The sequence below is a fragment of the Asterias amurensis genome, chromosome 7 (assembly GCF_032118995.1).
Source record: "Asterias amurensis chromosome 7, ASM3211899v1".
In the NCBI taxonomy this organism is placed as follows: Eukaryota; Metazoa; Echinodermata; class Asteroidea; order Forcipulatida; family Asteriidae; genus Asterias; species Asterias amurensis.
This window is the reverse complement of record NC_092654.1, coordinates 23303777-23364086: the sequence shown is the minus strand read 5'-3', so window position 1 is coordinate 23364086 and position 60310 is coordinate 23303777. Positions and strand designations below refer to the sequence as shown.

General features: G+C 38.4%; 4 protein-coding genes across 6 annotated transcripts; 2 read left to right on the top strand and 2 right to left on the bottom strand.

Moving 5' to 3' along the window:
- The first annotated feature begins 5183 nt into the window (after positions 1-5183).
- LOC139939375 (uncharacterized) lies at positions 5184-19900 on the top strand. Its single transcript, XM_071935203.1, has 18 exons — positions 5184-5310; positions 7130-7230; positions 7620-8240; positions 8470-8624; positions 9122-9337; positions 9597-10081; positions 10283-10383; positions 10667-11192; positions 11636-11902; positions 12215-12348; positions 12781-12918; positions 13840-13897; positions 14472-14635; positions 15364-15459; positions 15826-16014; positions 16467-16667; positions 17194-17409; positions 17928-19900. Exons 2-18 carry the CDS (start codon positions 7165-7167, stop codon positions 18207-18209), a joined length of 3915 nt encoding a protein of 1304 aa, XP_071791304.1. The 5' UTR covers positions 5184-5310; positions 7130-7164; the 3' UTR covers positions 18210-19900.
- Positions 19901-19972: 72 nt separating this feature from the next.
- Positions 19973-23985, bottom strand: LOC139939377 (phospholipase A2 AP-PLA2-I-like). Its single transcript, XM_071935205.1, has 4 exons — positions 23920-23985; positions 22883-23042; positions 20939-21075; positions 19973-20400 (listed from the first exon to the last, which is right to left on the bottom strand). The coding sequence occupies exons 1-4, from the start codon at positions 23963-23965 to the stop codon at positions 20249-20251; spliced, it is 495 nt and encodes a 164-aa protein (XP_071791306.1). The 5' UTR covers positions 23966-23985; the 3' UTR covers positions 19973-20248.
- Positions 23986-25291: 1306 nt separating this feature from the next.
- Positions 25292-57325, bottom strand: LOC139939562 (uncharacterized). 2 transcript variants are annotated; one of them, XM_071935562.1, is made up of 4 exons: positions 57189-57325; positions 56779-56895; positions 31283-31414; positions 25292-29838 (listed from the first exon to the last, which is right to left on the bottom strand). In XM_071935562.1, exons 2-4 carry the CDS (start codon positions 56840-56842, stop codon positions 29570-29572), a joined length of 465 nt encoding a protein of 154 aa, XP_071791663.1. In that variant the 5' UTR covers positions 56843-56895; positions 57189-57325; the 3' UTR covers positions 25292-29569. The 2 variants fall into 2 exon arrangements, with proteins under 2 accessions (XP_071791663.1, XP_071791662.1); XM_071935561.1 differs by lacking the exons at positions 25292-29838; positions 31283-31414 and adding an exon at positions 52281-53444 and having other exon boundaries at positions 57189-57208.
- On the top strand, positions 48894-52219 carry LOC139939563 (zinc finger protein 593-like). 2 transcript variants are annotated; one of them, XM_071935564.1, is made up of 4 exons: positions 48894-49162; positions 50689-50751; positions 50957-51164; positions 51200-52219. In XM_071935564.1, the coding sequence occupies exons 1-3, from the start codon at positions 48969-48971 to the stop codon at positions 51120-51122; spliced, it is 423 nt and encodes a 140-aa protein (XP_071791665.1). In that variant the 5' UTR covers positions 48894-48968; the 3' UTR covers positions 51123-51164; positions 51200-52219. The 2 variants fall into 2 exon arrangements, with proteins under 2 accessions (XP_071791665.1, XP_071791664.1); XM_071935563.1 differs by having other exon boundaries at positions 50957-52219.
- Positions 57326-60310: the final 2985 nt, after the last annotated feature.

Below are 60310 nucleotides of genomic sequence, written 5' to 3'. Positions count from 1 at the left end.
GTATTGTTACCAGTGTGCACTCCCAATCAGGCCTACTGTTTCTCATCATACCAAATGGGTACCAGACTTATATGAACTTGATTTTACCCTGTATAAGGGTAAAATAAAAATCACATACTATGTTAGCCACCAGACTACTCGCACGTATAGCCTCAGTTACATTATATTAATTTGATCAGAGAAAAAAACAAGATGCCTCTCTCACAAAGCACACTCGCTAAGGTTTGAGACTTGCTTATCTTTGCTAAAATGGCACAGAGCCAGGGCTGTAAAACCAGAAGTTAAATTTCAAAACGACAAGTAGTCTTAACAGATCTGAGGGTAGCGCACATTGTACAGTCAATTACTCAGAGCTTAATCCTGGTCTGCTTGCCACGTGGTCAAGGTGTTATCACCATAAACACATCAGGTACAGGAAGATGGGAAATGCAGGTAGAAGTTGGCCCAAAAGTTGCTTTAATCTAGGGGGAAAAGTAAGAACAAAACTACATTTTAGACGCAATTTGAACCAACAAAGAATTTGAAATTTGAATGACACACCTGTAGTCCAGTAAATTGACAGTTTTTGGACCCACTATAAACAAAATGGCATACATGTATAAACTGGAAGTGTAAAGATTAATGTGTGAACTTTGATTGAAAAACAACTTGTATTTTATATTTCCCAGTATTTTCAACATCATTTAAAGATGCTATGTCAGATTTTTGCCTCCAAACATTAAAAAATAGATTTTTTTGAGTGAATGGTATTTCAAAGAGTATTACCCGCTCTAACGAAAAAAAGTTTAACTTTTACTTTTACTTTTAATGGTCAGGATCCATGACAAAAATTTAAAACGTTTCTTATAAAACACATAAGAATTGGTTACGTGATATAATTTTGAGCACTTTATTTCACTGCTACTAATAATTGGCGGACTTTTTCGAGCAATGGCACAAATGAAAGCTTGTAACTTTCTCAACCCCCATCAAATCGGCCAAAAATCTGACATAGCATCTTTAATCTGAACCTCAACCCTACTAGTTACACCCTACCCCTTCATCTTTGAAAGATAGTTCAGCTATTTCGATTCTTCGCTAATTCTTGACATTAAAGATTACAATTGATTGGCCCAGCCCAGACGTTTTGGCTATCTAATTATCAAATTCAGGCAAAATCGTAAGAAAAACTTTGAAACAAATATAACTAAAATATTACTAGACTGTTCTTACCATTTATGACAGACAGTGACATAGACACGCAGACATCTAGGGTCAGACATAGATCCCCACCCACAGCAGCAGAAACAAGATACCAAAACCCATGAATAAACTGGCTACCAGTGCTACCAAGAGTTCTTTGTAGAAATCACGTGTGTACTTGGTTGCAGTGACCTCATAGCTGTAGTCTGGGTCAAGGATTATTAATAAACTAAATTTCATAATGTTGGACTTTTGTTACATTAGGGTTCTCCCGAGGATTTCTCCAAACAGTTGGGCAAACTGGGCTCATATTTTGCAAGTTTGGCCGAGGCACGCTGACTGAAATGAAGTCCTCTGAACGTTATCCTTTTTGAACAACCCCATTTAGCATATGTGTGGTCTTGATGCGCTAGCTTGTTGCATAGACTACTTCACAAATACTCAGTGATGAGGTGCATGCTGGTCTAGTTAGCGAACAAACTTATTATTAAATAGACAAGCATGCACCTTATGCGCCAAAGCAAAAAGTAGTCTAAGAAATTAGGCTTCTGAAATGAGATGCTTCAGTATTTGATATGAAATGGTTGACCCTTGACCAGACATCTTTATTCAACATAAGTGCCCAGTTTTGAAAAAAATTGAAAAAACCCTAGTGACTGCCAGAGGGACCAGTAAGCTCGTTATTTCAGCTTTTTCACTTGTCCATAATTCATTTAAGAAAACAGATACTTGTCAATACTGAGCTAGCCAGCCGGACCCCAAGTGCACAATATTGACTGGTCCTCAGATGTTTTAACTAGCAATTGGCCAGCGGACTTCTACTTCTACTAACTTAACGTCCGTCGATGTCGGTTTTTTCCCATAACCGATATATCGAAAATTTAATATCGAGTATACTCGATATATCGAGTATTTCCCACGCGCAAGATGGAAGCCTAAAAACAGCACTTGGTATACTCATGGAGGTAGAAATATATATACCGTAGACTGACAGTTTAATAGGGTTACATTTCAACCTGTTTTTGTCTGATCCCCCGAACTTGTTTGTAGTTCAAACAATTTCAAATTGCGTAGTCCCGCCCCGATTATTTCTGGTTTTACAACAAAGTATGATCGCCGCTACCGCTGGCTTGGCCATTTGGTGAACGCTCACCACAATTCTCGATTCGTGATTGGCCATGATTGGCCGTCTCAAAATGACACAGAGCCTTTGTGAGTTGCGTGACTCGCCGACATTAAGGTGTCAGTTGCCGATGCATTGACGTAGAAGTGTCAATCAAGTTGTCCGACGGGCGCCCGGACTACCTTTACGGTTGAAAATGGTTGAGATAATCATCGAAAAAAAATCACTAGAAAGTCCCGCAAAACACAGACTTTCCACTCCGCGATCACAATATACAACGCACGCAGCATGCAGTCACATAGTCTCCAATAAAGGCTCGTAGTCTTTTTACTTTGCATTCTATAACAAAGGCAAGAAACATTGAATGCTAGAACGCCCTCTATTGTCGAAATAACGCAGTGCATCACGCGTTACCGCCTTGACCAAAGACTGCACGTGTCTGTGCATGCTTGGGCAAACGGGTTTTCCCCCCGAATTGCAATAACCATACACGCTGGTGTGCATGCTTAAACCGTACAAAAGCATAGTCTTCGCTGGTACGCACGCAATAGCTGCCGACAGCGTGGTCTGTGCTGCGAAGCATAAAGTTCCTCGGAAATGTTAGCTTGTTTACCGAAAACAACACAACGTGTCGGCTTTATTTGACCAAAATGACGCCATTACGATACCTTGGATTGTTAGAAAGATTATTTTACTGTATAACGTAAGATTGTTTTCTTCCTTGTTTTGTTTTGTCTTGTTGATTCGGGGAAGTTTTTGCGGGGTGAAGACGCATTGATTTTGATCACATGCGCAATGGGAAGTTGCATCTTAAACAGCCGATGGGGCAGCAGCGGCGGTTTCTTTTGAGGTTTTACCGAGCGCTCGCCGCGGGGTCGTGAACTTCTGCGGCGGGCCGGCGGCTGATGGCGAAAACACAAAGAACAAGCAGACATACTTGGTTGTAAAACGTATTTTATCTAATAGGGCAACTCAAAATGATGAAACTACATAACGACGACGGCTTTTCTAATACTCAAACACAGATTTCTTTTAAATAATCGGACACTCTTTTGGTATTTTCGATATCATTTAGGAACATCGAAATTTTCAAAACATCGAAATTATTTTCGATATATCGAAAATCCGATATTACGATATGATTATAAAAGTGACATCGGCGATTTCGATGTCAAAAAAATATCGAGTTTTTGAGTATTTTCGATATATCAACGGACGTTAACTTCTACTTCTACTTGGATACTCAGAAGGGTCCATAAGACAGGACCACTGTTAAGGGAGACCGCTGCCTAGGGTTGCGCAGAAATATTCTTTTAGAAAAGAATGTGAAACTAAATCATAGTACAATCACTGAACAAAAAAATCCCAAATGAGAAATAACCGGCGCTAAACTGGTGAAATTGAATTGTAAAGGATACACAAAAAACCAGGCTGTGAAGAAGATTCCAATGGAGAGGAGAGTTAATGTCAGATGAGGAAACACGGCCGGGTTGACCGGGCTCAAATAACGTGCCATAGACTCCACTGCAGCCTGGAAATGAAGAATAAAAACAAACACAACAAAATCAGAATTCAATAATTTTAATAAACAATTTTATCACTATTTTATACATAATAGATCAAAAAACAGTTTTCAGTAAACTTTGTACACTTTACCTGATATTAATAATGCAACTTTATTTAGTTTAATTACTTCTAAGATTTTTAAGAACAGAAAATAATAAAAACACTAAGAACGAGAGTATGACACTGACAACTGCAAGAAATAGTTCAGTCGTTTTTCGTGGTACAACATTTCAATTCAAGCTTCATGAAAGGTTTGAAAATTGTATGCAAATGTCAACGAGGAATGCAGTCAATAAATGCACACTAAACTAGGTCAACTTTGTTAGTACATAGAGATTGGGAAAGGACCACTTTAGCTATGATTAGTTTAACTAAATAGAATTTGATTCGATTTGATTTGTGAAAAGCTAGTCCCCCTTATGTGACACATCATGTTGATTCAGAAACAGATAATGGCCACACAACAACAAAGTGGGCTAGTCACAAGTGAAAAGTAAGTGCCAAAGTGAGCTAGTGAAAAGCTTAAAAAAAAAAACAATTGTTTTGTGGTTTTATTTATATTTTAATAATGCTCTATGATTTGGATAGGAGCTCGTTAACGGACTTGTGCAAACCTGCGTTGCAAATGTTGAAGGTAGGAAACCGGTGGAATTAGGTGAACTAAATAGATTCGCTTACCACAGTTCACACTGTGTTGTGTGTGTACGGCGCTATCGTCAGTTACGGGAGTGCCACGTACACACAAGACACAACAATTTACCGACCAAAACAAAACCATCCCTCGTTATTTTTCAGTATACCCAAGTATTTATTACCGATAAAAACTACCAAGTCTCCACAATCAAAACCATTGCTACCTTATACAATAACAACTTAAGTTGATGGCCACTAAAAATAAACAGATTTAACCGATTTAAAATGTACTGTTTCCAGTGACTGACTTACCATTTTTTCTGATTTTTGCGAGAGGTGAAAGGTCAATCTTGTTCGTTTGCTCGTTCAATAATAACTTGTACTCCTCTGATTATTATATTCCATTGATGCTAAAGGTACAACATGTTTTATAAAAAGTCTGGATAAGTTTTAAATATGACAATATGAATATAACTAATTTTATTTATATTCACGCAATTTGAAGCCTGAAGATTTTTGGGTACAACATTTTCTTTAAACAAATCTTTTCTGAAAGTGGACATTGCCTTCTTCGAAGCTGTATTTACTTCCCCCCTCTGCATAAAGTAGAACAGTCTGACCGCTGTAGCTAGCTACCGGGCTAATCAATTACTAAACAACAGGTTAACAACGGGTGGCACTGTGGGAAAGCTACGGCGTCCACTACACTATTTACACCATACCAAGTTGTAATAAACAATGAACCTTACACACCTCGAATTATAATTTAACGGATGGTTATGAATCCAGTATACAATTTATTCAAGGTAAGTTTACATAAACTGTTTTCTAGGGTTCCTTGCTCTTTGGTGGTATCACCGTGAACTATCAAATCTGAACAGTGAAACTCATGAGTTGTTACCACACAAATTATCAGTTCATTTATGATGACATATGTATGTAATGTTATGCAGGTGTACCACGCAATGGAATGGAGAATCTATATTATGGTTTCCTAATTACTATTTGCAGTTTCACCAATGTTATTAGGATGAAGTGTTTGGTTGATGAAGTAGGCCTACACATTTGTTTATTAAATATTAGTAAATTCGGTTTTTTCAATATTTTTATTCTTTTACTTTTTTGTTGTCCTGTGCAAAGATAATTATTTGTATATTGTATTTCTTTGCTTTTCGAGAAGTGGCAGATTAAATCATAACGCCATTAATAATAGTTTGAGCCTTTGTAAAGTCTCCATGGTTTAAACAAAACAGCTCATTGTGTCATAGTAATTTAAAAAATGTTTATATAATTGTTTGCGCATTTTGTTTACTACAAAGAATGTGACATATGTTTCAATGGGGAAAAAATGTGAATTTTCCGAATTCTGAAAAGAAGATGAATTATGAACTGTCACGACCAGACGACCACTCAAATCTTGCTTCCATGATGTTCTAACTTAACAGAAGCAAGATTTGAGTGGTCGTCTGGTCGTGACAGTTCATAATTCATCTTCTTTTCAGAATTCGGTGCATTTTATATATGTTTTAAAACATCATTGGGAGAAACAACATAAAAGCACAACTTTACATTTAGGCCCTTTTATCAATAGAAAATACAAATCAACCTCTTTTAAAATGTATAAATAAAGTGCTGACCTTTATAAATGAGACACTCTAGTGCCACTAGCTAGGTTACCACTCAGTGGCCTTGGTCTCATGTTTACATTGACTTTGGTGTTTGTTTACTTTTTCAGAAGTGTAAACATAGATAGGCCTAGATAGATTACAATATGAATGGTCAGTAGCGTTGCTTTATTATGGGTAAGCTGGGGTAGTGCAGTACAATCTCTCAATCGTAATCCGATGATCCTAAATTAATTTGATAAACCTGATGGTATTCGATTGAACCCAAGGTTTTCACTCCACGTTGGGCTCTTCTTAACCTGGCATACTTTCAAAAATAACAAAACCTTTATCTGTTTTTTAAGTGTTCCAGGGCATTTCGAATAACACAAATTGATATTTCTTATGGGACCTTTTTTGCTAAATATTATTTTTTTTAAATCTTCAAAGATTTACATAACTTCTCATGTAAATCCTCAGAGAAACACTAGTTTTTCGATCCTGGTAATTGGTGAAACCAAATTGGGTAATTAGGAAACTAAATAACATAGAAACTTGATCCAGAAGTTCTTGTATTAATGGCATTAATATTATCCTTAGGTAATTGTAGCTACAGTATGTCATATTTTGATTTTGTACTTTCTCGTACCAGATACACTCTGTGCACAAGCATAACATTTTGAGGCCTGTTGGTTTTGTGGGTACTTCTGGGATATTTTAAGTTAGCTACAACATTATGGCACTCTCAATTTTGCATGTAATATAAGTGCAATTTTATTGTGATGTTGTTAGCACTGACCATAGTCCTTGCTCTATGCACAGACTGATGGACACAGCCATGTGTTCGAAATTGATGCTATCGAATTTCAAGTCAATTTCAAACATATGGCTGTGCTAACAACACTGCAACTCCTAAAATAGCAAACATACATGCAGCTCATTTCGAGATGATTATTTCTGATTCATGTTATAAATGATAGTAGCAATGTGAAATAATCATGGTGTGTTTCTCTTCTTGCAGATGAATAAATAGCTAAGGAAACACATCTTGTAAACATGTTAAGCTCGTTAGCCAAAGGATGTGGCTCTTGGAGAGGTGATTTAGAGGCTACCGGAACAACGGTAAGAGAGGTTCAATTTTTTTCCACCCCTCCCTTTCCCCTCCCTTGCAGTATTTCAGGATTCAATTTTCATTCACTTCATTTCTTATCGTTGTGATGAAAAGTAAACAATCACTATACTAGCCAAGAACCCATGATGAATCAAAGACAAAGAAGGAAGTTTCAGTTTTAGATGTGGGAGGAAGACCCAAGAGAATTATTCCAGAAAAAGCCCAATCAATGAAGGGACTGAGCAGCACCCAATCCACATAGTGACCCCTTCAATGGGATTTGAACCGGGATCCCAGAGGTGGAAGGCAAAGAAAAAGATACCACTACTTTGTCAAACTGCTTTATCATACTGCTTTAACAAATTATTAACTTATTGTATGAATATTTCTTTTTGAACAGGGCAAACAGAAGGCTATTTTATGTACAGGCCTCGGAGGTGAAGACACAAAGTTTCTTGAGAAGTCCGTCAACATTCCACTCCGAATCAAATCAGCTGCTGTAACCAGATCATCAACGGCATCATCCGAACGAGATCAACTTGCCAACGCCATCAAGGCTAAGACGCCAAAGACTGAGTACTCTAGACCAAAGTCTGTGTGTAGTATCTCTCCGAGACCAAAAACACCAAGAGAGGGGAGACTGCGTTCAAAATCAGCGGCTGTTATTTTGTCTCCAAGGTCGAAGGACACGTCATCCAGTGCAACGTTTGCCAAATATGGATCTAAGTTCAACGTCTCAGCCAAGCACACCAGTAGCAGAGAGGTCAACTCCAGGAAGTCATTACCATCAGAGGTCAAATGTCAAAGGTCGGATGGCCAACTTGAGCTTCCGAAGACTTTTATGACTCGAAAGGGAGCGTTGATGTTGTTTACTGCTCCAGAAAATTTGAACTTCTCTTCAACGGACCAGAAATGCTTCTACAAGAGTGGGAAGGAGGAGACTGATGTCAGTAAGTTATCGCTGACTTTAGGAACGGTCAACAAGTTGACGTCATCGGTACTTGGCTATGGCAATCAACAGGTATTTTTACATATTTTCAATTATTTATTATTATTATTTACAATCAATTTGAAGATGGGTTTTGATAAGCCTTTTTTTAATTTAAACCATGATTGGTCATGTAGAATTGATTTATAAAACTATGAACTATATTTCTGATATTATGTTTTAAAATCTTAAAAACATCTGCTTACAGGCTAAATGCAATATTTTAACTAACCAAAAATGGATTGATTGATTGTTGTTGTAGATTGAGGCAGGACTGGAAAGTGATCAAGGCTCTAGGGAAAAGACACACATGCAGTTTATACACGATGACCTGGCAGATCAAGAGAATGTAGACTACAGAGCGCAACCAGGAGCAGACTTTGTTTTCTATCTTAGAGATATGCAATCAAGAGCTGTGTAAGTTTGATCAGCAGGTCATCTTGTCGAGTTTCTACGATTTTTTTTCTAAAACCTAATATTTAAATGTGCATTATTATATTTAATTGGCTTATTCTTCATAGATTCACCCATAAAAACAGTACAAACAGTATTTGTAAAATACAGACAAATTTTGCTAAGCAGAGCTGCTTAGCAGAACTTGACCTTGATGCGTTAGTCTTCTCAGCCCTGACACCCTAATATTAAACAAGGTCATTAATATTTGGAGTTATCACCAAAAGGTACACCCTCCATCTACTGACAAAGCCCATTGGGTGTATATTTTCAAGGTATAGATCTGTAGCTCGGGTGAGAGTCATTGCTAACAAAATAGGATCTAAACTTTAGAAGTAATGTTGAAATTAGCGATAAGGAACAGTCCTAGGCACTAGATAAGTAGATCAAAGAGCATGATTGTTTTGTCTTTTCAGACAGGCAGTGTCTAACTATTTTTTTCTTGTTTTTCTACATTACAGGGTTCGTAATCTGATCCGCACACCATCTCAACAATCTCTTCTCTCAGTGGATTCTACGGCTGAGCTGACCGCCGCCTTTCAGACCATTGACCCAAGAGGATCAACTGAAGGGAAAGGTCCATTTCCGGCTGATGTGAAGAGACTTTCAGGGTCGCAACGCTGGAACGTATCCAGTGCTGGAAGTATCAGGCAACACTCCAGAAATGCACACTCCAGGTATGCAATAATAACAGCTACCACAAAATTCATTATCATTTTCAGTTTAACTTCAGACCTTTTGTTTGGCCTGGTGGAAAAAAAGTTTTTATTGTCTTCTGTAGTGTAGTGGTTCAGACATCTGCTGTAGAATGCGAGTGTCTTAGGTTCAAATCCCCCAAGATGCCTATTGAACTTGTTTGTCTCAGAAAGCATTAATTTAGTAAATAATTAGTCCGTCAGTTTGTTGAAGTTCTTGTTTCTGTTTTCAATTGTCTAGACCTTCAACCTCTGCATCTGGCCGTAGTACATCACTCTCTGTAGAGAAACTTGCTGCATCTTTAAAAAGTTCTCCCTATTTGGGTCATCCTCTAAGTGCGCCTTACCCACCAAACTGTCCTCCGACCCCCGAATTCTGCCAAAGGCATGGCAGTCCTCTTTCCCGTCACTCCGGGTCCGTCCGGCAAGGAAGTGCTCACTCTTTAGCTTCTGCAAGGTCACGTCATGTTTCATCGGCACACTCTGTGAGGTCACATAGGTCATCCAGAGTTAATGGATTTAATGAGGTCGAAGGCAACAATGCATCGCAGGGGAGCTTCACTAACTTATCAGCTGCCGAATATGCACAGGAAAGGATGGGCAGTGAGGGTGTATTCAGCACGCCCATGGATGATGAGGCAGATAGTTTCCATGGCAACAGTGTAAGGACAGGTGGTTTATCTCCAGGCCTCAGCTATTCAGAAGTTGACATTTCTACCAGGGATGGTGAGTTTTATGAGTTTAAAAAAAAAATTATCTCAGAATTGTTCTTGATCTTGGTTTTCCAACAAGTGTAATCTTGGCCAATCAAAAAGCAATAATAATAATTCTTGTATATATTTTCAGTTGTATCACTTTTCAGCTGATCAGCTGATATCCTCGTTCAAGAATAAACATTTATTTTCCTCCATATTGCTTTTTTTGCAGACGTCGTTGGCGACAACACAAGTCACGGTGATGCTTTATCGTCTCACCAAGATGAGATGTGGAACCAGGATCCACAACCTTACAGTCCCGTCCGAAATAATGTAAGCCAATCAATTAAAGTTCAACTATGGTTTTTTAAATCACTTTAATAAAGGTTAAAGGGAAGGTATTGGTAATCACCTTGAAAGGGTGTTTTTTTACTTTGGTTTGGCATCCAATGTTTGGCATCCAATGTCCAATGTGATATTAGCAGATTGGTAGATTAAATTTTTTTAAAATTTTAGAATAAGTTGTTGTAGGTTTTGTTGATTATTTAGAATTGTCAGAGAATCACTATTAAATCCAAATATATTCATGTTATTTATACATTTCTTCAAACAACAGGAGAGCAGGCCCACAAGCTCTGTGTCACGCCACACCTTTATTTCCGGCACTACCAGCGTGCCAACCACAGTGCAAGACGGTCAGCAAGACAACCTAGGACTGCAGATGGATGATCAGTTTGATCACGACGTCTTGCTCGTAGACCAGAATGCGCTTCTTCTTGAAACTTCCTCGGACCATGAGGATGGACTGGACGCCCTCCAAGAGAGCGCCAACAGTGGACAGTGGCCGGTGATGGACAGTACCGTAATGGACGGCAACGACAGACTTAGTCCAGGTTTGTCTCCTGCTAGACTCAGAAGTCCCGATCATCCTCAAGCCAGGTCTTTAAGTCGCCCAGGATCTGAGGCCAGATCATTAAGCCCTCGACTCCAAGTTGCAAGTCCTGCCCTTTCAAACCGATCCGCTAGAAGTCAAGAACAAGTTCAGTTCGGCGGTGAGGAACAAACTCCAGATTTTGATGGTGCAGAGACACAGCAGCTGCCAGTACCAGGGGATCAAGAAATGTCTACTTTACCTAGCAAAAGTAAGTGTTTTATTCAACCCCATGGCCTCAACATCTAATAAGGAAATGACAACATTTTGCCTTTGCCTGCTCCTTTTTCACAGATATACCCCCTTCTTAGTCTGTCTTCCAGCCTTTGATTTGTGTTATTTTTGCCGTTATTTGTGTCGTTATACTTGTTGTTCAACTCATTTGTTACAGTGCAAGTTTCTGTTCTATAATTCATGATTTTTAGGATACTAGCACACTCTTCTTTGAAGTGACATTGCCATGCTGATGTCTTTGTCTTTGTCAGTGTAAATTGTTTGCTATTTGTTTGTTTTGTACCAAGGCTTTTGACTCTTTGTAACATTATAAAGCGCTCAGTGACTAGTTTGATTTGGGGCACTGTTAAAATCCTTCTTATACTTATGTTTACTTGAACACAAAACAAAATTTTTGTTATCGTCTACTATTTATTTCAGGCCCTTCACCTGTACCGTCTGAGAGAGTTCCTGATCTACAGCCAAAAGAGACAAGACCACGAAGTGGAATCCCTACCAATCAGCAGAGTCTACTGCCCTCCAATGCCACCCCTTCATCAACCCCAAGGCTACCACCAAGGAAAGCAGACTTGGGTGATGTTGTTAATAGGGTGGCTGAGAAGGAAATGGGAGTGCCCTATACGACCCTCGTGCCACCCAAACTGGGTCCTTCTGGAGATCAAAGAACAAAGACAAGAGCAAGCCCAGGTATGATTGCTCAAATTCTTGTCTGATTTATGTCTTATTCTTATTTATTCCTGTTTGATTATTTTAAGTACTGTTCTCCCATTTGCATTTCTTTTTACCTTTTTAACTATTTGTTGTTCAATCATGAGGATTTTAAATTATTCATAATGTTTGTTTTGTTGGTAAATTTATTTACTTTCAATCTAGAATTTCTTCGCTATTTTTATTTTGGCATGTAACTTTTTGTTTACAGTGACGCAGCTATACTCTTTATTTTTTTAGAAGTTCGCAACAGCTAATGCTTTTTTCTCGTAATCATTTTTGTTCTTACAGTGAGGCAGTCTCCATCTCCCACACCTCAAGAAGTCAAACCTGACGCTAAGCCACCGACTCCAACTAAAAAGATCTCTAAACTAGACCTTGGGAAGCTGAAAACCATGGTCAAACCAGCAGAGGCTAAATCCAAGGTGAGAAATGCTACCATGAAATTGTTAAACTCCCCTCAGTTGTGACAAAGTGCTAAAACTATTTTATCGTAGAGCTGCTTAAGTACAAAAAGTTGCTAAGCACAACAAAAATATGTGATAGCTTTTAATGATGTATTTAAGTTTGGTAAAGTTTTAAAATATGTGATAACTTTTTGATGATGAGTTTGAGTTTGGTAAAGTTTTACACAAACTTGTTTACCCATTTATTGTCTACCATTGAGAGTGTTTATAATATGATTTACATTTGTATTCTTTTAAATGAGCAGGGTCTAGGGGCACATCTTTTTATTGCAGTTTTGTTTTACTCTTGCCTTTTCCCTGGACGGCCCTCTGCTTGTAATATTGTATTGTCCAAAGCAATTCAAAATAAATAAAAACATTTCAATTTTCTTTTTTCTTTTTCATAAACAGTCACCTAAGGTAGGAAGAAAGAGCAAAGGTAAAGGGGTAAGACCCAAATCCAGTGGAGTACAGTTCATTGATAGCTTGAAAGTGGACAGCTACGAAGGACCGAGTGAAGATGAAGTGGAGAAGATGGTACAAGAAGAGGTAAGGAGAAGGGCGGAGTCAAGGGCGGGGTTTTTCTCCTTGTATTTATTTTCTTTGACTATTTGGTATTTAACATTATGTATGTTGTGGAATGTTTATTATTTGCACTGATTGATACTATTGAGAGCTTTGACTTTTGTGTTTAGATCCCAAGCAGTGCTGATCCCCACCTACATTTTCACTGTTTTCTTTTTAAAATTTATCAAATTTTTTTTTTATACTTGTTGCTTTTACTTCATTGACACTTGCTGTTATCTTATCTTTTCACTCTGAATTTTGTTTTCAGTCTTTTTTAATATTATTGACATGTATTGATTGGTGTTTAGACCCATAACCTCACTGTGTTTTCTTGTTGAAGGTATTCAAATATTTTTAGAAACTTAATTGACTTGTTGTTACTTCATTGACACTGAATGATGTTATTTCTGCTCTATTATCTTTTCACATTGAAGTTTGTTTTCAGTCTTTATGATATTGATATTTATTATTGTCATTTCTAGATGCTTACCCCTCCTCTCCCCTATTGTCACTGTTTTCTTTAAAAATTTATTTTAAAAGTATTATTGGAACGTAACATTTGGATTACTTCATTACATTGTGTGTTATTATTACTGCTCTATTGAAGTTTCACATTATGTCTCTATAAGTTTTTATTTTAGACAACTGAACATGCTTTGGCTTTTGTGTTGATAGGCCTACTCTGTTGTTTACATTAAAAGATGTTTAAAAATTGTAAAACACTTTTGTTATATTGATAAGAAGGAACATAAATAAGTTAGATAGCTTGTTGATATAAAAATTATTGAAATATTTATGGAACACCTAAAAGGCCTACATCTTTTATTGGAATAATGCACTTTTGTTGTTGAGTCCTCCTGTGAAATATTCCTAATGTTTATTATTATTAATTTTTAATCCTAGTTATCAAAAGAACTTAAACTGAGTCAGCTCACTGAGGGAGAAGAATCACAGCTTTTAGGTGAGTGGCAATTCTACATACTTTTTCTAATGTTTTTTTTGTGATTTAAAAAGAGTGTTTTGTTTTTCTTGTCCATGGGCATTTTAACTTAAATTAGTGAGATGTATCTAAAGATGTTTTGCTGACTAAAGTCCATTTCATACTTCCTGCGAACGCAATACAAATTTTGATGTCACAAATTCGCAACAAATAATTTGCAACAGTTAAATTCCTGTGAAACATTCCCTGCGAAAAACAGCCATGTGTCATAAAAATTTTATTTGCATTCGCAAGAAGTATGAACCTGGCTAAATAAATGAAGATGAGGATACAAGCTTCCTTTTTGACTTCTGTAAATGTCACTCAAATTATTTATTTTTTTGTCCAATAATTTGGTAATTTTTTATTTCAATCGGTTGTTGATTGTCTTTGTTTCTTTACTGTAATAGAGATAAATATTTACTTAATGTTTTAATAGTGAAAATCTGAGTTTTCTGACCCGGACAATTTGAAATGTAGATTATGTATTTTATGTCAATTTAGTGACAATTTATTGACAATTTAAATTCACTGACTCCTCAATAATTCAATCCAGCTGTTCCAGAAGAGAAGGCTGATGATGCGGTTTCCTTAGGAACAGACGATGAAGCTCTGGAAAGAGAAATCAAGAAACAATCCCAGCAAGGGAAGAAGAAAACTAAGAAGCAGCTGGCGAAAGAAAAGGCAGAACTCAAAGAAGCAAGACAGCAAGAGAAATTGGTAAGAGTTGATTTGGCTTTTACTTTTCTCTGAAGACGATCAGAGCATACTGATCGAAACGTTGAGTTGTTCTTTTCAGAACCAACACTACTCAAAAGAGATTTACACATTGTGCTAGGGCAAACCTTTCTTTGTTATACTTCCACCAAGCCAATTTTCCAATCCTTCTAGCTATCACTTTTTTCCCCTCAACTATCCATGTGTTTTTGTTGATACAGTATTACATGAAGATAAATCTTCTACTTGCGAGATGAGACAGTTTCAGACTTTTATCCAAATTCAGATTTTTAAATGTCTGCCTGTTGTAATAAATTACTAGAGTGGGATTTGAACCAACTACTTCAGTTCTAATGTGCTAACGTTGTACCAACTGAGCTATCTAGCCTTATATTGGTGGTGAAATAAGTTGCGGTTCTTTTAATTCGATATAAAGGCATTTGCTCTAGCACTGAGGACACTGTTCCCAAAAGCTCCTTGGAATCTAATCTATAACTTCAGGGGTTGTCTAAAGTTGGAATTGCCATTATTTAAAAAAAACTCCTAAGATCTAGATAATTTGTTATGACTTTTTTTATCAGCAATGACTCTCACCCCTGCAGAAGGTTTGGAAAATCACAACTTCACTTTCAAATTTATTTAGAATAATTCAATTGTCTAATGGATTTCATTGAGTCTGGTTTTATCTCCTGTGCATAACACTTATGAACTTTCTTGAAAATCTGTTACAGCGTCTTGAAGAAGAGAAAAAAGCGTTACAAGCAAAAAAGAAACAAAAGGAAAAAGAGCGAAGGCAACAAGAAATCGCAGAACAGAGACGGATACAGGTAAGTTTGGGATCTATAGAGCTAAATAACTATGATTATGTTGACTGTTGCTAGCCCCATGGGCTCTTAGATCACCCTGTTTTTTCTTAAAGTTGAGAAGTCGTAATATTAGTTTGGGAATATCTATAGAACCTTCTCAGATTCAAATATTTGAGTGAGAAATAATCTCTTTCTCAAAAAAAAAGTTACTTCAGTTGGAGTTGTTTCTCAAAATTGTTCATACTATCAACAGCTCTCCATTCCTTGTTACCAAGTAAGTTTTTATGCCAACACTTATTATGAGTAACTAACAAATGTGTCCACAGTACCTGTAAGTGGAAATAAACATAACTTTAAAATCTGAATCTTGGGGTCTGTTTTCTTCAGATGGCGAAGGAGGAACTAGAAGATGCAGCATGGGAGGCAGAGAGAGCAGCCGAGGCTGAAGAGGAGGCAAGACAGATGCTACAAGAGTCTAGAAAACTAGCAAGAGAAGACCGAGAGGCGAGGAGGAAAGCTGATGCGGAGAAGAAGAAACAAGAGAAAGAGAAACAACGACAGGAACGTAGGAAAATGGTGAGGATGATGATGATGTTGCAACATTTATTTTTTCTCTTTTCAATATTCTAAAGAATATTCTGAAGGGCAAGGTATTATTATTATTTTTTTTTTGTGGAAGGACGGCCTTGTATGTGCTGGTCACCTGTTCCTCCTTGCAACTCACTGGCTTGGTATTTAAAACAATTTGGAATTTTTTTTTTTTTTTTCTCAGTCATAGTTCTATTTTTCGGACTGTAGCTTAGAGTTTCTTTTAGTGTTTGCCAATGTGAAGTGTAATAAACAAAATTTAAAAAGCTCATAAAATTAGTTGGGAGAAGAAGATTTTATCTTGAAATGTCTGCATTTTTAAAAGCCTTTTAACAAGAAGGCATTTTTGTGGAAGCCAACTGCAGCGCAGGCAACACTACGAGCAACTCTTTTGTAATTTTTGTTCAAGTATCTTTTCATCTCGTATTATCCCCTAACAGGAGGAGGCAGCTCGACAGCGAGAGCAAGAAATGGCAGAGCGTCTTGCAGGAGCAGCCGAGAAGCGAAAGCTCCGAGAGGAGGCAGAATGGGAGAGGCAAGAGAGGGAACGTATGGAGCAAGAAGAAAGAGAACAAGAAGAAGAAGAAGAAAAACGGAGACAAGAAGAGGAGGAGGAGAAAATCAGAGAGATGGAGAGAGAGGTAGGTTTAAAACAAACATTTTTTTTAAGCTTAAGGGTATCCTACTCCAGCTGAATGCAATTCATGTATGCCCATAATTTATGCTAAGCTGTCTTGATTTAGACCTCTTGCACTAGTTGGAGCGCACTTCCGAATTCACTTATGGACATCTTGACTTCCAAATGGAGGTGCGCTGCGCGTTATGCAATGGATCTATGGCTGTTTTTCAATAAAGTGTTTGTTGCCATTGAAATTAACACTGTGTATGACTTATTTGTTAGCTCTACCAATCATGTATAACACTTCTAAGCATTCATAAGGCCTTCTCAACTCCTTTGGAGTATGCACCAGCAGCAAAAATATACAGACATTTTGCTAATCATTAACATCAACAGTCTGTACTGCTCTCATAGGCAGGTAATCTTAGTATAGTGTGTTGCCCAATGATACAAGTGACATGATCCGGATTCGAACCCACACCCTAAGATTCAGATACCAGAGCTTTTATGTCATGAATAAACACAAACATGTGATTTACTTTTTCAAGGCTGAGGAGGAAGCCCTCACTCGGCTGGTCAGGGAGAGGGAAGAGGCGGAGTCAAGGATGAGACAAGCCAGACAAGAAGCAGAGAAACAACGGCAAGAGGAAGAGAGATTGCGTCTTGAAGAAGAGAAGAAGAAAGATGAAGAAGCGGAGAGACAACGTCTTCTTGAGGAGGAGGCAGAGAAGAAAAGACAAGAAGAATTAGAAAGAATCAAGCGGGTTAGTTGTCATTAATATTTATATTGTATAATGTGAAAGAATTATCAATATGTATACAGCAGTTGGAATGCTTACTTTCTAGGCAACCCTACAGGCCTGTAAACAAATTCTTTGGGTTTCTTTTCCTTCTGTATTTCCTGATGCATTTTAGTAAAGTTTACTTGCTCTAATTTTGTTTTCTTTGCCAATCTATAGTATTGTTTAATTAAAATATAAAACAAACACCAACAGTTCAGAATTTGATATCTTAATAGACCGGTCAAGTCTTGGTCCAAGGAACACAGCTTTAAAGGAAAATTTCATTCGATATTCATTCTTGAAATGAACCCCTATAAAAACTTTTGATCAGAAGATTACAGCAGCATTCAATAGTAAAGCATTTTGAGAATTAGAAACATTTCACTTCGAAATAACGTGCTTATGTAAACAGATATCATATTTATGCCCAAAAATTTGAATCTAAGAAGAATTACTGCAGTAAAATAAAATTGACGTCATCTTATGATTGATTGTCTCAGATCCAACGGGTAGAAGAAGAGGCTCGCGAGAGGGTCAGGAAAGAGCTCGCCCGCCGGAAGACATGGGCCCTGAGACGTCGAGAGCATAACCAAGGGCAGCGAGATCATCTGAATGGTATGAGGCAAACTCAAGGAATGACCAGACCTTGGGTCTTCTCTTACTACGTTCACTGGCCCAAGGAAAACTATGAGAAGAGAATATTCGTCGCCAAGAAAAAGCAGTTCCGGGCAAGGCCAAAACCAAAGCCATTACCGGAGGCGGGACCTCCTGCAAAAGCATAAAGAAGCAGCTTATGAAGTATTTGCCAATTTCTTTCAAATAAAAACTGGAGTGTGAGCAAGTCTTTGAATGTTACTGAAATTCAAATTTACTGTTTTGTGAATGGTTTTTAAATGATCAAAAATGTGTTTGAAGCTGAATTATTTAACAACAGGAGATATAATGAAGTATTGCCAATACAATTATATTTTGAATGAATTTTTTATTCTTTAAAGCTTTCCAAGTCTTTCTAACAATTTTTACCAAAAACAGATTTAACATGGCCACTACTGAACTGGAAGTTTTTGTTTTTAAACTTTATTTAGTCTTAAGTAAAAGGCAACAGGATAGTAATACACTCAAGTCACAAATTTTCACTGTAGAATTTTAACAGACTTTGTATCGTTAAAATGCAATCCGTAGAATGTTTTCACAATACCATTGCAGTCTCTCTGATGCACTTATTAAAATGCTGATTGTTATTTCACTTTGGGATGTTCGTTATTCAAATTTGTTTCAGTGGTGCTTTCAAAATTATTATAGATCAAAGTATGTGCTCTTCCATTTCAATATGATCAATTATAATTTATATATAACTGTATTTGTTTTTAAGTTACAACAGACGAATTGCATTTACCGCTATCGTCAAACCTTGGTAATGCGCTTGTGTGTACGCGCGTACAACTACCAGCCAATGAGCGGTCTCCCTTTAACCCCCAGTGAGGGCACTGTTTGAAGTCATATGCAAGGGGTTCTCTTTTTAACTCTTTTGCACATCTTAAACTTTTTGAGTCTTGCCACTAACTTTAGACATATTTTTTACTTATAAATAATACTTTATATGAGGAATAACTAGACCTTAACCTGTAAGAAAACCTGAATGCCTGCTAGGTTGGTAAGATTAAGAAAGTATAGTTTAGGTTTCTTATTTATGACAGTGTTACCACCCTACTCTTGTCCAATGACGTAGTTCTGTGTATCATTTGCATATAAAAGCAAGAGCTGCCGTTTTTCGAGTTTGGTTGGGAAAACTTCTTGAAACAATGTATTTTTTGATCGGTCTTTTTCGTAGTTGAATGGTAGTGCTTTTAGCTACAAAAGTTGATTATTCAGTTTCTATGATATGCCATTAAAACTTTTCTTCCAAAGTGCTGCGTTGGTGCCCGCTTTAAGATCAAAGCTTTTGTCTGTCTTTCAAAGATAACTTAAAATTTGTTTTCTATTACATTCCATTTTAGAGCATATTGCGTTATCTTGTGACATGCACATGATATGCAATGTGCGGAGTTAAAACACCAGTGTGTTTCACAATTTATATTTTCGGTGCACACAGACTTTAAGAATTTGAAATTTTAAAATTAATATAATATTGATATTTTTCGTAGATGATTTAATGATATTGTGTGCAATCAGAGGCACATGAGAAAAAAAGTGAAGCGCTCGAATTAAGATATTTTAGTGATTTTTTCACCACTTTGGCAGTTTGGTTTGGACTGGATGTATTACAAAAGACATTCCATTGTGAAATCAAAAATTACTTTTATAGAATGTATATTATTTTTCCAATACGCAAGTCTTACTTTTAGACACTCTAACGAACTCTCTATAGTAAACTCTAGTTATTATCTACCCGCCTACTGACAAAAGAACAAAATAACTATAATGAACCTGATTTTTAGAATGAATAAAATCACAACTATTGTGTTAAACTTAATCCAGATAGCCGTGATGTCGTTGTTGCAAGGTAATCGGCCGGAAAGTGTGGTCTTCTTTATTGTTGTGGTTGTTTTTACACCGGTACTCTCTGCAGATGGAGGGCGTGGTCAGGTTTGCGGGTGATTCCTTCTTGAGAACAGGGTGTGGTCGTCTGATTGCACTGCCCTGGTGTTCTTTTGAAGGTTGTCGGTTTGGAAAGTAAAGGAAAATAAGACTTGAAGTACAAATGTTTGGTTGTTAGTCGATCCCTTTAAGGCTTGATGTGAATAATCAATCAGGGCGTGGTCTGGGGCGTGGTCTGGGGCGTGGTCCGGCTATCGGGTCGTGGGCATGTGTACTTGGATTACTAGCACTTGCTCGATGGGTAGTTGTAGAAGGAACCCTTGTTGAAGGTGCCTCTTTCATTTGCGAAGCATTGAGCACCTTTGCGGTCGCATTCACACATGAACGCCCTGCATTTGGCGTTACTGTCGCTGGCTGGATACTCTTTTTCGGTTTCTGTAAATAACATATTTCAATTTAAAAATTAACTTGAGAATGGCTCGTATCAGAACTCTTCTTACTCGTCTAAATATTGTGAAAGATGCTGATTTTTGGATGGTTGTTGTTATACATTTCTGGTTTGAATCTAAGGATGCCTCATAATTGAACTTAATCACTGGAAACCTGTAAACAAGGGTGCTTGCTTTGTTAACCCCTACTCTTCCACGATGAGTGTTCTGTGCTATTTTTCATACCAATTCTAAAACACAGAACCTACGGTTTAATGTCCAATCCAGAGGACAAACGATATGATAAAGTATATTGCTCTATGAGTGACACAAGCGCCACGCTGGGACTCGAACCAACACTCTGCTGATCAGAAACACCAGAGTCCGGTACCGCTCGGCACATCCCTTAACGTTTACACAAAATAGTCGCCGGCGGTTTGTGTTTGTAGGATTCCTACCCTTCTCTCATTTTGGGATGGTATAATCTTTGCCCACACCCGCCTCCCACCCCGTCCTCCACCTTGTTTATGTATTTTAATACTTACTGCATCTGATAGCACAGTTTCCTGCTGCGTCGATAGATTCCACGTAATCGTAGTCTGTGGCGTATGTGTCAAACCACCCGCATCCATAGTCTGGTTTAACTGCTTCGGTGTAACATTGATCGTGGATCTGGCAACATCTGAAGTACAAGAAAAACATGCAACATGGTGAAAATTTTCAGTCGTGGTTAAGTGTTTTTTGGGGGGCCAAGTTACAAACAAACTAATTGAATTTTGAAGTTTGAGTTCTGCTGTTTAATTTGAAAAAATAGTTCACACAAATTTATCGTCATGGCACTGCTTCGATGTGCACACTGGGTTTTTATCTGGTTGCGCCAACTCCTACAGATCTTACACCATTACAAAGCGTCCACTTTATAAGAATGAGTGGAAAGTTGGGAGGGGCAGTTTGTAAAGTTTAACCATTTAGCCACTGTACCGCCCAGTCGCCTCTTTGCGGTACGAGGAAACCTCGCTAGCTTGTGTTTGTAGGAAAAAAAGGAACATCAAAAGAAAACTCGATAGTCATTAGTAGGTCTACGCATTTGTTAATATCTAGTTGTTATAGATCGTTATTAATTCTCCCTTCACAGTTGACTTGTCGAAGCTAATGATGATGAAATAATTTAGCTCTTACGAAAAAAAAAAACGCTCATTAGTAAACAGGAAATTGTTCATCATTTATGATGATATTGTCGAAAATTAACGCCTTCGCATTTAATCAGTATGAGCATTGAGCCAGATAAAAGCCTTGAAAAGCTATTGTGTTCATTTTATCCGTGCACAAAAATATTCGCCATAAAAATTACCGTAGCCGTTTAAAGCCATTATACACTTTCGGTAAACAGTATTGTCCAAGTCCCACACTTCGTGTATCACAACTTATATATAAAATAACAATCCTGTGGAAATTTAGGCTCAATCGGACATCGGAGTCGGGAGAAAATAACGAGAAAACCCACTCCTGTTTTCGCGCGTTTCGCCGTGTCATGACATGTGTTTATAACAAATCCGTAATTCTCGTTAACGAGAATTTATATTGTTTTACCGTTTTCTCAAAAAGTAAAGCATTTCATGGACTAATATTTCAAGAGAAGTCTTTCACCATTGCCTTCTGTAAACCCTGTAAATTATTTGTAAATCTGTGAACTTTTTTTTGTTTCTGTACCGAAAGGGTCCAATGGCTTTAACGAGAGGCATTTATTGTTCCCATGAGAACTTGTACTTTTATACAAATATTACCGAAAGGGTAAAAAATTGTGCATACATATTAAGCCATGGCTATCTTTTAAAATGCGAACTACGATTCCAGTAATTTACTGCAAGAATCTCGAGAAATTAGTTTTCAGCAAACTCGGGCGATGCAGGGACTAAAGGGTTAAGTAACTTTCTGAAAAGTTGGCGAGGGTTATACTTACAAGTTTGACTAACTCAGTGGAACGTCGGAGAGGGAGATTTGATTTTTAAAAGTTTAACCGACTCAGTGAAAATTTCGGGGCTAGTTTACCTGACTTAGAGAAAAATTGGGGGCTAGTCTAAACATTTAAACTGACTTAGTGAAAAGTGTTGGGCTCACTAAAAAATGTTTTCTGACTTAGTGAAAGTGATAATCTGAAACATTGAGAGTATACATGTATTAAAGGGACGTTTGGGGAGGACTACTATAGTTTAAGAAATTTTAACCGACTTAAGCCCGGTTCATACTTCCTGCGAATGCGAATGCGATACGAATGTGGACGTCACAAATTCGCATCGAATAATTCGCAGCAGTTCAACTTTGCTCAACTCACTTGCGAATATCGCTGCGAAAGGAGGGTTGTGACGTCAAATTCACGTGAAATTCGCTTCGCATTCGCATTCGCAGGAAGTATGAACCGGGCTTTAGAGGAAAGTTTGTAGGCTAGTCTAAATAAAAAAGTAAAACCATGGAGTAAGGATTAAACTTGCATGTCTGTAGGGTCGACTGGTGTGCCGCTACCTCCATAGCCACAGAAACATCCGTAGTCCGTGTAATAAGACATCTCGTAATAACCGATGTTTGCCAGGCACGTAATCATTTCACCGAAGTCATCGAGGGCCTTTATTGGACCCTGGATCTTCTTAGCATCTGCAAGAACACGATGTAGCAAGTTTAGTGTTTACCCGGGATGGGGTGGGGTGGGGTGGGGTGGGGTTGGGTGGGGTGAAACCTTTGAAACTGGGCACTGTTTTTTTCAGCAGCAGTGGGTTCGAATCCCAGTCACGACACTGGAGCCCCTGAGCAAGGCACTTAACCATACGTCGTCAAACTTTAGAGCATTCTGCTCTACCAGCCAGGCTCTTATAGTGCCTCATCCTTAGGAATTCATTTCGGTTCGGCACGGCTGGAGCGCGACGTATACGAAACAAAGCCGTGCTTTCTATTCTGCCGACTTTGCTCGACAGTGCTCGTCGAGCTAATGGCCCCTGACGCGCCAAATTCAAAAAGTGGTTTCAAACTTCGTGTTCCTGCCGTGTCGAATTATAACAAAAATCGTATTAACTCGACACGGCAAAAGAGCGACGTTTGAATGATGGTAATATCGAGCCACGTCCACGTGTGGGGGTGTATAACAATGTGCAATTTTCACATATAGGGGGGGGGGGGGTCTATGTAGACCAGGGCCAAATTTCCAAGCCTGTAAACACACAAAAAACTTGATAAGCAAAGAAACGGGTTACACGCCCAAAATACACTATGTATTTGTGTGACTGGTGCCCCATTAATTTTGCTTAGGAAAGAAATTTGTCAAGCAGTATTTTTTATGAAATTTGGCGCGTAAAAATGTGTTGGCAAAGTAGTTCATTGCTCTGCACTGCGTCGAGAAAGTGACAAGTTCTCACTCACCCACAGTATTAAACTAAATCATAACCTCGGGGGTGAAACCCGACAAGTAGCCACTCTCTGAATGTTAATAGCGGCACGGTGTGATACAAATCAATTAATATTAATCGGTTTCACTTACTCGTGAGGGCAACACACGTTGCGAGAACAAGCACGAAGCCCTTCATGGTAGTGGGTGTTTCTGGGGTACTTTTACGGTAGATTTGAAGTGGTCGGTCACGGTGATAGCTGTAGGGTACGAAGATCTCGGTACAGTCAAGACGGTCAGAGCTGGAGATGCAGTGAATGAAATATCTCCTGTCGAGACCTGATATTTATACTTTTTGACACTTTGTTTTATTTTATTGGATCTCATGGAAGGCATCTGATAACATTATAAAATTCCCTTTTTGAGGAATTCAATGGTTGGTAGATACAGGGCCTATGCCTTTGTTAAAGTTAATAGAAATTGTTTCACGCATATAAAGCATGAATATGTTTTTAGATACAATTCTTACATATTTGAAAAAAGTAGTATAATACACAACTATTACTGATAGCTTTTTGAGGACTAAAACGATTGACAAACGAAAGATAAGCTTGAATTAATATAAATGGTTCCTACGCAAAAAGGATAACATTCATACTGATTTGAATATATGGGCCTTAATTTAATAATACTATTCTGATAGCGATCGCACACCAAAGATGTGCTTTTGGAAGTGCAGTTGTCTTCAATGAAAGATGCACAAACTTGTTTTAAAATTAAAATATGCATTTTTGCTCGCCGGAAGTCTTTGTCAAGTAATCTCCTTCTATTTAAGCTCATATCAGATGCTTTGTCAATCATCAAGTTTTGTTTTTCGATTTGAATGGAGCTTTTGATAACCATATCATGACGGTCCTGTAGAGCCTATACGCACAAACCCGCTATTTTGGGCAAAAATGTTTTGTTCAAGCTTTTGGTGGAGTAACTTATTTCGAGCACTTCCAGCAATTTATTTCGAGCGCATAGAATCTGTTTAAAGCGGTTGAGGGAACATCACTAACCCGGTAAATCAGTATGCCCTATTGCTTAGTTCGGTTGCGGCAATTGAATTAAGCCCGATATGAACGAGCACAAAATCCCCAATCATCAAGTTTTTGTATTCGATTGGAATCCAGGTTTTTGGTAATCAGGAATTTTAGGAAACTTACCTAGTAAGTCTGCTGCCACCCAGCGTTCCAAAGTCTCACATTGGGCCGTAACATATAATAAAACTGTTTCAACTCCATGAAATAGCTATTCTAAAACCTTTTTTCGGGGTAACAAAAGTGACAAAATGATAATTTGTGGAAGAAAACATCGACGGACATTTTCTTTCATTGACCCCCCCCCCCCCCGAACGGACACAAAATTAATAAAATATAACCACAGTAAATAACAAAAGTACATTCATCATAAAAAGTTGTGAATTCGTTGCGGTACACAGAGAAAAATACAAACTGCAAGTACTTCTGTCAATTCAGGGGTTTTCATTTTATTGTTTGTTTAAAATGTTTGTTTAAAAAAGCATACATTTGCGATCTATCTTATTACAAATAGTACAGTTGACTAACTATAAACTTATTACAATCAAAATTTAAGCTTAATTGTATTTTTTATAATTGGTGAGACTGGGTAAATAGAAATTAATTATAAATGTTCGTTAAATTAAATTTAAAAAGCGAAGGGAATGCAATGCCCACATTTTATTTTAGCAAGAAATTTGAAAATACGGGATTTGCAATTTAAATAACCCAAAGACAATATTTCGAGAACATTATTGGCATTTGAAAGTTTGGTATGATAAACATGGACTAAGGCTGAACTTCCCCGTACCATAATTATTCAGGGTTTATTATGAGCGTTTTCGAAATCACGGATTTTCGGATTGATCTCGGTCCGACCGACTGAAGTCCCGTTTTCTGCCATAGCTGATAAAGCAGTGGTTTAGAAAAAGCCTTAATCCCGATTGGGATTGAGTGGGGCTGCATGGCGGGATTTTAAATGTTAAGCAATATGGAGCCTCGAGATGCATAAGCAAGCATTAACACCACGTCACCTTACCCCCAACATAAACCGCCGAAAAAGGAATTAAAAACGAAAGTTAAATTGGCGGCACTCTCTTACTGTACATAATTAGATGTAAATTTTCCTGAAAAACTACGATGGATGTAAATCGTTTATAAAAAGTTTGAAAGTGGGCGTTTTTACAGCTCTTTAAAAATGGCCACCCAGCGTGGCTCGCGCGGTTGTACGCGAGATAATCTATGCCGTCAACCTATGATAACTCCATAAGGTAGCTTGTCAATCAATAATAAAGTTGTAGAAAGTTAGAATAAACTTCTCGAACATGCTCTTTCGTTTTCAAAGTGTGGGGCTTTGAATTGCATTATGCTAAATTGTGTTACCGTGGCCTTGTCTATAAGGCGGAAAGGTGGGTTGCCGATGACTTTCTTCACAATGGGTAACCTAACCTAGGTCATTCAACAGTTCCGGTTGTGAAATGTTGTTGTAGCAATGTTCTTCCTCTGTGGGGGTAGTTCAACCAGAGCCAAATGTGAACCTCTATAAAATGTTATACACAACGTTGTGCTGACCACGACACATGCTGAAGGCGACTAAAATATTAAGGTGTTTACAGTGTAAGGTTGCTTTCTTCTTGGCAAAATGGAAGCTAAACACAATTTAACATCCACAGAAGCCCATACAAAACTCTCACTTCCAGAAATAGAGAAACAGTTTTATGTACCAGTAAAAACACGAAAAACCTGGTAATCCCTGACATTTAAAACCGGACATTATCGCTCACAATATATTATATAAATATGACACATACAACATTCAATCTACAAAAGGTACAAATCTCAATATTACAGTCTAGAAGAAATCCCACATTTCATAAAAAGACAATTCTTTTCCCAAAGCAATTCCAATCGAAGCATTCCTACAATCTTCCTTCTGTTTTAACATGACACAGTTGAAATAATGACGTCAGAAAACGTTTGCAATTCGACGATCAGTCAGTTACATTCTGGTTGCGACAAGTTCATTGAAAAACGGGTCACAATTAGACTTTAAGGTCGAACTAGTCTTGATTCATTTACTGGAGGAATGGGAATGAACGTATAAACCCGCCACAAACACTTTTTAAACACAGAATTACCCTCTCCCGAATTCGCAAGTCAAAATAATGTGAAAACGATGCGCTTAAAGGAACACGTTACCTTTGATCGGTCGAGTTGGTCTTTGCGAACTAACACCGTCGGCCATTTATGGGAGTCAAAACATAAATGGCCGACCGCGTTTGTCGACGAGGTTAAAAGAAAACCACGCAATTTTGAGTGGTACTTGTGTGGATCATTATATTCTACTTTTAAAATATCTTTCTAATCATATGCATTTTATAGCAAACGGTTACAAACGCTTTTTAAAGACCAACTCGGCCGATCCAAGGCAACGCGTTTCTTTGAAGGCATGCTCACCCAACAACTATTTGCAACAGTCGCTATACCATCGCCTTGAAACCAATGTATTTGATCTCGAATTTGATTTTGGACTGATCTCGAACTGTTTTTGTTTCTTTTGCCTTTCAGTGATAATTACCACGTCCTTTGCTAGTTCAACACCACCCTGTATTGTAGTTATTTAGTTTTACATTTATTTCGACACTCCGATAAACTGCAAGTTTCGAAATCTTTCAAAATCATCCAGTTTCCGTCACAGACATACGCCCCATGCCTGAAGCGTGCAGTTTGTGTTTGGTTGATATAATGGGTGCGTTCGTTTAGCTTCCCTGGGTCGACCCCGGTGTGTGGTGGTTTTTTTTTCCCAGGACGAATGTGGGTAATTATCTGCACACGTTCGTCCTGGCACACCGGGGTCGACCCAGGGAAGCTAACGAACGCACCCATAATGTGAACAAACAGCTGTTTTGCCACCACATTATTAATTGTTCACCCTTTTTATAATTGCAAATGCGTTCGGGCGTATCTATTTCTTTTAGAAATAATTGTGTTCACTCATGCTTGTTAAACTTTGCATAATTATATTCAACAAAGAAGTTGATGGTGCAGTAGTTGGTTAGAATTGTTTAGTATACATTTCCCAAGCTATACATATGAAACTGTTATTCACCGATGCCCTTTCTCACCAAGGTGATTCTCTATGGTTGGTAACGTTAGAGTTTTCTTGTTCGGTTCGTGTTCAGTGTCTCCACTCTCTAAATGTAAAAGAGTGAAAAAACACTCTTTACATTTCGAGCTGTCCCTCGTATGGCTCTTCAAAACGAGTGGTGGTTAGTTCACTCTTTTAGAGGGGTTTCACTCCAGGACTGAGTGAAAAATCAATCAAAAAGATGCAAACTTCAATCTTAAAAAGAGGAAGACCACTCGAAAGAGTTGTCCTTCATAGTATGGCTCTTGAAAGAGTGCCTTTTCACTCTTTTACAGTAAGAGAGCATGCGTAATCTTACAGACTCTATTTTAGGCATATTCACGAATTAAAATTTTATTGCAAACAGTTGTTTGACATTTTCACGACCCGATGGTTTAGGGAGACCAAGTTTGCAACCTAAGGGAATCGTTATATATCGTTTGTATACCACGTGGTATGTCATGGTCGAGCGGTTAAGAACACTTGATTCAAGCTCTGGTGTTTGATCAGCAGAGTGTGGGTTCGAATCTCGGTCGTGCTCAAAGTGGGAAGGTAGTGCTTTCTGCTCTACCGGCCAGGCTTCGGACTGATGATACCAAAGCCTACATCCGTATGGACTGTCAAGGGATAACCCTGTTTCAGCCCTAGGAGTTGGTGGCAATCGCCTCTGGACAAAAATTGTAACCCACACCTTGAAGTGACCTTCATGCCTTGTGTCTGGTGACTTGCATAACAGAAAAACAGGAAAAACTTGACTATTTTCAACAATGACCACCTTATTTCGGGGGCTCTACTTCCTTCCCATACATGCAAAGTTCTTTCTGCCGTCAAAATGCATCTTGATGAACGGCGAGGTAATCACAGTTAATACCGCTGCATCCACACTGTTCAGACTAGAATAAAATCAGCTGAACAAAAATGCGTCTTAATGATCGTCACTCTCAGGACTTCATGACCTCTCCCGCATATATGTTTGTCTCTATCGAATGATTTGTGATTTTTGTTTAATATAATAAGGGTGATTCTGTGGCAACAGAGGTTGGTCCATATACTGATCAAATTCCAGGTGCAAATACACCCGAGCAACTAAACCGGTTTACGATGGGTGGTTTATGGCCGCCACTGACGCACGGCGGACAACATGGCGAACCACCACTGTCCACGAAAAATTCTCCTTTTTAACAGTCATGAGTTGGTTTTGAAGTTCTCGTGAAGCACCCACTTGCTAATCTTCAATTGAAGAACACTGAAGACTGGTGATAAAATTCTGTTCCACAAAGTTTGTTCCACAAAGAGAAATTCACAAATAGACAAAGTACCAGAAAAGAAGATAATGACGCAAAGGGTGTTTTTTAACTCTGCTCTTTTGCGTTCGCATATTAGAGGAAGAAAACAGTGAAATCTGAACATGCTCCGACTTGCAGCAACAACACTGGCCTGCAGTTTCTGTGAAGGTTTACGGTAAATTACCATCATTGCTTTTTAGTGAGCTCTCGGCAGCATGCTCTCGCACACCCATCAGGACAATGTTTTGCTATTAAAAGTTAAACTGGGCACATACTCCCCCACCTCAACTAAGAGTTCGACGATTCCATGAGAATTTTGGAACGAGGTATCAAGACACAGCCTCGATTATTGGTGGACTCTCCGGTTGAACGTGTTGCTCCAACGCGGCTAGTTTCCCCCGGAAGTCGTCACAGATAACCTGTGCCCTCTTGGAGCGGAATATGATTTCTCTAGTGTTGAGCACGTCGTTGAAGTCTAAGAGCTCAACCGTGAAGACACGTTTAGCCTGACCAAACCGCTTAAAATCCTGAAGGGGCCATTCGAAGCTATTCTTGGCACCCATGAAGCACAGGTGCGTCGGGGTCACCTTCAGCTCACCTTTTTACAAGAACAAATAAAACCATAATTAAAATGTTGATACTTAAAATCTTAAAGACGGCATGGTCCTGTAAAGATTGCAAGCTCATTGTGGGAAGGACTCTGCTATGTATGTTTCACTGTAAAATTACACTTAATTACTGGCGGCTAAGTTGCCAGTAACTTACTGTAAAATGTACAGGCAAGTTTTACTGCTTGGCAACCGACAACTAAGGGCGTGTCTACGTGACGTACTGTAAATATAACTTACAGTATATGGATTACAGTAAACAACTGTAAAATGCAATTACAGTAATCTGCTGGGCACAAATACAGTAACATACTGTCAAAGTTACAGCGCCATGTTACAGTGTAGGGTCGAAACGTCGGGCCTTTAAGTATTTGTTTGCAAGATTGCGAGCTGTGCGGTTTGGGTCAGCATTCTACTATTGTACACATGTATCTTTTCGCTACTACACTTCATTTTGCTTTCCACAAAAAGCTGTCGGCTTAAAATCCCCAAAAGGTGTTTGGCCATGCCAATGAACGGGTCAATGTTTTGTTCTGGGTTTATAGGAAACTCAATTCTAAGATCAGCAAATATTGGACTTGCACCGCGGGCCAGTTAAGGATAATCCTTGCTCCATCGGTCGCAATATAGTTGGTTGGTATATTGTTGGTACCAGTCACTGCAATGAATTACGTGTCCTTATTTCAGCTCATCAAGATATATTTATGCTAAGCAGAAATATTACCCTATAAAGGCACTGGACACATTGGTAATTGTCACAGTCTACTCGATCGCAACATACGCACACAATAACAAATCTGTGAAAATTTTGACTCAATTGGTCATCGCAGTTACACGAGAATAATGACAGAAAAACACCCTTGTTGTACAAAATAATTTGTGTGAAGTTACCTCTTTCTCATTAAAACCAGTGGACACTATTGGTAATTGTCAACGACCAGTCTTCTCACTTGGTGTATCTCAACAATGCATAAAATAACAAACCTGTAAAGATTTGAGCGCGATCGGTCATCGAAGTTGCGAGATAACTATGAAAGAAAAAACACCCTTGTCACACGAAGTTGTGTGCTTTCAGATGCTTGATTTCGAGACCTCAAGTTCTAAACTTGAGGTCTCGAAATCAAATTCGTGGAAAATTACTTCTTTCTCCAAAACTATGTCACTTCAGAGGGAGCTGTTTCTCACAATGTTTTATCAACCTCTCCCCATTACTCTTTACCAAGTAAGGTTTTATACTAATAATTATTTTGAGTAATTACCAATAGTGTCCACTGCCTTTAAACGTCACTTCGGGGGAGCCGTTTCTCACGATGTTTTACACCATCAAGAGCTCTCCATTGCTCGTTACCAAGTATGTTTTTATGCTAAAAAACACATTTTGAGTCATAACCAATAGTGTCCAGTGCCGGTAAACATTGTGTGATCAGAACTTACCTCTATCGAACTTTTTCCGTATGTCTTCCCCGAAGATATCCACTTTATAAGCGTCGTCAGACCCGTTAGTGCTCTGTTGTGCTCCCATAGCGGACGAAGTAACATCAGCTGATTCAGGATTCAGGAACAAACCTACGGGATTGAATAAAATACAAAGAACGTGACTAATATTGCGAATCGTAGATGACTTATTACGAATCATGTGACTGCGAAGCATCGTGCACTGAGTCGAAAGATACGCTCGTGACTTTGTTCGGGAATTACACTATAATTGGGCACGAGCGGAGAAGTAAAGAAACGATTTCCAGTTCGGGAACCTGCAAAGTCGTTCCTGCCCTGCGAGAAGAAAAACAATCCCCAATCTTTGTAGTTCTCACGAACGTATTCAATTCGAAATATTCGACAAAATAGTACCATGGCTTGATTTCACAAACCGCTAAGATTCATCTTCAGATGAGTTGCCATTTACACTCTAATTCTGACCAGAAATGGGTCAGGCCCCACGGGAACCAGAATCCGGGTTAATTCTGACCCTGGAGTTATTAAGATGCACCATTAGTGATTTGTATTGTGACGCTATACTTTGCTTAAGCTCGCGAACACAGATAAGGGCTTAACCTTTTTTCTCGAATTGTAATTAATGAAACAGAACATGTCTTTGGTCTTGTTTGTGATCTTTTGAAAAGTTAATTTTATGGTGGGTGCTTGCTGCTAGGCTTGGCTGAAGATTAAGCTATGAGGTATGAATATTAAATTCATATCTTCTAAAGGGGAATGGTATACGGTTTATACATGATGATGTTTTGCAGACAATAACAATCTCCCGCCCTTTTGTAGCACTTTGTTTAGCATAGAAGTGATGATTTCATTCATGTTGGTCATGCTCTCTCTCTTCCCGGCATCGCAGATGGTAACATAGTTAATGTTCAGGTACCGTATGATTACATTCTATGAGTCATCACATTTATGGATGTGTTTACAACATATTAACCCAATATGGCAATCCAATTTCTTCAAGTCAGAGCGAATTCATGGAGAGAGTAAACCAAATTTTTATAAGAGTAAAAAGATGTGTATTTTTTGATTTAACCGCAGCGCGGCTCTGAATGGTGAGTCAATACACAATGTGTGAAATACAGTTCGTTGGTTTGCTGTCAGCTTCGCCGAAAGCCTCCATTAAAAAAAAATCAAATTATAATTTTCAAAACTTAATTGTACATGTGCATTCATACGTGGCTTATGATTGACGACAACAGTACAATCCAGACAAGCGTGTAATAAATATACAGTAGCATTCAATTTACAAACCACAAATAATTAATTAGTCTTACTTTAATGATGTATGGCCAATCCAGTCAGTAGTGCGTATAGAGTTAGCGTTGTCTGTTACCGTAGAGGCGTGTGTCCCTGATCATCAGATGACACTCAAAAGGCCCAAGAGGTTATTTTACTCCAAAAATGCCTGAATTTCTGTCACTCGTGGAATGCTGCACCCGGTTATTCACATAGTATATGATATTACTACAGTACTGTGTAGCAATCGTGTCTTCGGTCCAGTTCACATGGCTGGGTTTTCTTAATAATAACATGGTGTGCAGTATGGTGTGAGAACGCGGAATTTTATGTTGTAGAAAAAAAAACAGCCCATGACGACGCGCAGAGCGCCAGCTGGTGTCGACGGATGAGACTTGGGCCCACTTTCATGGAACTGCTTAAAGCCATTGGACACTTTCGGAACAGAAAAAAAAAGTTCACAGATTTACAAATAACTTACAGGGTTTACAGAGGGTAATGGTGAAATACTTCCCTTGAAATATTATTCCATGAAATGCTTTACTTTTTGAGAAAACATCAAAACAATTATCAATTCTCGATATCGAGAATTACGGGTTTATTTTAAACACATGTCATGACACGGCACAACGTGCGGAAACAAGGGTGGGTTTTCCCGTTATTTTCTCCCGACTCCGATGACCGATCGAGCCTAAATTTTCACAGGTTTGTCATTTTATATATAAGTTGTGATACACGAAGTGTAGGCCTTTGGACAATACTGTTTACCGAAAGTGTCCAACGGCTTAAAGCAGCTCTTTGCAATTGGGCCCAGACTACACTTCGGAAACCATATAGTACTATTAATTTAGTATGTGATTATCAAAATTTGTAGCCCTCAAAATCTTCTGAATAATAACGTTTTCGGGGTCATGCAATAATTATGACAAGTTACCTTAACCTCGGGATTCTGTGCTTCAACCATTTTTTGAGGAACTCAGTTGGTCCTTGGCTTGGGAAATGGATTTAGTGCTTCACTAAAACTGGCAGCAAATCGGTTTTGGAAAAGCTTATTTTCTGAGGTGGTTTTTTTTCTGGGGTAATTAGCAAACATTCCAAACGGTTGAAGAGAAACATGTAGTTTAGTTGTCCGAAATAATGTTTGTTTGGTTTTCAGGAATTTGTTTGAATATTTTTTAATATTTAACATTTAGCTTTGGTTTTCCGAGTGGTGCACCCTACAGCGCCCTCCATGGTGACCTCGGAATGTCAACAAATATGTAACTAATATATTTCTTTCGCGTCATAACAAACATGTCTGGCAATTACATAAACATTCAGACACACACATTGAAAAACAGGGGGAATTATTCCGAGGTCGTGTAAAGAAATCGCAAATCATCAGTCATGTGTCAACCTATTAGCTTGAATGTCCCGTAGGCCTGTTTTATACCAGCCCCCAATCTTGATGATGCTTGGTTTACCAATTAATTCACTTAATGTTTTCAGACAAATAACTGCCAGAGGCTGATACTGTAGACGCGTAGAAACCCATTCAAAGCATTCGGCATACAATCTACATTTTGCGGAAAAGAAAATGGGTCAACCATCTCAGACAGACATAAGGAAGCTGCGCATTTCACAAACACTGACCCTACGGCCATTTTACTTTTGAATGAGCAAAACCGAAAAAAAACCATGACCGGAGATTTTGCCTACAATGCAAATAAGAAATGAACCTTTTCAACCATTATTGTTGCGGGCGATTGTTACCGCTAAGCCTTTCGACCTTCCATCGTATTCAGAAAAAAGTGGCACGTCAAAAGTGGGCAGCCCCCCCCCCCCCCCCCGAGTGGACATAAGATGAACCTCTTATGGCTGCTTATATAGTACCACACACAAACAATCTAAAAGTAGCCGTTTTATAAATTATACCATGACAACCTTTTTCAAAGCTGATAGGCACACAGGTGAATAATCATCAAACAATTTTGTTCACTGAAAAATGGTTACCAGGCAAAGTTCCACGTTATGTGCTTAGTTTGTGACTGGTTTCCCGCTTATTTTTGCTGCGCCGAATTTGTTAATAAAACTTATTTACTTCAATTAGCAGCTCAGTCTAAAAACAATTGTACAGGTCTCAATTTCGTTGAAATGCCGAAGCAGAAAATGTTGATGAAAATTTGCCTGCTTGAAACAAGCAAAAGCAAGCTGAATATTACCATCATAATGTGACATGATGATATAACCATATCCTGGTAAACATAATTCTGCTCTGCTAAGCAGCTTTTTGTGCTTAAATGCACTGAACACGTTTGGTAATTAAGTAGGATTTGAAACTTTGCATGGTGGAAATAAGATACAGAAGAGTTTGCGGTAACACCATGTAATAACAATCTCTAAATGAGTTGGGGTGGTTCTGAAAAGAACCGTTGGATTCTCCAGAAGACGATCAGAGCATACTGATCGAAACGTCGAGTTAATCCAACGGTTCTTTTCAGAACCACCCCAACTCATTTAGAGATTGTTATTACATGGTGTTACCGCAAACTCGTCTGTAACGTTTGGTAATTGTTTCTCACTTGGTGTATCCCATCATATGCATAAAACAACAAATCTGTGTAACTTGTCATCGATATGAAACTGGGTCCAAATTTTCCACAATGGAATATGGTGGGGATTGTTTTCAGTTCGACAATTGGCCGAGATCGAACTGACAGTTATGGCTACGGCTGTCAGTGCAGCCATTGCTTCAACGCACGTTAACGTGGTGATCCCATCTGCAGTCGTAGCCAGTAGCCACTAAAAGGATGCACTAGGCAAAATGACCATTCAATTTAATTAGGCGCGTTCTATTCCGTGTGCAAAACGAGGTTGTGGTAAACCAATTCCAACACTGAGAGACAATTAGTTCCCCTTCCTGCAGTAGTTTTCTCAAATGCCATGAACTTTCTATGACGAACACGGCCATTAAATACGAACGAATGCTCGCTCCAGACCTATGATAGAAGAAAATGACTTGTATACTTTGACACGTTTCTCGCTCGTTCCCGCTCCCACTTCTTTCACGATCGCATTTACTTGCAATTGGATTCCCTTGAGTCTAATTTCATCAAAATAGTTATTATAGGCTAGACGGTGAATAATGAGTTGTACATTCCTTAATGGGTGTGTTCGTTTAGCTCCCCTGGATGGGTCGACCCCGGTGTATCGCGTTTTTTTTTTCTAGGAGGAACGTGGGTAATTATCTGCACACGTTCGTCCTGGCAAAAAACCCGCCACTAACCGGGGTCGACCCAGGGAAGCTAAACGAACGCACCCTATATAGACACCCATGAGTTTACCCCGTCATTACCCGGGAATTGAGACCATATTCCCCCGAGAGTGCGCTTCCTTAAGAAGAGCCAGTTGTTATCATTTGGGATATTTGTATTGATTACCGCATACTTAATTTAAACACAGCGCATAAAAGACGCATGCCCGAAATGTCTTTCTATACTCGGAATGACTTATGTGTACACTTTAAGTGTAACGTGGAATGTTTTGTCATCTTCGATATTACCGAGGTTCATTCCAATTAAAGTTCATGAAACATTTCAGATGTTTGCATGAGATGGCCTTCTATACGAATACCGCTGGATTAAAGTTCTTAAAGAGAATGGAAGTGATCATGAATGAAAACAATACAGAAATTTGAGATTGCCAAAAACTGTAAAAAAAAAAGGTGCATGTACGATTGCATTAGATACTAATTTCAATACTGGACCTATAGTTCACTATGAGGAAACGGTTCTTCTTAAGAATCAGATTTGTTTTGTTTTAGGATTTTTTTTTTTGCAAATAAGGCAGGAGACAACCTGAAAAATGGGGGGCATTCAATATTCAACTTTTTTTTGTGACAAAATACAAATTTTACTCACAAAAAAAAAAAAAAACCCAGAGCTTTTGCTCTAACAACTTCCGGTTCAGATTGTCCGTGGCAGTTTTTACGTCACTCTGTGCAGAGTTGTTTTGAAACTCAAAGAGAGGGAAACGAGTAGAGCTACAAAATACATTTAATGTAATTGGATTGTTGTTTTTATGCATTTTCAATTCTTTGAAAGGATGGGGAATTATCTTACTATTAACACACGTCATCAGGTAGAGAGTCAAGTAGGATGCAAGGTTCAGAGGTCATTGGGCATGCGGGGTGAAGATGTTGTAAACAACATTTACTTGCTATGTCTAAACCATATTTTAAAACTCTAAAGTGGACGACCTCCTTTAAGTGCCAGACAAATACCGCAGTCTGGGGACGCAATCAACTTTAGGAAAAAAAGCTTCTCGTACATTAATGTAATCGCATTGCTGCATAGTCAATCGCGGTAACATTTTTGCCAATACTGGGTCTTCAGGCTGGGGTCTTAGTGGCATCAGCCCGTGTATAATTCTCTCGTAGGAACTTAAATAAACCCCACCACGGTAAACTGAGGATCAGTGGCGATGGTTTTATAGGGCTTTAAAGGAACACGTTGCCTTGGATCGGACGAGTTGGTCTTTGAAAAGTGTTTGAAACCGTTTGTTATGAAATGCATATGGTTAGATAGATATTTTAAAAATAGAATATAATGATCCACACAAGTATTACTCGAAATTGCTTGGTTTTCCTTTTACCTCGGCGACTAACACGGTCGGCCAGTTATGGGAGTCAAATTTTTGACTCCCATAAATAATGGCCGACCGTGTTAGTTCGTATTAAAGTAAAACGAAAACCACGCAATTTCGAGGCAATATTGTGTAGATCATTGTATTCTACTTTCAAAACATCTTTCTAACCATATGCATTTTATAACAAACGGTTACAAACGCTTTTTAAAGACCAACTCGACCGATCCAAGGTAACGTGTTCCTTTAATATCGAACTACATAATAATCATTAGGTAAACAGGACATCTGTTTTCGGCCTAATCCAGAATTTAGTTATCTGAATTATGCATACTGACAGAATTTATCTGGCCCTCATCTGAATTATAAATCAGCTTATGTCAGAGTCCCGGATATAAGTCCATCCTGCTGTTTCTATTGTAGCTCTTTAAAGGATTCGGGTACTTTTCAAAATGTTCATAGATTTACATTTAACTTACAGGGTTTGAAGATAATGATAGTAGAAAGCTTCCCTTCAAATATTACTAACTGAGGTGCTGTAGTTTTTGAGAAATGAGTAAAACAATATAATGAAAATACGTTTGTAAATGCTTTAAATAATTTTGGTCTCATGAGACGAAAATTATTTTCATGACATTGTTTTACTCATTACCCCAAAACTATAGCACCTCAGCACGTAATATTTTCAGGGAAGCTTTCTACTATCATTATTATCAAACTGTGTAAGTTTAATGTAAGTCTGTGGACATCGTGTTTTTTGTCCTACAAAAAGTACATAGACCCTTTAAAGGCAAAAGTGTTCATTTGGTTTACGGGATCGTTTCGTTGTTTTAATCCTGAGTCATAAAATGTGTGGGGGAAAAAATAATTCAAAAGTGGTAGAGTTTCTGAGATATCGCCAAAACTCGAGAGCGACTGTGTCCATCGCAGGAAGAATGAGCCGTAACTGAAACACACATACATCTGTGAAACGTTTCACGCAGAAACGTTTCTCAAATTGAATGGTTATAATCTCCCTCTCTAATACAACAATTCTTACAAGGAAATCGCTTCCAAAAAATGTTACACTATCAACAGCTGCAGTGCTTCTCACCAAGTAAGGAGCCTACGTTTTTATGGTCTTTCATTTTGTGAGTAAATTACCAGAAGGTATAGGCCTACTCTGCTTTTAAAAATGTAATGTATAGAATTGTTTATGAAAAAAACATGAGTTTCATTCTGAAGTCCCGCTGATTAAAAAAAAAGTACATTCCAGCCTCCAGGGAAATACGTCCATCTAATGTTAAGTCCAGGCAAACCGCAGCTGTTCATCTCAACTGCTATAATCGAAATGATGGGAGAGGAACGCGCACAAGAAGGTCCTCTACAAAAAAAAAGACATAGAAATTATGTTGTTCTTTTTTCTTTTTTTCATGATAAACATAACCACCTAGCGAATGTGACGAGGTTTTCACGGGTCTTTTGGTCGGCGTTGTTGGCCGGGGACTGTGGGGGATTGGAATGAATTAATGTGTATTCCCACAAAAAAATGTATAGTTTTTTTAAAGGAACATTGATTCTAATTACATTTGCTGCTACAGCTATATCCTGCCTAATTTTACATTATAAAGGAGAAGATGTTGCCCTGTCGTATATACCAGCTGGCAGTCATTTTTTAAATTGTCTGTTGCTGTATTTCTGTGTGTGTGTGGGGGGGGGGGGAGGGAAGGGGGGGGGCAAACTCTTGCTTTAAATGTTCTGTTTGTGGAATCAGACCCATCAGCACGTGGGCGTATTTCAATCAGCATATAGTGATGTAGGCCTGCCCCTACGTGGACTCACCCGAACTAGCTCCTTCGCATAAATAAAGCACACTGAGTCATTGTATGGAGGTTGGTGTAGCATTGCTAGAATGTAAGCCTCTCTGCAGCACATGGACAAACAACATTAATCATCTCAATGTTGCGGTGCCAGCCCCATGTAGGCCTACATTAAAGGCACTATAGACACTGTTGGTATCAAAATAATTGTTAGCTTAAAAACTTGCTTGGTAACGAGCAGCGAATAAATGTTGTGAGTTATAAAACATTGTAAGAAACGGCTCCTTCTAAAGTAACGTATATTTTTTAAGAGGTAATTTCTCACTCAAATATTTGAATCTGAGAAAGACTTCAGGCCCAAAGCACATTTTAACAGTTTACTCCATAATAAAATGTGCTGTTTTAGCGACTTAAAGTATTGGTAAATACTCCAACATTAAAATGATCAAAACTTCGAAACTAACATAGTAAGAAGAACCGCAGCTTTTAAAAAACGATTTATGGAGAAATGAATTCTCTTAGGACTAATGGTTTTTCGATGATTGATAATTTTCCATCCCTAAGCATTTGAGTGTTGCGGCTAGAACCCGCTGTCAACTCCCCTCCCCCCCCCCCAACGTGAATGGATTCGAGGTTGCCGTGGATAAACAATGACAGTTGCTGTTTGTTGATCAAGTAGCCCTAGACACTGTCTTAGCTGAAACTTTCTCATGATGTGACTTTTATTGATACCTCTCTTTTTTCCTCTCCTATAAATCAGCATTACGCTGACAACAGCCAATAGTATGGCCTGCTATGAACCTATCAACCGGACATCGCGTGTTGCTTGTGCTCTTGATCAAATATTTCAGATTGTTTGTTAAAATAACCTTACCATGTGTTGAGCTTGTTCTGGCTCAAAATAGAAAAATGTTGCTGGTAAGCGCAGAATCTTCCAATTGAGAAGACTCATCGGAATGTTGCGTGTATTATCTGTCCCAAGCTGGAAAATTTGTAGAAAGCACTTTTTTTTTAAATGCAACTTCGATGACCAACTGAGCCCAAATTTTCACAGATTTGTTATTTTAAAGGCACTGTACACGTTTGGTAGTTGTCAAAGACCAGTGTATCCCATCATAAGCATAAAATAACAAGCCTGTGAAAATTTGGGCTCAATATTGGTCATCGAAGTTGCGAGAAAATGATGAAAGAAAAAACACCCTTGTCGGACAAATTTGTGTGCTTTCAGATTGGAATAAAAGACTTCTAGCTAGAAGTCTTTTATTATTTTAGTGAGAAATTACCACTTTCTCAAAAACTACGTTACTTCAGAGGGAGTCGTTTCCCACAACGTTTTATACTATCAACAGCTCTCCAATGCTCGTTACCAAGTCAGTTTTTTGTTAAAATTTGTTTTGAGTAATTACCAAACGTGTACCTTCCCTTTAAGTATAATGTTGGGATTCATCAAGTGAGAATACTGGTCTTTGAGTTTGACAAATACCAAGCGTGGCCAGTGCCTTTAAATTTCTATATGCCGATACAAGGCTAAAACTAAAAGATACCCGATGTCATCTTGGATTATACAAATTATTAATATTATGCCCATCAATATGACACCATAACACCTCCTTCGCTGCGAGGCCGCGGGCAAAACAACGCAAAATGCCACTTTGGAGAGCTCTTGGGTGGGTATCAGAACAAAAACAGGCAATAAATCACGCTCGTGTCTTCAGCTGAACACATAGCATTTTGGGCATAAAATAAGGCCAGACAAGATAAGGCAAACTATTCAAGATTCTTTGTCTGGAATAGAACCCTTACTCTAAAGAAAGTCTACTCTTGACAGAATTCGTACTTGGTTGAACAAAAGAAGACGAATTATAAGATCTAAGCACCCCATGCACAGGTTTTTTTTTATAGGTTGGTTGCGTATCAGAAAAACAGGCGATAAAACATGACGTATTTTCAGCTGAACGAAGAGAAGAATTTGGGCACTAGCAATGCCGGAAAAGGCGAACTAGTCTCACTGGATAGAACTCATATATACACTAAACAAAGTCAGTCTCTGCTCTATGACAAAATCATTCTTCAGTGAACAAAGGAAGAAGAAATTTAAGATTCGAGCACCATGGTTGTTTGTTATAGGTTGCATTTAGCTTGCAAAAACATGCAATAAAACACGTCTGTGTTTTCAGATGAACGAAGAGTATATAGACATTGGGCATAAAACAAGCTCGACAAGGCGAAATCTTCATTGATTATTTGACTTGAAACAATGAGACTGAAATAAGACAGTCTATAGTCTCGACATGTTCTTAATTGTAGGCTATAAAAACAAACTAGTGACCTTTTAAAAAATGCAATTGTGGGCCTAAAATGTGCAGACCTAAAAGTATAAACTGATAATGTTTACCGTAAAGTCATAAATGATGCATGTTCGTTAAATACTAAATACTAAAACAAATAGTTTGTCATAAACCGGATATACATCAATCATCATAAGCAATTGTTTTTTTCTTTTTTCTTTTTCGTTTTGAAATAACACATCCAAATGCAACTATCATGTTCGTTATTTTTGCTCCTTTACTTGTCTAGCCAAATGAATCATAATTTTTGCATAAAACCCTTCACAAAATGAGCACTCTTCATTGTTTGTACATGCACCTTATTTACATAATATTCAGTGGTTGGACAGTAATTCGTTTAATATTAATTTGAAGACAGACTGCATGTACCATCCACAACAACCAGTCATTAATTATAACTCTAAATGAATTCATTCTCAAGAAACAATTTTATATTCTGTCATAAAAAAAAAATGTTAAGTCATGCTCCCGGCATTGAACAAAGAAACACTTATCAGCAAAACGCAGTACACTTTAACCTTCCTCCGTCACACAGCAATTTCTTCTTCAATAACATATTTTTAATTGCTTTTATTATAATCCCATACCATCAGTAAAATGCATGAAGTTGAACCGATAGCACTCCTAACACTAACGCAGGCTTTATTATTATACAATAGTGTGTTTGACAAAATAAATACAACAACACGAGTTACCATGACGATGCATTTGTTCACCAACAGACAGAACAAATGTTTGAAACATTACTATTAATGTGACAATTATTACGAGTGTGTGAAGTGTCATACGAAACGACCTTTGCATTATGGCGATGTGTGCACGAGATAACGAAAAAAAGGCGACCCGCCACTATAACAAATATACCGCAAATTGTTTACTCGGGTTGATTTCTCATACTGACTCAATCCATCTTTAATTGAAATATATTTATATCTACATCAAAACCGACCAACACAAGGATACTATGTCATAGTCTTGGTTCTTATATTACCCTCCACAGATATAACAGATAATGTTCTTTGTTTTGGTCGCTATTTATTACAACACGCATGACGTACTACACATACTTACGTGTGTGATGTGTAGCCTTTTTCTAGCCGTGCGAAACCTGAAAGCAGTGGAGGTGTGTCTCTCAACGTGAAGACGCAATCGATGCTGCCAGATTAAATTATCCCACAATGTTGAAGTGAGGATGTGGAGAATCTAGAACTCGTCTTTAAACCAAGGCTGTGGAAACAGCTGAAGCAATGAAGTAGTCCATATAATTATAATGCTGGGAGTGCAGTATTGTTGCAATACAATACTACAGTGAGCGTTTTCTGCTGCCGTCTTATATTATCGTAAGAAGACAACTTAATAATACTGACCATGTAAAGCACAGTGTACCCGCATAATTATCGTCGTTATAATAAGGTACCCTGTGGTACTACTGTTGCACCCTGGCTGAACTGCTTCAAACCACGAAGACCTCCGTACATCTATCCATACAGTCGTCACCCCCGTGGGTATAGAGTGAGCGACGCACGGCAGACTTGGCCCTGCAGTAAATCCCCACGACGTGGGAAATGCCGATGTCACCTTTATCTCGTGCGTGAATACACTACACTTGGCCGTGGTGAGGAGGTTTTTTTTCAGAATGGTCGCTGTCTCGTACGGCGAACCGATCTAGTAATTGCATAGGGTTTTACTTGCCCTGTGTCGCCTATGGCAGTGCACGTGCTCCCGTAGAACTGCAGCTATATAAATAGAACGCACAGCGACCCACAGAAAAAATCATGTGCAGTACATTAAATTTCGCCTTTCAAAATACATGCGAATGTCTTCCATTGGCAGTGTACGGTTCTTTGTTTGAGAAGAGCGATACAGTTCTCACTATCAAATCGATTTATGGGAAACGGAATATAATATGCGAAATGAAATGCCTCTGATTCTGGAATTGTGCACATGGGTTTTAACCAATGGGAATGAAGGGGAGTGCCAGCGTAATCCTCTTGAGCAATCTAAGATGAATTGGTTGAAACTCAAAAACTCTCACATTAACGCCAGTAGGCCTAATTAATTTGTTTTCGTTAGATGCCTTTTTGCCACGATCCCTGAATATTCCCATGCGTCTCGTCCAGTATACAGATCTATATAGGTCTCAGCAATGGAAATTAGTTTCTGCAAAGACACAAGCTGAAACATTCATTACTTAGCCTTCCCCGGTAAATCAGTAATCGCAAAAAGACCGTTGTGCGTTCACTGCCAGTAAAGCAACTGAATATTTTAAAAAGCACTTAAAATTACTCATTTGAAATCAAATTTTCCTGGTCTTCTAAGATAATACGCTTGGAAAACAAAATTTTAAGTTTGAGTGGTCAGGGAAAGGTCGTTTACCCGCTGGATTCTTTTACAACATAGACTAGTCCGCTGTCTCAAGGGAATTCCCAATTGACTCGTACACACACAAGCCTTAGTCCGCCATGTAGTAATAATATTGTGAGACACACCTGACCCCGACCGTGCAAATATTCATGGTTCCGCTCCTGGAATGGTGAAATACCATGTATAGACCATCTTGAAGACTGTAGGGTTGCTACCAGTTAGTTTATCCCTAGGTGTATGACAACATTGGTAAGCGCCAGTTGTCAAACGTCCCAAAATGGACTCTTGGGTCTAAAACGATATTTAAAATGTTATCTTAAATATTCCGAGCTAGCGTGTTTTGGTAACGGTTAATCATTTTAATTGTGCGTCTCGCTTTAAAAAAAAAAAATGTTTTAATGGAATATTAAAAACGTTCAACAATCTTAAGTCGATTCCAGAAGAATCTATACTTGGCTGAAAAAAATGTTGATGTTAGAGGTGTGGACAAATTTAAGCAGTTCCCATTTACAAATCTCAGCGTGCGTTGTCCTTTAAAATGGACTCAGTATTTTGGGAAACAACATCATTTTCCCGGCAGGGTCATTTCAAAGCTCTTGGTTTAATGCCAAAAGAATCCAAATTGTGTTTGTAAACACTTCGGGTTATTCTTCAGAGTCTGAATTGACACAAAATTAAATTTTCATTGTGATTCAACCCAATGCCTCGTGGGTAGATCGGATCTTGCCAGGACGAGGAGCAAAAGAGAGGCTCTGGGCTCTTGGAGTTTTTTTGTTAGAACCATTCCCCCATCATAATGGCGTACTCGATACAACTGAAAGACCCAACTAAACCCGAAGGCGTTCCGAGCCACAGAGAGAGCCTGAGCTTACCACGATTTGCTCGAAGCAGAGACTAACCCACCTAAGTGACCTTGTACAATGAATCGACAGGGATCAAGTTAAACTAGATGTAGATGGGACAGAAAATAGCCAGGAGTAGATACTGATTTCAGAGTTTTTCTCTCACTCGGTTTGCATTTCCTAATTTTTCACTTTCTGTCTATTTCAAGAATTAAAGGCACTGGACACTATTGGTAATTAATAGTTAACATAATTGGTATCATAAACACTTTCTTGGTAACAGGCATTGGAGAGCTGTTGATAGTATAGAACATTGTGAGAAACGGCTCCCTCTTAAGTAACGTAGTTGTTTTTTAGAAAGAGGTAATTTCTCACTTAAATAAATTTGTGCAACTTACGGTGGGTTTTTTTTCTTTCTTTACTCTCTTGCAAACTCGGTGACCAATATTGAGTCCAGCCTTTTATAGATTTGTTATTTGATGCATATGTTGGGATACACCAAGTGAGAATACTGGTCTTTGACAATTACCAAAGGTGTCCAGGGGTGGATTTCACAAAGAGTTAGGACTAGTCTTATCTCGAGTTAGGACCAGTTACTCGTCCTAACTTAGGACTATCCATGCAATTTGTATATCTCCTAGGACTATTCCTAAGTTAGGACTAGTCCTAACTCTTTGTGAAATCGACCCCAGTGCCTTTAAGTGTCTGTAAACGAGAGTCACTCCTCTACCTTCATTCAATAGAGAATGTCTAGTTTTTACTTCAAGAAGACTGGTTGTCGCCTTTAAGCAATTTCCTTCTCTCGTCGAAAACCCCCCATAATAAACTGAATACCTTACTCCCCCATTAAGTTACAGTCCTTGAGCTCGATCCATTATGAACTATTAAGAATCATAACAATGTTAAAAATAGTATAAATAACTTAAAGGCGCTGGACACGTCTTGTAAAAAGTCAAAGACCAGTATTCTCACTTGATGTTTTCCGACATTTTTTATAATAAATTCGTGTGAAAAAGTCGTCTCAATTAATTTGTCATCTAAATTGCAAAAAAGGAATGAAAGTACAAAAACAGCTTTGTTGCACAAATTTGTGTGCTTTCAGATGCCGGAGAGATGCTGCAGGCCCGAAGTCTTTTTCAAAACCAAATATTTAATTGAGAATCTACCTCTTTCTCAAAATACTATCGTCACCTCGTCAGAGGGAATCGTTTCTCACAATGTGTTAAACATGAATACGTTCAACAGCTCTCCGTTGCTCGTTACAGAGTAAGTTTTTAAGCTTATAATATAATTTGAGTAATTACCAATTGTGTCCTGCCGGCCCCAGTGCCTTTAAGAAGAAATGCAAAAAGTAGGCGTCTAAACCTCAAGGCGAAGAGATGAAAAGATCCACTTGTAATGATTCCTTAATTAACCTAATTTATTCCAAAGACAAGCAATGTCATCGATTAAAATCAGGTTCGTGTAGAATATAAATTCTTTGTATTGATGTTTAAAAGACTTGTTTTCGTACGGACCTCTGTTGGAGTATTATGGTTCATTCCTTTTTTCAAAATGGCCACCGGCTTGCATGTTAAAAGGGTTCGAGGTGCACTGTTATTTTTGCAGAAAACCACGGGACCCCGCGCTGTTTTAGTATTGCACTTACTTAATGTGAGTACTGTTTGTATGACTTTCGCTTGAGGGAAACTTAAACCGTCGTGAAATAACCTCCTTTCCGTCGCGTTGAAGGACCACCAACCAACGTAGTTCTATTGAGGAGCAGTCAAAGAACCCAACCGATTGGAAGGGATAACAAAACAGAGCTGAAATCATTTTTGGCCTCTGGTGGGATTATTACTCTTTATAGTTCCACCGATTCTTTGTTGAGGCGACTTGGAGTATAGCACTTCAAGATCAACGCTCTTAAAGGCACTGGACACCTTTAGTAATTATTGTCAAAGACCAGTATTCTCACTATTAAATCTGTGACAATTTTGACTCAGTGTGTCATCGAAGTTGCACAAATGTGTGTATTTTTAGATGCCTAAAAAAGGCTTCAGGTCTGAAGTGTAATATTATTTGAGTGAGAAATTACCTCTTTCTCAAAAACTACGTTTTTTTCAGAGGGAGCCGTTTCTCACAAATAGTTTGAGTAATACAAATAGTGTCCAGAGTGCCGCTAAAAGAAGAAAAACATGGATGTTTTGAATCTAAGTTCAGGACGTTGTTGATATCCAGTAAAAGGCTCACATTTCAACTGCTTATTATTGGTGATTGGGAAAAGGGCGGGAAAGAGAATTACCACTTATCGGTTTATCTCAGTATCGTAAGTGAATGGGTGGGACACCAGACTACTCGCCTAAGGTAAGCAAGGTAAATACGAGCCTGAACATCTGACGTCACACTTCGTGAATTACGCTTTAGATATGAGCCCATGTCCATAACGACCTTTGACCTCCCATTCATTCTACATGGCCTTCTTGGTCCTGGAGAATCATTGTTAAATCCGACGTACATAATTATGTAAACATATGAAACCAAACCTGTCTTCATCCTTAAACGACAGGGGACCAGTCCATGTATCTACTTGTGACAAACACCGGCCTTCGTATGAGCATGAGGTGTGATGAATGTTGCGCGTTGCATTTTTCGATACCTTGAGGGTATTGTGATAGGCAGGATCGATTACATGTCTTAATGAACTCTCAGCATCACGTAACACAGTTGATTATTTATGTAGCTGTATGAAAAGAGTGGTATCGATTCTGCATCGCATAACCGACATTGACGAAAGCGATATAACTATGAAAGAAAAAACACCTTTTGTCACGCGAAGTTGTGTGCTTTCAGATGCTTGATTTCGAGACCTCAAATTCTAAACTTGAGGTCTCGAAATCAAATTCGTGGAAAATTACTTCTAACCGACATTGACGAAAGCGATATTTTACTGCTGCCATACGCTTATTGGCCGGGGGGGCAATTCAGAACTTGATTTGGAACGAATGAGTAATATCAAGTGTGGACCGAAGAAAATGTGGAGTAATATAATATGACAGTAACTTGGAAAGATATCTAGGTCTATGTCAATTTGTTCGTGGCATCCGATGTGAAAGAAGGGCGGATCCTGACCAAAGTAGGGGGGGGGGATCTGTAAAAGAAGGGACATGGCCTCTGTTGCCCCCATCCAACCCTCCGGTTCCACCCTTGATCGGAAATGTTTTGTCCATCATTTTGTTTTGAAACAACTTCATTTGTTTAATTTACAAAAAAGAAAATGTAAATTAATTTATTTTTGAAAAAACGGGACATAGGCCTAATAAAACGGAATGATTTCTTTAAAGGATTTTAAACTTTCAGATTGAAACAAATAATTTCTTAAAAATTAATAAAATTGTTTAGAATAAGAAAATCCACCTCTAAATTTCCAGCACTGGTGTGAAATGTGCAGGTTCTGAAAAAGAAAAAAAGGTTTATTTGATGAGAGAGGGTACATACCGAATCACATATTGCTGCCGAGTTGCAAACAAATTTGGCCATTCGAACAAAACAATAAGTTGTACTGAACATTTTATGTCATAAGAGTTATTTTCTTGTTCGAATGACTCATTACATCACATTTCAATTGCTCTTTTTGGGCGAGCGGATTTGTAATCGTGTTTAATGAAAACAGGATGTAAATCTCATTTCGGCCGGTCGGCGTGGTAGGATAGTAGATGAGCAAAAAACTTTAGCTTCATTGAGTCATTAATTCTGTTCGACGTTATTAAAGTAGCAATGCACAATATTCAGTAAGGAGGGCAAAGTACTTCTTAAACCCTAAGTTCGCCTCAGGCTCCATCTTAGACCCCATCGGTAGCAATAAAGGCTTGGTAGAGTTAGACGGCGATCCAACGGCACAGAGGGTTGCACTACACAACGATTAGGCAAAAATTGCACCAAACTGATTACCATATTGATAAGTTATGTCAAAAGCATTCAATTTGTTGTTAATACAATTTGTTTCGGGCCATGCAATTTTTTGTGTTATTTTGAAGTTATCACAACTCTTGGGACGACTTAATATAGGCTTTTAAGTTGGTCCTATTTGGCTTGAAACGGACAGCATGTCTGATTGGTAAATACATTGGAATTGGGGGGTAGGCCTATCAACAACTCCAAACGGATGACCTGCCAAAAATGTAAAATAAACCTAAAGTTTAAATGTCCGATTACCTCGATTGGCTTTTAAGATGCCTAGAGACTTTCAGCGCCTTTAGCATTCGGAAGACTACGCCCTCTTGTGATACAATATTGTACAAACAATATCGTCTCTTGAGGGCGCCCTCTGTTATTAGTATTCCTCGTGTACACATTTCGCAATCGTAGTGTGTTTTGTCAACTTCAGCTAATGATTTTGTCCTTTTAAACATCATTTGTATACACATATCCGGCAATAATGACACGTATTGCGAGGAAGCGGCACCACAAGGGTTATACCCACATCCAGAAAAAGTACAGAACGCGACGGAAAACGAAGGATTTGGACCAGATTGACAAAGACCTACAACCGGCAGAATCGCAGAAATTATTGAATCAAGAAATCGACCACGATAAACCGGGATCTGCCCAACATTACTGCCTTCATTGCGCGTAAGTTGCTTCTCTTTACTACTTCGTGTACTTTGACTTGATAGCAATGTTTCCCTTTCATTCAAATCAATAGCCTACAATTGATTAGATAACTGTTGTGTGCATCTTCTTTTTTGTTGTTGAAAACTTTGCCTTCATTCAACATGGTTTTATTTAATTAAAATATATAACATATAGTCATAAATAACTGAATAAACACACAATTTGACATGGTTGTGTGTTATTGAGACAAGTTTCCAATTAAAATTATGGTATAGGATAGGCCCCGGGCCCTTAGTAAACACTAGTGTACTTATTTGTAATACATCATTAAGTAACACAAAAGAGCTAGTAGTAGCAGTTGGATACTTTTTTAAATGTGTATTTTTGTTGCTTCTGTCTGCTTCTTTGACTTGTTTGTAATATTATTTTACACTGTTCTGTTGTGTTAGACTTTGATGGGACTAAATGTAAGAACTGACTGAGAATGCTGTGTCGTTGGTAGTGAAGAAGTTATCTGTGCATACATGTATATATATGGAAATTATAACAGCTATGCCTATCTATGGACATTCTGACGTGTACAGCAGACACAGATGACAATTGAGCTCTGAATTCTTCCTGTTCTGTTGCTAATAATATATTTTGATGTTTGATTGTCATTGATGATTGATTGTTAATGTTAGGTAGTACAGTGGTGATTGGCTTCATTATAGTCGAGGTTGTACTTCAAATTTGTATTGTATCATGTGTGAGGGCAATACCGAAAATGTTTATTGAATTGAATTGAATTGAATTGAATTACTGTATTTTTGTAATGGAGGAGTCCAATTTGGGCTAAGCTAAGGCTTCACAAGCCTGGAAGGTGTAACATCAAGGCCCCTGGCCTTTTCGGAGGGAAATTAATGTGCTCCTTTAAGACTAAGGGCAAAGAACAAGTCCTTTGTTCACTCTATATTTTGATTATATTGTATTTATTTGTTTAAATATTATTGTAATAAAATATATAGTGAGCTGACAATTCTTCAGTCAGGCAGTACAAACATTGGTAGGTAGGCCTACATGTAGTTCAAATACACAAAACCACCCAAGTATGATAATTTAACATAATTAATGTGGGGCATTTTTTGACCATGTGACACCCAAAGAAGTTTATGACGGTCATGTAAGGTGGTAACAACCAAGAGGAAATTAGTTTTTATAAAACAATGGTTTAGTTTCATTGGGTTAAGATTTTATGTTAATTTTTTTATCACATAGACGTTCTTTTGAAGTATTGATCATTTCAATTTTATAAATGCCTGTTTGGGCTTCTGCAATGTACCAAAGGTGACACTGCTGTTTCCTAGAGGAAATTGAAGCAATGGCCTCCATGCTTTGCCCCTGGTCATTGCCTTGGTGCCCCTTGTAAATATTTCTTTCTAGAAGTTTACACCCCCCAAAAAAACTGCCTCCTTACAAGAAAAAAGCATCAGGCCTAATACTAAGTTTTCTAAAATAATGTTCTTAAAGTAATAATTTCTTCTTCTTTTGTTTGTCTTGCACAGGAGATATTTCATCGACTTGAAAGCACTCAAGGATCATTTCAGATCAAAGCTACACAAAAGAAGGTAATCCAATCATATTAGGACCAGGTCTTGCGCTCAAAGCTTTTTGCTAAGTAGCCCACCAGGCTATTCAACTGTGCATTGTACTTGCCCCTAGTAAGTTTAGTGAAGCTTGAAGTATTTTTCTGATTTGAAGTGATTTTTCTGATTAAGAAATTTCTGAATGAGTGGGGAAAGTAAAACAATATCTGTTTGTGTTTCGTTACAGAATGAAAGCTCTTGAAGTTGAACCATACACACAGAAAGAGGCTGATGCAGCGGGAGGCTTAGGAACCTATCACCCTCCAAAACGAAGAAAAATCACCACCCAGGAGATAGTGGAAGATGCCAAAATGGATCAGTCAGAAGTATCGGAAGTTAAGCAGGACAAGTAGATAGGGACATTCTGTTCTGGGATGAGGGGTAAAGCTTGACAGGTCATGGAAGGTCATTAGCAAGAAAGAAGGGAAAGGGAAAATGAGCAGTCAATTATTCTTGCAAGCCTTCCTTACACACAATAACAAACTGAGATCACATCAAGGACATAATAGGCCTAAGACTTAAATTTGATGTTGAAAAAAGATTGTATGTATTATATCAGTCTCAAGCAATCCTGTGGTATCATGGCACCTTATGTGCTTTCACTTTCAAAAAAAAATGTGAATTTTCCAACGATTTTTGGCTGACCAATCTTTAAAAATAGACTAGTTCCCAACTCGAGAATTCCCAGCTGTCTATAAATTGCTCGGTTTTGTCGAAAGTATGATCAAGGAACCAGACTACTAGAACAGCATGTTCTTCTCTCTGCGGTATTTACCGGCACACTTTAAAATAGTAACCCAACTCCATTTGTTTGTAAATAACAGCAAAAGCAAGCCATGTATACTACCTTCCATATACTTGAATGATTTAATCAAATAAAATCACATGCAGCCCAGATTGATGTTCATTGAGAGGACTGAGCTAGTCTAGGCTATTATCAATCCCTGAGGTACAAACCAAATACACTGAGTTGTGTCAGTGAAGCCACTATAAATGTCGGTTATTTACATTATTTACACTTCACTGAGCCAATTAAATCTCACGATGGCCATTGTCTTAAAAGTTTATAGCCTATAAGCGCCATCTTAAAAATAAATTGAAATGCGTCTTGGAACCGAGTACAGCAAAAACACAAACATCAAGCTGTCCAGATGGACGCCATGCTGTAGTTTTGCATGTCACTACATTGTTTCAAAATCAGCGCGCCATGACGGTTGCTGGTTTTGCGTGGACTCGGGTTTCATGCATATGGGCTGATGAGAAAAAGAGTTGATAAAAATTTGCTGCTTGATCACAAGATGTTCAGACACTACATTAGAAATAAAATTATATAAAATATCTATTTCTGAATTTATGTTTATTGTCTCTATCGATAAAGTCATTGAGAAAATGTATAAATAACCCGATTCTGTGTTTGCAGTTCACACCCTGAATAGATTCCTGACGATAAGACAGATCAACGACCTTGTAAATTTTATTTACAATTTCTCAAAAACAAAAATGTTGAACAGTTTTTGCATCACTACTCGAATGGGGTCACCATCTGCAATCTAGACGGCCCATATTCGGAGTTGGGCGGCACCGATAATCCCTCATCGAAATAATCATGTTTTGGGGTGGGCGAGAAACCCCAAACCGGCGGTAAGTCTCGAGTTTGTCTTTCAGACACCCGCCCCTCTATCGTCATCTTATTTGACGAGATGACAGACTCCAGGCTTTCTTCTCCCGCGGATGTCCCCGTTGATGTTGAAGGGACTCGGAGGGGCTCCATCCGGGGTCTTGAGTTCCTCCTGACGTAATGATCGAGCTGGACCGAGCCGTTGATCTTTTCCGTGTACGACAACTTTGTTTCTTTGTACAGCTGTGTCGGACATGCCCCTCCTCGGTCGACACGTCGAACTTTCGGAAACATGCTCGGAATCAAGCTATCGTTCCGCGGTATAACATTACTCGGGGGGAAATAGTGGGTGCCTCCCCTCTGCAGTGACGTCACATTGTCTTTCTTCCTTCTGGTCGACTGTCGCTTTATATGATTGTCCTGTTTTTCTGCCGTGACGTCATAGCGTTTCTTACGATCGACAAGAGTTGCGTTCGTTGTGTATATTGTTCTCGAGCGTTCGAAGTCCTTGATGCTCGTCTCTTGCACCAGTGGGATTCGTGTCGACAACTCAGTCGACAAGGCCGCGATGTCGTCCTCTGGTCTGATATTTGACTTCATTAGAACATTCCCCCTGCTGGTGTGAAAGACTGGTCGGTTCATTGTTCTTTTGCTATCCACAGTGTCGAAGTTCGAGTGGGTGTTGTCGGTATGGGTGTGGTCATCAGGTCTCGGGGTGTGGTCAGTTTTTAGTGAGCTTTGGTAAGGTTGCAGCACCGTGTGGTCGGGTTGTAACGACTTGTAATCAGGCTGTAGTGAAATAAAGCTTGTTCTCAGCCGTGTGGTGTGCCTTCGCGGTACAGCGTGGTGGTGGTCGTAATACAGTGAGGTAGGCTGGGGTTCTGTGTGCTCGGGCTGTAGCAGAGTGTGGTTACGTGGGGTGTGGTTTTGCTCTTTGAAAGGTTGGGTCGACTTCTGGGACGAGATGGTTAGAATAGGTGGGAGGGGATCCGCCTTCAGCATCGTGTCATGTTAGTCTCATCCTCAAGTCTGATCTATAACTGTGTCTCTTTAGCATCTGTGGATTCAGTAGAAAAAAAAACTATTAGTATAGGGCCTACATGTACATGTTACTGACTATTGTTTGACGTTGAAGGGTTTTTCTTATAAATCTGTGGACGAGAAAACATCTTGACCAGGAAGTCCAGCGAAGTACACAATTTTAACAACTTACTGTCACCAAACCGAAAGTGGATTTCTATGGCAGTGGTCATGGAACTTGTTTGCGTTACTCATGAAAAAAATCGCAAAGAAACGTCATGCTATAGATTTTAAACTTGTCAAGCTACTTTTAATGGCTGTCGAATACCGAATAGAATGAGCTCCTATCGGTTACAACGAAACTGCCGAAAAAACGTCTGGTTGTTGACTGTTCCCTATCTTAAATCAAAGTCTTCGAAACGAACACCAGGGGCAGGCGAATCTTCAAACCGAAATGTCGCTTTATTTTGCCAGTAGGAAATGTAAACACAAATGCCGTAAGAATCGGAGTCTTTTTTTTTTTTTGATTTCAACTCTTCAATTGAAGACTAAACCGAACCAAAGTCTTGCTGCACTTTACTTTCAGAGCATATCAACTCACATAACCTTTTTGAGATGGGAGCACGCCGTTTGTGGTTGGGTGTGTAGTGAGTACAAACACAGATCTACCCAGGCCAAATGCAACAATATGTACAATGTATTCACCAAATCTAAAATATCTTCAGTACTTGTACTCACCAGAAAGTTTGCTATCAAGGGGAAAATGCCTCTGCCAAGTTACTCCCAAGATAACTGGAGACTTTGTGACCATTTAGGTTTTAGAAGACGCTATTAATAGCGGCAACAAACAACTTCATTGCTTTTAAAGTGTTCTTAACCTATTAAGACTGTCTGGTATTATAACCTCAGTGAATGACTTTGTTGTTGCGATCCAATGATGTAAAGTGTCTTCTTCAGAACTGTTCTTTTACCGACTGTCGTCTTCGTCAGGCCCTACCATTTGCATTCTCGACATGCCTCATGATTTCAGTTGAATGTTTCCGATTGCAGAAGTCAATATGCCAGCTTGGACGGGTTATTTGCTATTTTTGTGTTTTGTTTGCTGTAACTCTACCGTAATACACGGTGTGTACTCTGTGTGTTTGCCTGAAGACAATGGGGAGATAGTGGGCTCTCTAATTGCTTTTGACACCTGTGATCTAATAATTTGTGAGATTTTAAGAATTTTTGTTATTTTGGTCGAGGCCCCAGGCAACACTCAGAAGTGGCTTTCGAAAGCCGGTTCGGTTTGCCGGCTATCGATTTAGTTAAAGGAACACGTTGCCTTGGATCGGTCGAGTTGGTCTTTGAAAAGTGTTTGTAACCGTTTTTTATAAAATGCATATGAGTAGAAAGATGTTGTAAAAGTAGAATACAATGATCCACACAAACATGCCTCGAAATTGCGTGGTTTTCCTTTTACCTTGTCGACTAACACGTCGGCCATTTATGGGGGTCAAAATTTTGACTCCCATAAATGGCTGACCATGTTAGTTCGCACAGTAAAAGGAAAACCACGCAATTTCGAGGCAAACTTGTGTGGATCATTGTATTGTACTTTTAAAACATCTTTCCAACCATATGCATTTTATAAAAAACGGTTACAAACGCTTTTGTTTCGACCAACTCGTCCGATCCAAGGCAACGTGTTCCTTTAAGAGATGGAAGTGGTTTGAGGTTTACAGAAAATAAATCCACAGTTTAAACGAAGCAATGTATAGAGTTAGGGTTGTTGGGATCTGAAAAACTTCAAACAAATAGAGGAGCAGTTTCAATTTTAGACTAAACATGTTTTTAGCCCACATTGACTCGCAAAATATGATTTTTTGTTTGGTAGTACTGATGAGTTTTGAGAAGCAATAAATGATGTAGTTATTGTGGCGTTTTGCTATGCTTTTCACGAAAAACCGTTCACTGTTAAAGTGGGTCTATGTATGCTTTCAACAAAATAAAGTATACTGAAGAAGACCACTTCATATATCAATCGAAACATCGAGTTTTTCCTCTGTCCAAACCCCTTATGTAAGTGGTTCTACCATTTAGCATGTATATTTGTTAACATATAGACCACTTCTGAGAAAGACCAGCTCAAATCGGTCGAAACGTCGAGATATTGCACTATCCTAAACCGTTCTTAAGAGATATTGTTAATTGTTCTACCATAAACTCTTCTCTATGACAAATAATCCACAACTTTGTACTTTTATATGAAACGTTTAACAAGTCTATATCCGGTAATTCAAAATAATAATGAATATTTATCTCTGGAATATTCCCTCCGTTTGTATTAAGTTTGTAGAGTTGTTTGTAGGTTCAGTATTACACTAAAGTCAATGGGCGTACTATGAACCCATCAAAAGTAGCAGCACATTCATAAATGATGTTGTTTGGTGTTTCCAATGACAACCCGCTCGTTAAGCTTATCTATTTGTAAATGAGGCTTTTAACTTGGTGTAGATTATCCAGAATACAACTGGGGAAAATAATAATAGAAACCAATTACTCCATTTGTCTCGTCTTTCTGTTGTGATCTACTTGTTCCAAAGTTTGAACTATACTTGACTACTGTCAACGTTATACGGCCCGAAGTACCCAAGTGAATTGTCGACGACAGAATTTCAAGATAATACATTTTTTGTGGGAAATATTCCAAGGTAATATTAATCATTACCCACTAAGTACATTTCCTTAATTTCTCACAAAGGTGGAACTGGTTTCTCTAATAGCGGAATGGGATACTGATGAGTATCGTAGCACAGCTGCTGTTGCCTTGTTTGTGGCTTTATTTCTACATCTGTTGTTAAATTAAAGCTCAGTCTGGGCACAAACAAAATATACCGCTATACGGGCAGAAACTGAGCGCTAACCAAAATATTGTTATGCCCCATCCTGGACAATATTTGGCAATGTTTTTAAGAAAGTAAAGAATTTGTAAATAATTATTACTACGAGTTTCATTTTGCAACGTTTAATATGTGCTATGTATTTTGCAGAAAGCACTCATACTCTCAGACAAGAGTCAGAAAAACTTCAGTTTCGGAAGGCAATTGTTTGCCCAAAACTAAGAGAAGAATGTCGAAATTACTTTGGTCTGTTTAGGGGTGTCAGGTAACTTGCTACCTTTACCACTTCGTACCCTGGACACTTCCTATGTTTTGCAAGGTACAAAGTGACTTTGAACACTTGATGGTACCATGGATAACTTATTTATCCATGATGAGATACGAAGTGACTCGGTTGACGGCACGGAGCTGAGGGTACGAAGTGTCCAGGATACAAAATGGTTAAGGTACACTAGTGTGTCCGACATCTGTTTCGGATGCAGTACTCACCTTCAAACGGTAGTTTCATGGCTGGGTTTGAAGAGTCATCGTAAACCGCTACTGGTGTTTTCATCAGTGGGTTGAACAAGCACTTGAGTTGTTGTGACCACTTCAACGGGTATGCTTCTGAGTTAGAAAACCGTTAATGGTTACCGGCAATCAAGAAAGAAACCCATAATTTTTGTGGTCTAGCAATGTGGAGGGATGTTGATTTCGTCTGCTATAATCGTGGTACAGCCATTGAGGTAGTTTGTACTTCCATTACAACTTACATCAAGAGGAAAATTCAGTTTTCCTGAATTCTGTTTGTAGGCAATCTCGATAAAGGGCTAGCTGTAAGTCCATGAATACGGATCATTAGAGTTAACTCTTTCTGCGTTAAACGGAGGTATAATAGCAGATAACAATTATCGACTTACTATAAGATACAGGACAGTAGATTAGTCTAATCCGTGTCCTTATATGATAGTATCAGTCAATCGGCTGTAGCAACATGGAGTACTCGGCTGGTTATTATAGGCGAAATAAATCTCGATATCTATTATACACGTTATCCTTTTACAACACAAACACTATGCAAATAGCTACGTCAAAAAGTTGACTTGGGTTATTTTAGACCGAGAGCAACGACTGTTGCATGTCGCGAGATGAGATGAGCTAGCCTGAGAAGTCCGAATTGGCGTGCGGATGTGGCTACAGCTTACAGTCGTGTCATTGTAGCCGTTTCCCCGTCGCAGCATTTGTTCATCGAGTGTTTATAAATATCATTCGAATCCCAGTCGTGACAGTGTGTCCTTAGGCATGACACTTAACTAAATGCTACATCCTTCGGATGGGACATTGGTCCCGTGTGTTGTGTATTTCACGTAAATTAACCCAGTGTAATGTATAATACTTATCGAAAAGAGAAGGGATTCGCCCCAGTGTTCCTGGTTTGATTGGCAGCATATTGCGCCACATCACCTTGTAAACCATTACATGGTGCTATGTAAAAGAATCAACATAATTCAAACGTAGTCCCACATCCTTGCAGGAAAGTACTGTATGTTGAGCGTCACTGGGTGACGGATATGCGCGCCATACTTAAGAACCCGCTATTATTATTTATCATAAAACAGCCGTTTACGAGTCAGATTGGAATCGCAACCTCACTGGCCCGCTGGCGCGCCAAATGCGAACAGCAAACTGTCACCCCTGGTTACGCCTCGATCTCAACAACCCATTGTGCAATGTTGAATGCAAATGGCGGCCAGTATTGCACATTATATCGTCGACGACGTATCATGTATTTGTTGACTAAAGCACTTCAGGATAGTACTAACAACATACGACTGTTGGGTACACCTGTGTATGATGACAAGGGATTATTTTAATTACACAATTTCCAAGTTGTTGAATGGAACTGAGATCGAGACAGGATGGGCGCCTTTTATGCCAGTTGCGTAATTTGCGGTTGTAGCATTGGCACGCGACCGAGTAGCTTGACTTCTTTATTTGGGTGTGATAATTACCAGTACACCTTAAAGGATTCGGGTACTTTTTCAAAATGTCCACAGATTTACATTAAACTTACAGGGTTTGAAGATAATGATAGTGGAAAGCTTCCCTTCAAATATTACTAACTAAGGTTGTGCAGTTTTTGAGAAATGAGTAAAACAAGTCACAAAATAGTTTTGGTCTCATGCGACCAAAACTATTTTAGCATGTAAAATCCTCTTAACCAGTTATGATATTATACCAAAACCATAGCATTTTACATGCTAAAACTGAGACGAAAATTATTACTTTTACTCATTTCTCAAAAACTACAGCACCTCAGTAAGTAAAATTTCAAGAGAAGCTTTCTACTATCATAATCTTCAAACTGTGTAAGTTTAATGTATATCTGTGGACATTGTGTTTTTTGTTAGGAAAAAGTACATATACCCTTTAAGGGGGTTTGATACCTTTTGTTGATCAAGTTTTGGCCATGACGTGGATCCCCACTCACTGTGAATGAAGATGCAGGCCTATGTAATACAATTGACCTATAGTAGTTTCAGCTCCATTATTCGTTACTGAGTTTTTGGTTAAAAACAATTGAAACTACAGAGCAATGTATTCATCATGAGAGTCGCGTAAATCTCTTGTACATGCTAAAGTAATTTTCGTCTTACTGAGACAAAAAACAAATTTGGGAAGTTTTTATTTTTATTTTTTTTAGTTTTTTTTTTATAATTCTTCAAAAACTACATCACCTCACTAAGTATTTTAAGGGGAGATTTCTTCCATCTAAATGTAAACTTTAAAGTCGATGACCCGTTTTTGCAAAAACATTTCTCTGAACGAATTTTAAAGGTAGGGTCATACATTGGCTTTTGTGAACTTAATGCTGATTTACATACACAAATATATAAACAAGAAACAATACAAGTCTCATTTGAAAGCAGCAACACATGCCATGATGTTTTCACAAGAACGTCGAATCCATCCAGATTTAGTAAAAGTATAGTGCATTTCTGGTCGCAGAATTCGTGAACGGATGAATCGTTTCTCAGATTCAAATTTTAGAGGTGACGTCTAATCCATATATCACTTCAAATGGAAACAACCTTCTCAACGGCTACACTGCTTCTCTCTCTGTCTCTCACAAGTTAATTTTTATGGTACTTCGAATTTTGACAAACAAATGAACCATAACTACACAACAATTCGTATACGTTTTAATCACAAATAATTTGCGTTCTTGATGGTGCAATGACTTCTAGTTTTTGTTGAAATCAAGAAAACGTCAGTAAAAAAAGTATAGAACCTTTAATGAAATGTATACCCTATTACCTATACCCTATCATTTAAAGGGTGTATGTAACTTTTGTAGGACAACAAACACAATGTCCAAAGATTTACACTAAACTTACACAGTTTCAAGATAACTATAGTAGAAAGCTTCCCTGAAAATATTACGTGCTGAGGTGCTGTAGTTTTTGGAAAATGAGTAAAACAATGTCATTAAAATAATTTTCGTCTCCTGAGACGAAAATTATTTTAAGCATTTACAAACGTATTTTCATGACATTGTTTTACTCATTTCTCAAAAACTACAGCACCGCAGTAAGTAATATTTGAAAGGAAGCTTTCCACTATCATTATCTTCAAACCCTGTAAGTTTAATGTAAATCTATGGACATTTTGAAAAGGTACCCAAATCCTTTAAAGGAACACGTTGCCTTGGATCGGACGAGTTGGTCTATTAAAAGCGTTTGAAACCGTTTGTTATGAAATGCATATGGTTAGAAAGATGTTTTAAAAGTAGAATATAATGATCCACACAAGTATCCCTCGAAACTGCACGGTTTTCCGTGTACGTCGCGAACTATCACGGTCGGCCATTTATGGGAGTCAAAATTTTGACTCCCATAAATGGCCGACCGTGTTAGTTGACAGGGTAAAAAGAAAACCACGCAATTTCGAGGCATATTTGTGTAGATCATTGTATTCTACTTTTACAATATCTTTCTAACCATATACATTTTACAACAAACGGTTACAGAACGATTTTCAA

Bases quoted from the DNA above. Each gene is read 5' to 3' on its own strand.
- LOC139939375 (XM_071935203.1), top strand. From the start codon at position 7,165: ATGTTAAGCTCGTTAGCCAAAGGATGTGGCTCTTGGAGAGGTGATTTA. The intron at 12,349-12,780 runs GTGAGAAATGCT...TTTCATAAACAG, and splicing joins CAGCAGAGGCTAAATCCAAG to TCACCTAAGGTAGGAAGAAA. The intron at 16,668-17,193 runs GTAGGTTTAAAA...TACTTTTTCAAG, and splicing joins TCAGAGAGATGGAGAGAGAG to GCTGAGGAGGAAGCCCTCAC.
- LOC139939377 (XM_071935205.1), bottom strand. From the start codon at position 23,965: ATGAAGGGCTTCGTGCTTGTTCTCGCAACGTGTGTTGCCCTCACGA. The intron at 21,076-22,882 runs GCAAGTTTAATC...CTTGTACTTCAG, and splicing joins CCAGTCGACCCTACAGACAT to ATGTTGCCAGATCCACGATC. The intron at 20,401-20,938 runs GTAAGTATTAAA...TGTTATTTACAG, and splicing joins AAACTGTGCTATCAGATGCA to AAACCGAAAAAGAGTATCCA.
- LOC139939563 (XM_071935564.1), top strand. From the start codon at position 48,969: ATGACACGTATTGCGAGGAAGCGGCACCACAAGGGTTATACCCACATC. The intron at 49,163-50,688 runs GTAAGTTGCTTC...TGTCTTGCACAG, and splicing joins CATTACTGCCTTCATTGCGC to GAGATATTTCATCGACTTGA. The intron at 50,752-50,956 runs GTAATCCAATCA...GTTTCGTTACAG, and splicing joins TCAAAGCTACACAAAAGAAG to AATGAAAGCTCTTGAAGTTG.
- LOC139939562 (XM_071935561.1), bottom strand. From the start codon at position 53,389: ATGCTGAAGGCGGATCCCCTCCCACCTATTCTAACCATCTCGTCCCAG.